The 72089-nt window shown below is 41.1% G+C and overlaps 2 protein-coding genes across 3 annotated transcripts; both read right to left on the reverse strand.

Moving 5' to 3' along the window:
* Positions 1-8435: 8435 nt before the first annotated feature.
* On the reverse strand, positions 8436-35897 carry RAD21L1 (RAD21 cohesin complex component like 1). Of its 2 annotated transcripts, none has more exons than XM_047745890.1 (14): positions 35812-35897; positions 33697-33872; positions 32439-32568; positions 30910-31003; positions 28626-28732; positions 24348-24518; positions 22649-22744; positions 22114-22221; positions 20302-20528; positions 19966-20065; positions 18757-18881; positions 16505-16597; positions 13930-14007; positions 8436-9253 (listed from the first exon to the last, which is right to left on the reverse strand). In XM_047745890.1, the coding sequence occupies exons 2-14, from the start codon at positions 33838-33840 to the stop codon at positions 9065-9067; spliced, it is 1662 nt and encodes a 553-aa protein (XP_047601846.1). In that variant the 5' UTR covers positions 33841-33872; positions 35812-35897; the 3' UTR covers positions 8436-9064. The 2 variants fall into 2 exon arrangements, with proteins under 2 accessions (XP_047601846.1, XP_047601845.1); XM_047745889.1 differs by having other exon boundaries at positions 16505-16600.
* Positions 35898-49161: 13264 nt separating this feature from the next.
* On the reverse strand, positions 49162-59930 carry C9H20orf202 (chromosome 9 C20orf202 homolog). Its single transcript, XM_047743642.1, has 2 exons — positions 59772-59930; positions 49162-49835 (listed from the first exon to the last, which is right to left on the reverse strand). The coding sequence occupies exons 1-2, from the start codon at positions 59832-59834 to the stop codon at positions 49602-49604; spliced, it is 297 nt and encodes a 98-aa protein (XP_047599598.1). The 5' UTR covers positions 59835-59930; the 3' UTR covers positions 49162-49601.
* Between the last annotated feature and the right edge of the window lie 12159 nt (positions 59931-72089).

Below are 72089 nucleotides of genomic sequence, written 5' to 3' on the forward strand. Positions count from 1 at the left end.
CTTGCCGCAAAACCATCCCTTGCTTTTCCAGATCTCGGCTCAAATGTCACGTCTCAGGGAGGCCTTCCCTGACCACCCTACATAACATAGTAATTTCCTCCTCCCCTACTCCTTTTACCCTAGTTTTTTTGTATTTCCAGCTGACATGTTGTATACATACTATTTGTCTGTCATTGTCACCCTTACTAGAATGTACGCTCTATGAGGGAAGGAACTTTGTACTTTCCCTTGCTATCCTCGCAGTGCCTAGAGTAGTACTTGACACTTACCAGGCGCTCAGTAAATACTGACTAAGTGAATGAGAGAGCAAGCACACCTTGTGCCAGGCCCAGTCTTCCATACAAACTAGGCCAGATGCCATCCTTGTCTCCTAAGACTCTTAGGTCAAGTCTGTCTACTCTTGGCAGGGACGAACTTGGTACCCTCTGCCCTCCACCTTAGCTGAGGGAGAATTTGTAAAGTGATTTTGCCCACTTTGTATCATGATTCTGCAGTACTGGCCTGGTGAGAACAGTATTTATAAAGTACAGGGGAAAAATTTTTACTTTAAATTTACTGTTATTTTTCAAAGTTAAATCTTTTTCTGTGGCTGGAATTTGTGATAATCCACCACTCTGTAACAATGCCTATAATTCTGAAACTTATGTCTATAAATTTTTTTGGTGTTGATTATATTCTTCCTTCTATTCTATTAAGTTGAATTTTCCTTTCAGATGGCCATCATTACATTATGCCTTGTGGAATAACATGGCAGGGCAATTGTAGCAGGAATAGGAAATTGTAGCTGAAAAAGCCATGTGAAATAAGGTTTGCTGTCAAAAAACAAAAACAAAAACAACCTAATGCTATATTAGCAAGTTAATCAATAATATGTTCTATCTGCCATAAGGCCCACTTAAATTGTGTGACTTCTTTGTACTTAAAGCAAAACCAAAGGAAACCATACAATTTGTTTTCTTATCAGGAGATAATTTCTAAGATCCTCACTAAAATAAATTTTGTCTGTCCCCATGAGTTTTTGGGTTTGGTTTAATTAATTAATTTATTTATTTATTTGGCTTGGTATTTAAAAGACTACATTTCCCAGAAATCTCCACAAGCAACTTCCCCCAATCAAGAGAGCACCTGCACCCATATTACTTCCATCTGGGATGGTGTTAGCTAGTAAAGAATTCTCTCCTCAGCATTATAAGGCATGTGATGAAGAGAACCAGTATTTAGTTAAAATGTAAATTACAACAAATGTGGTTTTTAAGCATAAATCAAATTATTCTAAAGAAGTTAGTAATTTGGGGGTACCTGGGTGGCTCAGTTGGTTAAGTGGCTGCCTTTGGCTCAGTTCATTATCTCAGGCTTCTGGGATCGGTCGCCCTCTCCCCTGCAGATAGTCTGCTTCTCCCTCTGTCCCTCCCTGCCACTCACGAGTGCACGCTCAAGCTCTCTCTCTGAAATAAATAAATAAAATCTTAAAAAAAAATTAGTAGTTTTGTTTTATACTAATTATGAGATACTCAAATTTGCTTTATTTCAAAAGCGATTTTGGTTCCTCTTCTGGATAAACAGAATAAACTGAATGCAGCAATAAAACCTGAACATGAGAAGTCTGAAGAGAAAATACTAGCAGGCAAATTGGGGAAGAAGGCCAGAATTTTCTGGCTTAGTGACTAGCAAACTTACCATTTTTGTTTTCTCTGGAATCTCCTGGCCTAGTCTCAAGGCAGCCCAAACCTGGACTTGGAGAATCAACACAGAGAAAGCTCCCAAAGCAGCTCTCTAGTTCTGACATGAGGTTCAGGAAAAGGAGACCCCCTTCTGTTCAGTGTGAATGGGGGAAAATAATTTTCCTTCTTTAATCTTTTCTCCATTGTCTCATGACCCAGCCCCCAGGTGACCCTGCAGTGGTGGCTAGGACAACAGGGACCCACATGTCTCAAACTCTGAGAGAAGGAGAGACTTCTCCAATCAGAGTAACTGTGGTCCTGAGAGAGGGTGAGCCTCTGATTTTTTGTCTCCTTATGTCTTCCCATCATTTGGCTCCAGATGCAGGTGCAAGTGTGGGAAGAAGCCAACAAAAGAGAAGAGTAAAAAAATATCCACACCCCAGCTTTCTGATGAACCCCAAAGAAAGAAACCAAATAATAATAATTTAAAAATGATAATAATTTTCAGTTACTAGTGAAAATTTAAGGAAAAAAATCTTGAAAGCAATCAGAGAAAAATTATGTATTAATTAAACAGGAAGAGTGATTTGAATAACTGTGGATTTCTCAACCAAAACCATAGATGACAAGAAAAAATGGAACACAATTTTTAAATCACCGAAAGAAAAGATCAGACAACCAGGATTCCATATGCAGCAAAATTATCCTTCAGGAATAAAGGTATATAAAGACATTCTCAGATAAAGAAAAACTAAAAGAATTCATTGTCAGCAGACCTGTTCTGAAGGAACTGCTGAAGAAAATTCTTCAGACAGAAGGGAGATGATATAAGGAAACATGAAATAAAAGGAAGGAAAGGACAATAAAAATGGTAAATATCTGGGTAAATTTAAGAAACTATTTTTCTCTTCTTGAATTCTTTGAAGTAAGTTTGCCAGTTGAAAGCAGAAATTGTAATACAGTCTGATGGGGTTTCAATATATATAGATAAGACAATTATAATATAAAGGAGGAAGTGTAAAGGAAACTTCTATGACGTAAGGTTTCTACACTACACTTAAAGTGGTAAAATACTGATTCTAAGTAGGGTGTGAAAAGTTAAGTGTATATATTGTAATTCTTAGGGATCCTTAAAAATATCTATAACAAAAGATATAGTTAAAAAAACCCAGGTAAATTAAGTGGAATTCTAAAAATATGTTCAAATATTCTAAAATAAGGCAATAAAGGGGGAACAGAGAAACAAAAATTGGGGGGAACAAATAGTAAACACATTAACTGGCAGATCAATGTCCAAACATACCAATATTTATATTAAAAATAAATGGTTTATTTTTTTAAAAAGATTTTATTTATTTGACAGAGAGAGACACAGCAAGAGAGGGAACACAAGCAGGAGGAGTGGGAGAGGGAGAAGCAAGCTTTCTGCTGAGCAGGGAGCCCAATGCGGGGCTGGATCCCAGGACCCTGCGATCATGACCTGAGCCAAAGGCAAATACTTAATGACTGAGCCACCCAGGCGCCCCCAAACTAAATGGTTTAGATACATCAATTAAAAAGAGATAATCAGGGGCGCCTGGGTGGCTCAGTGGGTTAAGCCGCTGCCTTCGGCTCAGGTCATGATCTCAGGGTCCTGGGATCGAGGCCCGCATCGGGCTCTCTGCTCAGCGGGGAGCCTGCTTCCCTCTCTCTCTCTCTCTCTGCCTGCCTCTCTCTCTACTTGTGATCTCTCTCTGTCAAATAAATAAATAAAATCTTTAAAAAAAAAGAGATAATCAGAATGGATAAAAAATGACTTAAATAGATGCTGTCTATGAAAACTCACTTTAAATATAATGATATAGGTAGTTTAAAAGTAAGACATAGAAAAACACATACCATGCAATCATGAAATCTGGAGTGGTTAAGATGAGAAAAAGTAGACTTCAGAGCAAAGAAAATTACCATGGTTAAAGAGAATCATTATACAAAAATAAAAGGGTCACTTACCAGGAAGACATAATTGTAAATGTGTATGCACCTAATAAAAGAGCTTCAAAATACATGAGGCAAAAGCCATCAGAACTAAAAGGAGAAATATACAGATTCACAATTACAGCTTTAGAGATGAATTCTCTTTTCTCAGTAATCAGTAGAATGAGTAGACAGAAAACAAGCAAGGATAAGGAGAAATGAAGAGCACTGTCAATCAACTAGGTCCAATCGACACTGACAGAACTCTTCACCTAACAACTGCAGAATATATGCTTTTCAAGTGCCATGGAACATCTGCCAATACTGGGTCATAAAACAAACCTTAACAAATTTAAAAGAATCAAACTCGGGGCGCCTGGGTGGTTCAGTGGGTTGAGCTGCTGCCTTTGGCTGGGGTCATGATCTCAGGGTCCTGGGATCGAGTCCCGCGTTGGGCTCTCTGCTCAGCTGGAAGCCTGCTTCCCTTCCTCTCTCTCTGCCTGCCTCTCTGCCTACTTGTGATCTCTCTCTGTCAAATAAATAAATAAAATCTTTAAAAAAAAAAAAAGAATCAAACTCATTTAAAGTACGTTCTTTGACCATGATTTAAACTAGAAATGAATTACAGAAAGATAACAGGAAAATCTCCCTTGAAAATTAAATAATATCCTTCTAAATAATCTACAGGTCAAAAAGGAAGTCTCAAAAGAAATCAGAAGATAGGCATGCGTGAGTAGCTCAGTTGGTTAAGTACCTGCCTTTGGCTCAGGTTGTGATTCTGGGTGTCCTGGCATCAAACCCTGCATCAGGCTCCCTCCTCAGTGGGGAGTCTGCTTCTCCCTCTCTCGGCCTCTCCCCCCAGTCATGTTCTTTTCGTCATTCTCTAATAAATAAGTAAAATCTTTTTTTTAATAAATAAGTAAAATCTTTAAAAAAAAGAAATTAGAAAATATTTGAACTGAACAAAAATGAAAATACAACATATCAACATATGGGCAATGCAGCTGAAGTAGTACTTGAAGGGAAATACATAACATTAAGAGTTTGAATTAGAAAAGAAGAAAGGTCTCAAATCAAGTAAGCTTCCATTTTAGCAAAATAAACTCAAAACAGGCCAAAGGAAAGAAATATTGAATATCAGAGCAAAAATTAATGAAACTGAAAAAGAAAAACAAGTGAGAAAATCAATGAAACCAAAAGCTGGTTCTTTGAAAAGACCAACAAATTTAATAAGTCTCTAGTATGACTGAAAAGAAAAAGAAGACACAGATTAACAGTATCTGGAATGAAAGAGGGGTTATTACCATTGACCTTGCAGACATTAAAAGGATAATAAGGGAATACTCCAAACAACTCTACACACATAATCACCAATTTAGATGAAATGGAACAATTCCTTGAAAACGATCAAAAGTCACTCAAATTGAAAAAGATAACTGAATAGGCCTACAACTATTTTAAAAAATGGAATTCATAGTTTAAGACCTTCCCAAATATAAATCCTCAGATCCAGATTGTTTCATGTGTGAATTCTACCAAACATTTAAGTAAGAAATAACACAAATTCTCCGTAGTCTCTTCCAGAAAAATAAGAGGAGGAAACCCTTCCCAAGTTATTTTATGAAGCCAGTATTATCCTGACACCAAAACCAGAAGAAAATAAATAAAAAAAAACAAATACCCTTACGAACTAATATCCCTCACGAATACATAGGCAAAAATCCTAAACAAAAGCAAAACACCAAATCCATATGAAAATATGTTCAACATCTTTAGTTATTGGGAAAATGAAAAATCAAAACTATGATATATTTCACGTTCACTAAGATAGCTATAATTTTTAAAAGGAACAATAATAAGCACTGACAAATTGGAACTCTGATACATTGCTGACAGAAAGGTAAAATGGCTTTCTACTTTGAAAGACAGCTTGACAGTTCCTCAAAAAGTTAAACATGGAGTTATCATATGACCCTGCAATTCCACTCCTAGGTATAAATCCAAGCAAGATGAAAACATGAATATACAAAAACTTAAATACTCATGTTCACAGCCACATTGTTCATAATAGTCAAAAACTGGGAACAACCACGTGCCTATCAACTGGTGAATGGATAAACAAAATGTATATCCATATAATGGAGTATTAATTTAGCCACTAAACAATGAAGTACAGATACATTCTACAACGTGGATAAACCTTGAAAATATTATGCTAAGCGGAAAAAAGTCAGACACAAGACATACTGTGTGAGAGTTAAAAGGTGCATTAGCGGTTGCCTGGAGCTGTGGGGAAAGAGGGAGTGAGGAGTGATTGTACTAAGTATGGGGTTTCTTTTTGAGCGATGAAAACAGTCTAAAATTAGATAATGGGAATAGTTGCATAACAATGTGAATATACTAAAAACATGAAGTGATCACTTTAAAAGGGGTGAATTTTAAGGTATGTAAATTATGTCTCAATAAAGCTGTTAAAATAAATTAGCAAACTGAATCTGGAGATCAAGTAGATTTTATCCTGGAAATGCATCATAGCCAAGTAGAGTTTATCCTGGATATGCTAAACTGATTAAAAAATTCAAAAATCAATTGGTGAAATCCACCATATTCAGTGTAAAGAAAAAACTCATGAAACAATCAATTCAGAAAGTGTTTGGCAAAATTAACATCCATTCACACACACACACACAACTCTCAACAAACTAAGAATAAAAGGAATATCCTCAACCTGACAAAAATTATCCCTCCCTCCAAACCATTATAGCTAATATCATACAGAATGGTGAAGGTGAACGCTTTCCTTCTCACACTGGGAACAGACTGACAAGGAAGAAATAAAACTGTCCTTCTTTGTAGACAACATGATTGCCTATGTAGAAAATCCCAAGGAATCTACCAAACAAAAACAAAAACAAAAACAAAAAAACACAGAAACCAAAAAACCCTCCTGGAACTAATTTTTAAGTTTAGCTAGGTCACAGAATACAAATTAATCTGCAAAAGTCAATTGCATGAATGACAAAATTGTAGAGATGGAAAACAGATTAGTGGTTGTCAGGAACTAGGGAGAAGGGTACAGAGGGAAGCAGTTCTGCCTTCAAAAGGTATGACAAAGGATCCTCATGATGGAGCTCTTCTGTTTTTTGACTGTGGTGGTGGTCACATGAAGTTACATATGTAGTAAAATTTCATAGAACTAAACACATACAAATGAGTGCATATAAAACTGGTGAAATATGAATAAGGTGAATAGACCGTATCAATGTCAATTTCCCATGATATTGTACTATAATTATGAAAAATGTCACCATTGGGGGAACCGGGTGAAGGGTATACAGAATCTTTGTGTTATTTTTTACAATGCCATGGAATCCTATAATTATCTCAAAGTAAAAAGTAACAAAAGGTCAATTGTAACTCTCATACTGCTAATGTGAGTGCAAAAAGGTACATCTACTCTGGAAAATGATCTGATAATTTCTTATAGAGTTAAACATGCACTTAGCATTTGAGCCAGTAATCCCACTCCTAGATATTTGGCCTAGAGAAACTGTACACGAGTGTATTTAGCAGGTCCATTTATAATTGTATAAAACTGGGTACAACTTCAGTGTCCAGAGGGTAAATGAATAAATAAACTGTGGTATATCCAGACAACAGAATACTATTCAGCAATTAATAGTATCAAACCACTGGTAAGTGCAGCTACGTGGACAAATCTCAAAGGCATACTGAGTGAAAGCCAGTCTCGAAAAGGTTACATATTATTTGATTTCATATATGTCATATATATGACATTCTTTTTTTTTAAGATTTTATTTATTTATTTGTCAGAGAGAGAGAGAGAGAGAGTGAGAGCGAGCGAGCACTGGCAGACAGAGGCAGAGGGAGAAGCAGGCTCCCTGCCAAGCAAGGAGCCCAATGTGGGAATTGATCCCAGGATGCTGGGATCATGACCTGAGCTGAAGGCAGCTGCTTAACCAACTTAGCCACCCAGGCGTCCCTACATATGACATTCTTAAAAACACAAAATTATAGTCATGTAGAAGAGTAGTTGCCAGGACTTAGGATGGGGAAGGGAATGATTACAAAGTGATAACACAAGGGAGTTTTTGGGGTGATATTACTATTGGTATCCCAAATGTAGTGGTGGTCACAGGAATCTAGACATGTGTTAAAATTCACAGAACTGGGGGCGCCTGGGTGGCTCAATGGGTTAAGCCTCTGCCTTCGGCTCAGGTCATGATCTCAGGGTCCTGGGATCGAGTCCCGCATCGGGCTCTCTGCTCAGCCGGGAGCCTGCTTCCCCCCGCCGCCCCCCCCACCGCCGCCTGCCTCTCTGCCTACTTGTGATCTCTTCCCCTCTGTCAAAAAAAAAAAAAAATTCACAGAATTGTGTGCCAAAATGAAAAAGTCAGTTTTCCTGTATGTTAATTTTAAAACATAAAAGACTTTTTTGGGGTGACTGTAAATCGAGTATCTTTCAAAAAATAAGACATTTTTAAAAAAACAATTTTGACATTTCAATCTTATATAATTAATATGTTCAAAGAGGCTATTTAGAATTCCATTTGCAGCATAATTCCAGATTTACAAGGGGATTGAAGAGAGTACTATAGGTTTCACTTTGTAGTATACTATGGGGTTCACAGAGCATTATATGAAAATTTCCTAACTAAAACTTCAACTAAGAAAAAAGAAAAACGATGGTTTTAAAGTAAAAAATGCTCAGTAAACACCAAGTAAAAGAACATTTATTTTAATGACCTTTACTTGAATTGTAGTTTTAGACAACATGCTGAATAAGTGTCCGCTAATTTTTTAACATAAGAAGACTTAGTTTTGTTGATACATGAATGGTAGTTATAATAATCATTAAATAATAAATAAAAATGTTAAATGACCTATAAATAGACTAAAATCCACTCAGATAATTTAAAACAAAGATGAATTTTAGAACCTTTAAATTAAGACATTAGATTAAAAACCACAGTGTTAGGTCAAATCAAGGATGGTCTGCATTAGAATCAAATAAATTATTGTCTGCAGGGAAGTAAGGGAGTATTAATTATTAATTACTCCTATACAATTTATGTAAATGATCCAATGTAAAATGGCTTTTAGAAAATATCCTTAAATGTTTCTTGAAGGCACATAGTATTTTAAAAATGTATTCTAAATGCAACATTCAAGTCAGGGAAATGGTAAATACTATACATTCAAGTTAGCTAAGTTAAAAATATTACTCAGCTACAATTAAGTATTTCTGTCAGCACAGAGGTTTCCAATTCTGGCTATGATCATTCTGAATTTACAAAGGGGAAATAGGAGTCAGCCTGTATATGAAATGGATCAGACTTTAAGCTACTTCCAGACAGCTTCTGCATTAAACTGAATGGTCTACACAGAAATTCCAATGATTACATAAATCTGCCTGTTCTGGATTTCCTTCACATTTTATGGAACATTGGTCCCACTGTAGCTATAATATCTGCATAGGGAGTACTCTGGCTCAGCTCAATCGCCTGCTGTTTTTTTAGGACAAGAAAGCTATAAAATTTGGCAGCAGCCTGTTTTCGGTCACTATTTCTGCAGAGTTTCATCAGACTAAAATACTGCATTCCCATCTTGTTGGATTCCTGGGAAAATAATTAGAAAAGAAGAAAGGAAAGAGAAGCAACATTATTAAAAGTACAGCAGGCTGTGGATGCATAATGAATAAAATATTAATATTTTTGATAAGTAAGTGTGAAGTCCTAAAATGGAGAAATGCAAAAGACTCATTAGTAAACTTAAAAAAACATTATTGGTCATTGAGTATAAGCTTGGTTCATTGAGAAAATGCATGCAAAAGAACTCTTAAAGTGTTATACAAATTTCTGATGTGTTATACAAATGTTAGGTCTTTTAAAATTTTGATGTTAACATAAGTGGCTTTGTGGAAAGTGAAGTTAGTTTAGACTCGCAGGCAGAAAACAAGCCACAGGACTTTGGGAAGCTTCAAATACAATGAAAATTATCAGCCCTATCAGGCTTCTTCTCTTTAAAGGTACTGGGAGGTGGGGGTGACTATAAACAACTATGGTGATAAATGTAAAATTATATTTATATCTTAGTGGCAGAGGAATATGACTATATAAATATCTCCCAGTTTCCTGGCACAGATTAAAAAGATGTTGGATTCACCACAGGGCACCTATGAACCTACTAGAAAAAACTGAGATACAGTAAAGTAATTATGGATAAAGACAACTCCTTTTATGAAGACTAGAATCAGAGTTCTAGAATGGAACAGTATAGTACAGTATAGTACAGGACTGTCTATAGTACAGTATAGTTTTTTTGTTTAGAAATACTGTGATGAATACTAGCCAGTATGGCTTGAGCTTCGTATTCCTTTGATAGCTGTGAAGTATTTTTAGAAACACAATATACAGGGTTTTTTTGCTAGTCCACAACATTTAGCAAACTAATAAATTAAATACTTTATCTAAACAAAAGGACAAGAAAAGGACAGTATCAGCAGCCTTTCAGAGGTGGCATATGCCAAACCTTCACTTATTCCCTCTTGAGGAGACAAGATGTGGATTGACTGGCTTTTTCCCCTGAAAGAGAAGAGGGACACCCTTTTCAATTTCAAGAATCTTTTTGAAAAACACCCCAATATGCAAGACTGAACACTCATGCTTATTTTTCTGTTCCCTCCAGAAAGCCCTCTAAAATGAAGGTTAAAGAATACAAGGTGACAAAGGAAGGGGATAAAGACAAAGTGAAAGACTGACTGACTTAGCAGAATAGAGAAAGTTAAAATCTAAGTACCAGCAGGAAGGAAAACCAGCAGAAAACTAGTTAGTGTGAGCTATAGAACCTTGGAAAAGCTCAGGAATTGCAGGCAATAGTATGTTGGAAGATAGAGATAAGAATTCCTCAGAAGTCTACTTGGGAGCAGTTAGACCCTCAGGTGCACTCTACCAGTTCACTGAACCAGGAGATCACAACTCCAATACCCTGCCAGGAGGCAGGAAGTTGCCTTTCCAGAGATTTTAACCACTGAGGCTCCAGAGTTGGGACACCAAGCACTGTGGATGGCGGAGAAGAGTCATACCACAAGCTGGGAGTTAAGTGAAATTCTACAAGCTAAACAATGAGACAGTCAAGGTTTCCCCTTCCTCTTCTTGGGTCCTGAATCACTGGCATCATGCTTTTCATCTCCTAGGCAGTTGATTTGAAGATTTAGCTGGGAAAACTGACCATGGGTGCCAGGGGATTAGGGGAACGACAGATAATGGCACCTGTGTGTATGCAAGTGTGTGTGTCTGGGGGGGAGGCACAGCCCAATTATCTCACTGTTAAGACCACAAGTCTACAAGTGTCACCCTTGCTTATATAACTTCCAATCTGATTTTTGCTGTCCGCTCTTTTTAAAAAAAGATTTATTTATTTATTTTAGAGAGAGAGCACAAGCAGGGAAGGCAGAGAGAGAGGGAGAGAGAATCTCAAGCAAACTTCTCACTGAGCACAAAGCAGAGGTAGGGATTGATCTCACAACACTGAGGTCATGACCTGAGCCCAAACTGAAAGTTGGGTGCTTAACCAACTTTGCCACCTAGACACCCCTTTGCTGTCTCACTTTCAAATAAGAACAGATAACCAAAGGTCTACCAGACATTTGAGTTTAATTTCTAACATTCAAGAGCATTACTAACATTTAAGAGAATCACAAAGCAAACAGAGGCAATGTAGGGACCAGAAGAAAACTATAACCTATGAAAAAGAAGACTCTGTATCCATAAAACATGATGATGAGGAGGAAGGGGGACCAATGGGAGAGATGGGACAAAGGATTATCAAGAGGCACAAGGAAATTTTGGGGGGTTGTAGATACATATGTTTGCTCTTTTGATTGTGGTGATGGTTTCACAGGTATATACATGATGTTGAAACTTATCTACTGTATAATTTAAATAGGTGTGGTTTATTGAATGTTAAGAATACTTCAATAAAGCTATTAATAAATAAATAAATGAGAAGATTAGGATGCTAAAAACTAAAAGAATAATTAATAACTAAAAAAATTTGGAAAACAAAAGAGGTGAAAGTAGAAATACAATTCAATAAAAGCTGGAAGATAAAGTTGAAGACATTTTCTAGAGAGTAGAAAAAAAAAGACAAAGGGAATTAATATAAGAAATAAAAGATTTTTTAAAAAAATTAAAGGGGATTTCAGGGGATCCAACATCTGACCTGTAGGCAATCCAGAAAGATAGAATAGATGAACAGCAAGGAGGAAATCTAAGAAATACTACAAAATTTCCTAAAATTCAAGGACATGAGCTTCCAGAATAAAGAACCCATTATCTGCTCAGCACAGTAAATGAAAAAAGACCCATATCAAAACACATCATCACGAAATTTCAGACCAGTAGGAGCAAAGAAAAGACCTAGAAGTTTCCAGACAGAAAATAAAGGTCACCTACAAAGGATTGCCAACCAAGCAGCATCTAACTTTTCAGGAACAACACAAGAAACCTAGATATGTCACAAAGCCTTCAACATCTGAAAACTATTATTTTCAAACTATGTTCAGAGACACCTAATCAAGTTAAAGGTAAAATAAATAAATTTTCAGACTTGTATATAAGGTGTCTTATCTCCTAAGCACTCTTTATCTCAGAAAATTATGAAAGGATGTTAACCATCAAAAAATTCAGTAAAGGAAGATCAAAGCATTGAGAAATAGAGAAACTAATATGGGAAAAAGACAAAGGAATTCCCATGTCATGATAAAGGAATGTCGCAAGACAAAAACAATGGAAAATACCTAGAGAGCAGCTAGTCCAATGAAAATAAGAAGATGATGAGTTCTGGAAGGAATATCTTCAAGAAAATATACTGGAACTGGTCAATCAATTGACATATTTGAGCATACTAAAAGAGGTTTCATTATATTGTCAGAGAGTTTGAGAAAAGAATTAAGGATGCATTTCCCAAGCAAATGGGGAAAATGAGGCAATGATTAACTCCAAAAAAACCCACTATGAAGTTCACAAGAAAAGAAATGTAATTACACTAATTTTTACACAGTCTTTGTAGCAGTGACTACTGATTGTCCCTTAATATTCATTCTTGTCTTCTTTCATAGCAATAGAATAATTAGCTGGGCCCAAGATTGCCAGATAAGGACTACATTTCCCAGCTAGATGTGGCAAGGTGACTAAGTTCTGGGCAATGAAATGTGAAAAGTGATACACACAATTTCTGGTTGTACTCTTAAAGGAAATTTTGCTGCTGACAGAATGAAGATGTGGTGGGTACTCAGCCATTTTTTTATTCTGAGAATAAAGAAAATGAGATAAAGGTAACCTGGGTCTCTGACAACTTTTTGAGGGTAGGGACTATACCAGATTATACTTTACCTTTTGAAACCATTGATACTTTGGCTCTTTGTCAAAGTCAAACCTACATCATAACTATTACAATTGTAACACTGTAAACACTAATACTGTGCTAAAAACAGACTGTGGTGAGAAAGCTATAACTAAACTAAATTTTCATTCTACATTGAAAGAAGTCAACAGATAAAATAGTAAGAATATGAAATTAGAAGTATAGATATAAATACTAAAAGAAACAGCTTAATATAGTTGCCTTTGGTGAGCAGGACTTAGGAATAAGGAAGATAAGACAAAAAATTCCTGTGTTTCCTTCTTAGCCTTATAGCATAGAACTACTGAACTTCAAAAATTATATACATGTATTATATTGATAAAAATATGTAAATTTTTTTTGAGAGAGAGAGTGAGAGCAGGGAAGGAGGTGGGAGGGGCAGATGGAGAGAGAGAATTTCAAGCAGGCTCCATGCCCAGCACAGAACCTGACTCAGGGCTCCATCTCATGACCCTAAGATCATGACCTGAGCCAAAATCAAGTCAGATACTTAACTGACTGAGCCACCCAGGTGCCCCAAAATAGAAGTTAAATTTCAAAATAATCTGTTTTACTCTTAAACTGTTATAAACTTAGTTCCATATAGAGAATTAGTTGATATGCTGCTAAACACAAGAATGGGACGGACATACACTGGATTTCTAGGAGCATGAGTATAGGTAAGAAGTTGATTAGAACACACAGGCACCAAAAGCAAACTCCCACAGTGAGCCCTGGGTATACTGCTCAAATTAATTTCATTCTAGTGGAATTTGATCTCAACAAAAAAATAATGAAGACTATTTCATTTTTATTAACACCTAGAAGATTGATGTCAGCATTTTATTTTTAAAAACAAAAGTAGGATTGACAAACCCTACCATCTTACCCTCAAACTATGTAAGATCTGAAGAATTCTTCGATTCCATCTCTCTGTCTCAGTATTATGTTCATTCTCCGATGACTCCTGTTTGAAAGATTGATAAAATATTTCATTTAAACAAATCTTACCAAATGCTTACTATTTGCCAAGCATAGTGTTAGCTGCTACAAGAAACCCAACTATAACACTGCGTCCTGCTAAAAAAAGAACTTATAGTCTGATAATAGAGAGACTAGGAAACATAAAAATATATATTGATCCTTTGCAGGATTATATCAATGTTACCTAGGCAATGAGGGTCTCCAGAAGAGGAGATTCTGCAGTCTTTATAAGTAATGCATCCAAAAGCATTATGTCTTTACTCTCAAAAGTAAAATAAGCAGTGAGTTTTGGTTAGGACTATCCCAGCTCTAGTCAATTTGAATTGAGTTGACAGGAATAAACATAAATCTATAGAAAAACTGACTTGTACAGGCCTTTATCTGAACTTAGCTGCTGATACAGAAGCTCTAACTAATACGTGATGTTTAGCCATCTGTGTACAATTGGATTAGAACCTTTTTGATTTAAAGGGTAACTTGTCCAAAAAAGATCAACACACTTCCCGTCATATTCTCTGAATAGATTCATTCTTTTCAGGCTTTAAAATTTAGCCATCTTCAGAGACACCTCAATATTTAAAAATCATCAAGTTGAAATCCCTTCACAGGAACTCATTCTAAGTTCTTATGAACTAACACTTTATGAGCTAAGAACAGAACTGGGCATAGGAAAGGTGCTGATGAATCTGACAAAAGAGCAAGTCTACAAACTGCAGGGTGTGGGAGGTTTTGGGGGGGAGGAAGGTGGCACAGAACTGACCTACTTTAATAATTTTCCCTAGGCTAGCTCTGACCATGCCAACATCCTTACCACAGGTACACTGTCAAGTGTCACTTCACGTGTACCTTTGGAGCCCAGACACTTCCTGTCTGTTTTAAATTTTACAGACTCCAAAATGATTTCAGAAAGTTCCAGCATATTCTTGAAGCTAAGGAGACTGACTGCGGAGTCCTCATTCCTACCAGTTATACTGGCTTCCTGGTCCTGCCTGTATAGCATTCTTTCTAACATTCCAAAGGGAATGACCCGAAAATATGGTCACTTTATTCTGAAGAGTTTTCCAAATCCCCTCAGCTACAATTTACTCTTATTTCTTTCTGGTCTGCCCTAGGATAAATGAGTTCACCCAATTACTGGTACTTATTATATTGTTAAGTACACAAATGCTGTTTTTCAAATATAAAAAAGCAATGGCCCAAGTCTTTGTTAAAGATCCATGAGACCACAGCTTCACCTATAACTGCACAACTAAACTAACCAGGAAAATGCTCAGAAAAAATAGTCTATGCGCTTTGTTGAAGCCTGTCTACTTGATCTATCCAGACACCCTACTGCTGAATCCATTGTGTGGAAAGCCCAGTGGATTATTAAAGCAGCTGAACTTGTGCTGTGTTGTGGTTTGCTTGACTGTGTAGGAAAACAACCTGTGTCTACTGGAGCAAAGAGAAAGGCGAAAATGAATCACCCCACTTCTGGCTCTAAGGTGTTCAGGTATCTGTTCTGTCCTAGATTATCTACAGAATCCAGTCTATTTTTCACATTTGAAAAAGCAATCTAGTAGTCTTGGAACTCAGTATAAAGATTATTTATTTAAGAACAAACTATCATCTGGCATTAATAGCTATTTTGATATTATTCGATAAGAAACTTTAGCTAAAATTCATTACAATCTTAAAAATGCCTTCAGCACTATGGTACAAAGACTGGAGAAATAAGAACATGATATGTATGGATGCAGGTGAGTCAGATATTACTTCTGGCTTTGCTATTGAATTGTGGCCCTTCAGCAGGACCACTTTCTTTTTAGTGGTCTGATATAGGCCTTGAGCCACATAATGTTTTGGGGGAAAAATGCCATGCTTTGTTTTTGTTTCTTGTTTTTTTTTTCAATTTATAAATAAAGTAAAATTTCAAACACTCTAGGAGGTACCTCTATTATAGCTCTGCTTCTTTAAAGATGTTATATGTTAAAACAGTTATTCGCAATATTTTTAACCTATGACTACCTTGGATAACATAAAAATTTCGCAATTTTCTTTAAAATTATTTGAAGTTTCAAAATAAGTTAAAGAAAGAAAAAAGGTCAAAGCAATTCTGAGTATGTCTTATCAAACTACTTACATTCTTTTTTGTTGAGATCACTAATTTAATAATTCTAGAAAGTAACATGACAGCTCTAAAACCAATTTTTAGGTAAATAAGGTGGTAACTATTTAGGAAAAAAGTTTTTTGTTTTTGTTTTTAAAGATTTTATTTATTCATTAGACAGAGAGAGAGCGTGTGCACAAGCAAGGGGAGCAGCAGGCAGAAGGAGAGGGAGAAGCAGGTTTCCTGCTAAGCAGGGAGCCCGCTGCACAGCTCCATCCAGGACCCTGGGATCATGACCTTAGCCAAAAGCAGACACTTAACTGTCTGAGCCACCCAAGCACCCCAGGAACAAAGTTTGTAAGAACATTCTCAAGACTGTGCATATATTTACCAACTCCACTGTACAAGTCTCATTTTCTTGTGCTAAGATGGCATTCATTAAAGAGGATTCCTCAGCAGCTAAAGATACCATTTCAACAATATCCTGCTAAAGCAAATTAGGGAAAAATAGGTAAGTCGTCACAGTAGTAGTAATCGCAGGAACAATTTTATTTTGTTAAATGCTTTAATCACATGAAGGCTCATTTCTAAAACTGATTTAAAATACTACCTGCACTCACAAAATATTATTTCTGAAATATCCCAGATAGACTGCCCTGTTTTCTGTATGCCTCCACAAATGAAGAACTGGCACATCCCTGCCCTCTTTGCTGCCCATCCTTTCCAGTCCTACTTCCCTCACCACTGCTGACCTCATATCAAACTTCATAGCTGTGTGGCTGAGACCACTTTCTTTTGAAGCATTTTGTCTAGCCCCCACCCCCTACTGCTATCCTCATGCCAGTACCAGGTGGTGGAGGAAGAACTATAAAAAGAGGGCTGAAAATGGAGGAAGGGATATTAATATCCCTACCTAGGGCCATGGCAAGATTCTTGCCACCATGGCTGGAGCTGTCACTAGCAAAAGGGAAGAAAAACTGTGTCTTCTGGAAGGGGAGCAAAGGCATAAAGGAAGAAGGAAAAGAAGAAAGCCGGAAATTCTCCATTCCTTATCATCCCCTTTTTTCATTGTTATAGAAGTCATGGGCCCCTTTTTCATCTTTAACAGTCTTCAAGTTAGGAGCCTACTACAACAAAGGGTATTTGATTTTTCACTTTATCTTTTAAAATTTTTTAGTGAATGTAAGGAGTTGAATTTTATTCTTTAATCTACATGTTTGTGGAGACTTATTTTTTTCTCTTTTAATTTCTATGAATATTCTATATTTTAGGTACTCTCCATTTTGTAGTTACTTTACATAAAAAATGGTTTAGGAAAAATTGAAAGCGATGAATCAGAATCAATATTTTTCTGTCTTGGCAATATTTCCCATTCCTGATTATGTTTCACACCTGTTCACCATTTTTGGAAGCACCATAAGAATGGAATTGAAAATTAAAGCATAAGTATAGAGTAAAGGAGTTAAGAGGGTCAAGAGAACTCATATATCAATCTCTTCACTTCAAGCACTTGGGAAAATCTATTTTGTTAACGTATTAAAAAATTGTGAACTAAACAAGCTTACCTGATCATAAGTTTCAGTAGATGCACTCTAAGAAATGCTTGAACCCAAAATAAGGAAGACAGTAGTGCTGGCAACCCAATATCTCATTATCTAGTATACTATCAAATATTCAGTAAAATACATTGTTTTAATGCATTATGAAATTGTTTTTCCTTCCAAGGGCATTCAGTTCCAGTGTGGATTGACTTTGAATTTCCTGAGTGGCTATTAAAATACAGTGATGAAGGAACAAACCAGAAGAGCACTAGTTTATTTTTATCTGGTTTAATTATAATATTTACATTTGTACAACCACTAAAGTGACAATGGGGAATATATTTTAAAGCACACTGTTTCCAATGATGCCTTTTTTTTAAATTATTTATTTATTTATTTATTTGACAGACTGAGATCACAAGTAGGCAGAGAGACAGGCAGAGAGAGAGGGGGAAGCAGATTCCCTCCTGAGCAGAGAGCCCAATGCAGGGCTGGATCCCAGGACCCCAGGATCATGACCTGAGCCAAAGGCAGAGGCTTTAACCCACTGAGCCACCCAGGTGCCCCATCCAATGATGCTTTTAAAAGACTATGCTTTTTGAATAAAAATTACTTCTTCAAATAAAATTTTTAAAAAATTTTGTTTGGTCATGGATTTTTAGATAGTCTTTCAGATTCAAGACTAAGATAATTATAGGTCTAAGACATAATCTTAGACATGAGAAGAGTGAATTTATGATCAGGAAGAAAACACAGGTGTACTTTCCAGAGTCCTAAAAAATTCCATGATATATTGAATGCGGGGCCCAGGAGGATTCTTGGGATATAACTGGATTCAAGTATACTCATTTATTTGATGTATCATGCAAAATGTTTCAGTATGAAACTACTTATCTTGTGATTTACTATCCAAAACTTCTAGAAAATACTGTTCTGTAGATGAAAATCATGCTTTACATAGTATGGCCACTTACTAAACAAATTGCAGAATAAGATAAGACGGAATATAAACTATAATGTAAGAAGACATATCAGAGTTTCAAGGTTCCTTCACTCTGTGTCAGAAAAATAATGTTTTTATGATTTTCTTTGATTAACTTACCTCGGAACTAGTATTTTTATTGATATCCTCACGAGAGCTACAGTTAGATCCATCAATCACATCCTTCCACATTTTGGATTGATTTAAGTCTCGCTGAGAATTTAGTTCTTCCATCACAGAGGTCTCTGAATTATTAAGGAAGTAAAGAAGATTTCACCAGAATATCTTTCAAACTTAAATTGGGATATGGTTGTTACAAAAGAAATCTTCTGAGAGAAAACTTGGAATCTGAGGATTTAAGCAAAGGATGTACAAACGTTCTTATAGTTTCCCAAGTCTCACGTATTTATCTTCTCTTCCCCCTATTCTGGTTCTCATCACCTCCACTTCCCATCCTCCACCAACTGTCTCCTCCACACTCACTCCAACACATGCATTCACAAGACAACATGGAGAGTTCAAGTGCATCTTGGTGTATGGTTCAGTAGATTTTTTTAAAAAAGATTTTATGTATTTATTTGACAGAGATCACAAGTAGGCAGAGAGGCAGGCAGAGAGAGAGTGGGAAGCAGGCTCCCTGCTGAGCAGAGAGCCTGATGCAGGGCTCGATCCCTGGACCCTGAGATCATGACCTGAGCTGAAGGCAGAGGCTTAACCCCCTGAGCCACCCAGGTGCCCAGTTCAGTAGATTTTAATGTCTTCAGGACAAGTGATCAGGAAGCAGAGATTTGCTCACTACCAAAGCTGGTTTTATTATTCCTTTACAACTGTCACAATCAGTAATTTTTAATACTCCATGTATCCTCTAAGTGGACGGAAATGTCTATGTCTCAGGTTAATTGTATTCTTTAAATGCTATTCTTATCACTAGGTGACTTATCATGTTCCTTGTCTTAAAGTGAAACATTATCCTCCTAGATAAAATAGTTTTATCTGTTGAAGGTTTAGGAGTAGGGATGGGGGAGATAGGGAGGAGTGAGATTAGGGATAGGGAAATAGGGAGGAGTGAGATTAAGGAGGTAGGGAGGAGGAGAGAGATTATGAAGAATCTGCATAATATATATACCTCCTGTTTTTAATGTAGTTTGTTGGATGAAAATTAACCTGTAGGCAAGGCTGATGTAACAATTTCTTTAAGGTGAAATATTCTTCTAGAGACAGCATTTATACTTGGAAATATGGAACTGGACCCCATTTTCACTTGAAATGTAAAATGACATTTTTGTTTCTACAACATTCCCCTCAACACCAACAGTTAGGATGTCTCACCTATTATGTTTTTGCTTTCCACTTCTTCCCTTACTGATTCCTTCTGTATCAATTTTCTTCCAAGTTTAAAGCCAGAGGACAGAAAGCATTTTGTAAACAACTGTAAAAATATACATTTTTATTTCTTGTTTTTCAACAAGTAAAACGATTCAATAAAATACAAGCACATGTGCCAAAAAGTGAAAACTATAATTCATGTACACACACATCAAGCAAATTAACTCAAAAGGAGGTATTTTTTGTAAGTTTATATTCTGTTGTATACATGAATGTAAATACGGATTTACTTATTTATAACCGAACACTGTACCTACATAAAAAGATGCAAACTGTTACCATTTTCAGTTCAGCATGAGTCAAATCCTGGGCAGCAGTTGACAGAAGTGTGTCCACTCCTCCCTTCTTCTTCCACATCATCAGTCTTTGGGTAGGAGGTGCAAGTTCCAAAACCATGAGTGTGTCCGTAAAGGAAGTAAGCTGTTTATGCATAATTTTGCTACTGATCTCCTTGATTGGATCTATGAGCAATTTCCTCTTTTTGCCTTTTCTCTTCTCAGCAAAGTCTAAATATAAGAAAAAGGCACAAATGTGATTGGTTGTACAGCTTTGTAAAGTGATATTCTAGGCGCTGCCTATCTAAGAAATGTCTACCACAATGGAACCTACAGAGTTGCCATGGGAAGAAAATCCCTTTCTCTCTTCTAATAAGTTATGCTTCACCAGGTTTTTGCATAGCTAGAGTATCTGAGCAGCCAACAGCGGATGCATTTTGTAAAGTGTTCGTTCAAAGTGCTTAACTCTGTTGACCTAGCAGGCAGACAACTGAGGAAATGCGGAGCAGAGGATATATTCAGGGAGGTAGCTCAATCTTGAAGTTCCCTAAAATATCTATATAAGAGGACATTTTGAAACATTAATTTGTATCTGTCCAGTATATTTTTCCTTCCTCCATTGAAATTCATACATAAATTCCAAGTCAGTAGCTAGGTCCATGGGATTTCACTCCTTTTAGATAATTTTACCAGGTAGAAAGCAGAAGTCAAGCTTTTCCTTAGTAAAGATGCAAAAAGGGAAGATGAGATTTCCCAGAATGGGAGAAGATCTGAGATCAGATGGAGCCAAATGGAACAGTAACCTGCCTGCTAATGTGCCTTAGTAAAATCCTAGGAATGTGGTGAGATCCCAGAAGGGCTGCTGTGTGATGACCCCAGAGGCAACACAGGCTGGGACAGTGGGTACCACAAACTGTTTTGACTGATGACCAAAGTTTCCTTTCTACCTGTCACACCTCTCCCCCAAATTTTGATACTACATAGCTTAGGCCACATAGGGGGAATGTACAGGTTGAAATTTTTGCCAACCCAGTGAGATTAAAACTCAGAGTTGCGTAAAGTAGAGAAAAAAGCTTGAATGCTTTATCCCTTGAATGCCTGAATTTATAACTGAAATTCATATTAATTATACTACTTAAAACTATGATGTCCTTATAAGGTCAAGTTATATTCGATTCATATTTATCTTTTATTCCTAAAAATATGCATGAGGTTAAATTTTAGAGGTCATAGGCTTCTCTTTTGATCCTTTTATTTTGTCTTATTTTACATTCATTTGCATGTTTATCTATCTTCCCAATCAGATTGTAAGCCTCTTAAAAGCGGTACTATGTCTTCTTCATTTCTGTGCCCAACAGAGAGTAATGGTACAGTAACTACTGGCATTGAACTCAGTTTTAGATTTTCCTGTTTCCCACACTGGTTATATGGCTTGACCACAGTTGACTATAATGAAAGGATCACCTCAAATTTCCTCCACACCCTTTCCCTATCATATTGCAAATGTTATTACTGGGTTCACTCCCTCCAATAATATTTCACAGATTATCTCACAGTAAATAAAATAATGGTGTATCAAAAATAAAAACTAAGCCTGGGTGGTTTAGTTGGTTAAACAGTCAACTCTCTTGATTTTTGCTCAGGTCATGATCTCAGGGTCATGAAATCGAGCCCTGTGTTGGGCTCCACACTCAGTGGGGAGTCTACTTATGGATTCTCTCTCTCCCTCTCCCTTTGCCCCTCCCCCTCAAATAAATAAATCTTTTTAAAAATTTAAAAACAAAAAATAAAAAACAAAAACACAATTGGGTCTGACCTGAAGCATCAATTGGGTCAAGGGTAAATCCTTGTTCTTCATTTGATAATATGTCATCCATTTTTCCATTTTCAGGTAGACATATATACTCTGGATTATCTGGTTCCACTAATAATACCACCATAAAAGGAATTATTAAAAAATAATGGTTATGTTATAACTTAGATGCTTATATGAGAATAAAAGCAAAAGATAATGATAATTGAATATTGTTAACTGGAACCAAATCTGATTTTTAGAATCATGTACTTAATGGAGTTGAAGAGACACAGAGATTACGTGGTCTGAGACAGAGTGTTTAAATGTGCTCTCATACCAAATAAACCCAATTCTGGCTAAATACTTTCATTGTAACTTTCTCAGAACCTAGTTTCCTATTTCATATTGTCCAGGGTCAGACTCAGGAGAGTTTGAGGGACAACATTCTTTACTATGTTTCAGTATACTATATTGCTACTTAAACTGTGCAGTTATAAGGCTTAATCTGAATATTAGTATCTGTTCACTTTCAACAGAAAGGATAATTTCATCATACCCACTATAGTATCAGGAGGCTCAGGAGGCAGAGAAATTTCTCTGCTCAAATGCATGTCTTCTAACAGGATATTCTGATCATCTTGCAGTAGATTGTCTTGAAAAACAATAAATACTTTAGTCATACAGAGTTGAATCTGTCATTTGTTCACTAAACATTTATTGACACTATTGTATACAAGAATGATAAGGTACAACCCTACTTAAGTAGATTTGATTGGTTACACAGACTCTTGTATTTCAAACAGGATAATGTAAAATTATATATTTATCATTTCCTTTCCTTTATTAAATAGATGTTTAATTTCAGGAGATATTTACTAAACTAATACCAAAATAGCAACCTTGTTACATAACCATGTTTAGGTTTCAAATCAAGAAGTAAAAGCTTTCAAAATTCTTTAGTAGAGATTTAAGGTAGAACCATGTTTTTTCATAATTTTGGAATTTCAGAAAGTTTGCTATAACCAGCCTTTTAAAGCAAACTAGAGAATTTAAAAAAGATTTGTTACTTAACCATCAATATCTTTAGAACGTGTGTATTTAGATTTCCCAGTTTTTGTCTACCCTATTTCTATGATTATTTTAAAAACATCATGATACACTGTTGGTGGGAATGCAAGCTGGTGCAACCACTCTGGAAAACAGCATGGAGGTTCCTCAAAATGTTGAAAATAGAACAATTGAAAATAGCAATTGCACTGCTGGGTATTTACCCTAAAGATACAAACGTAGTGATCCGAAGGGGCATGTGCACCCAAATGTTTATAGCAGCAATGTCTACAATAGCCAAACTATGGAAAGAACCTAGATGTCCATCAACAGACGAATGGATAAAGAAGATGTGGTATATATACACAATGGAATACTATGCAGCCATCAAAAGAAATGAAATCTTGCCATTTGCGACGACGTGGATGGAACTAGAGGGTATCATGCTTAGCGAAATAAGTCAATCAGAGAAAGACAACTATCATATGATCTCCCTGATATGAGGGAGAGGAGATGCAACATGGGGGGTTAAGGGGGTAGGAGAAGAATAAATGTAACAAGATGGGATTGGGAGGGAGACAAACCATAAGTGACTCTTAATCTCACAAAACAAACTGAGGGTTGATGGGGGGAGGGGGGTTGGGAGAGGGGGGGTGGGGTTATGGATATTGGGGAGGGTATGTGCTATGGTGAGTGCTGTGAAGTGTGTAAACCTGGCGATTTGCAGACCTGTACCCCTGGGGATAAAAATATATGTTTATAAAAAATAAAATTTAAAAATAAATAAATAAATAAAAACATCATGATATAAATATAAAATTATAATATAAAATGTCGAACAGATCCTTTAGCGGTTTCACAATTTCTGTTAAGGAAAACAATGTTTTCTAATATATGATCTAATATATTTTGTGAGGACTATATTAACTCCACTCCTTCCCCTTTAAAAATTAGGAATTTATAAAAATAAAAACAAGTAGTATTTTATAACCTAAATGAAAAATGTGTTTAAATAGATGGCTATTCACTTAGACCTAGCCTAAATGTTTAAATACACCATAGATTTTGAAAAACTTGTCTAAAAAAAATATATTGATTTATATGACACAGGGGCATACCTGAAATTTTAGTTTGATCTAATAAACCTATTAATACATTCTAGTTTGATTGAAATAAATATCTGATTTCTATATAACCAAACAGCATACCAATCATCTCTCCTGCAGCCCCTTCATCTCCAAATCCATCTCCACTGTCATAGAACAGAGACTTTTCTCCAGCAAGGCTTCCAGAACTATGTTCAACTAGAGGACCACTGGAATTCAGCAATATGTTGTCATCAAAGAAGCTATGTCTTCTGAGAATTTCAGGTTCTTCCCCTAAGTGAATATATATCATTAATACTGAGTTAGCCATAGAAACATAAAGTTTTAGGGTTAGATGGAAATTCAGATATCTTCGTGGATAGCCCCTCCCATTTTACAGATAAGAACAATAAGAGCTTAAAAACTTATTTGAATTGTTCAACTAATGTCACTCAGTTAATCTGTGGAGACTGGATTTTTAGTTTAGCACTTTTCCCAAAGCAATAGGAAAAAACATTAGGATAGGGTTTTTAGTTGTAGTTCAATTTAATAATTTCCCAGAGGGTTATTATTAGCAGTGGAATGATTTCTTCTGCATTAGAAAGGTCATGTCTGCTTGATCAAGCATTATATCATATTATTTCAGTTTCTTGTGTTGTTTATCCATAATGGAAGTTTGGAAAATAAGAGGCATGTCTGTCTTCTCAGGAATGGAAAAGTAAGTAAAATATTAAAGAATGAGCTTATAGCATTTATTCAATAAATACCTATTGAATGGGTATTAAACAATCTGCTAGGTGTTGGACATACAGCACTTAAAAAGAAAAAACACGGTCAGCTAACATTAACTGAGTGCTTATTATGTGCATTATATTATGTAACAGAAAATACTATTATAATCCTTATTGTACAGACAAGGAAACACGTCCACAGAAAGGTTTTATAATTTGCACACAGTCATACCCTAATAAATGATAAAGCCAGGATCTGAACCTAGCAGAGACAGTGACAGTAACAGTGTTAGAATTTCACTGGTAAAATATATTGCAAAATGGCAACTTATGAGAGCAACTCCTAAGACACTGACAGCAGCAGATAAAGTGAACTCCCTGCTTCAAACTGACTTGCTTCCAGATTGGCTGTCAGCACATGTATATTCTTTCCTTTCTTGGGTTTGAATCTCTAGGTCCAGGAGTCTGACACCAGTGGTCAGACAGAGTTGGTCTTCTCTTCCCTCTCTCTAACAACTATGTTAGTTAGTATTAGTAAAGAAAATAATGAAGAATCATTTATATTAAGATTTCTCTATAGGCCCACATATCCTGGAAAGGAAAACTTGAAAAAGGGAGCCCTTCATTGCACTAGATTAAAGATTTGTTCAATAGAAGACTAACTTAAAAAAACAAACAACCCTCCCCCACCCAAAAAACCTAAAAATATGTTCACATCTTCCAGAAGCAGCTTGAAAGTTCCCAAAAGAGGGGCGCCTGGGTGGCTCAGTGGGTTAAAGCCTCTGCCTTCGGCCCAGGTCATGATCCCAGGGTCCTGGGATCGAGCCCCACGTCGGGCTCTCTGCTCAGCAGGGAGCCTGTTTCCTCCTCTCTCTCTCTCTGCCTGCCTCTCTGCCTGCTTGTGATCTCTATCTATCAAATAAATAAATAAAATCTTTAAAAAAAAAAAAAAGAAAGTCCCCAAAAGAAAAGCCAGCTTTGATCAATAAGATAATGAAATTTATCAACAGACATATTCTGAGCATTCAGCATCACGATACTAAGATTACTCAAAAAATTTTTTAAATAATCATTGCTTTCAATCTTATATTGTAGTTCAGAATAGTATGGATTAATATTAAGCATTTCTCAGAAAACATTAGGTTTGAGCTAGTTTTTGGAAGAGAGAAAAATCATTTATTGGTGAAAAGAACTGAAGGAGAGAATAAGAGAAGTAACTCTGATGTTGCTAGTAGTATCTCAGTTTACAAAAAGGGTAGTCAGGCTCAAAGAAGCTAGATGATTTGCTTAATATCACACAGCAGGGCAAGAGAGAAAGCTGATTCAAACTTAGATCTATTGGTATACTAAGAACATGTTCTTCCCCTTTTTTGAATTGTGGGAGACACAGACTGAGAACAGTTAAATTGTATTTGTTGGCTGGTAAGACATTTAGGGCAAAAACTCTGTAGTGAGAGTAAAACAAAGTTGATAAAACAAAGAAGGTGATATACTTGTGGAGGGCCTTGAGGATAGGCAGGGGTGTCTAAAGTAAGCCATAGGAATCCAATATAGTTAAGTAGAGGAATGTGATATTAAAAAAAATAAATTTAAGGACAATTGTTCTTGCAGAGATATATAAAATGTGGGAAGAGACTGGGAGATATGTAGGAGGGTATTATAGTACTCCAGGCCTTTAGTACTTTACTTATATGAAATACACACACACACACACACACACACACACACACACACACACACACTTTTTTTTAAAGTAGACTCCACACCTAGCATGGAACCCAATGTGGGACTTGAACTCACAACCTGAGATCAATCTGAGCTGAGATCAAGAGTCGGATACTTCATCAACTGAGCCATGCAGGTACCCCACTACTGGTAAACTAGGGTGACTAGGGAAATAGAAAGAAGACCTAAGAGGCATTTCCAATTTTTTATTGTTGTAAATCAACACTGGTATGAAGCTTACAGAAAGTGTAGTTAAAAGTGATCCTAGAGGGGCATCTGGGTGGCTCCTTCAGTTAAACATCTGACTCTTGGTTTTGGTCATGATCTCAGGGTTGTGGGATCAAACCCTACATGTCTGTCTGACATTCTTCTCAGACATGTCTGTCTGAGATTCTTTCCTCCTCCCTATCCCTCCCACTCTGCTCCTCGCCCCACCCCCCAGCTCTCTATCTCTCTCTCAAATAAATAAAATCTTTTTTTTAAGATTTTATTTCTTTATTTGACAGAGAGCTATCACAAGCAGGCAGAAAGGCAGGCAGAGAGAGAGAGAGGAGGAAGCAGGCTCCCCACTGAGCAGAGAGCCTGACGTGGGGCTCGATCCCAGGACCCCAGGATCATGACCTGAGCTGAAGGCAGAGGCTTTAACCCACTGAGCCACCCAGGCGCCCCTCAAATAAATAAAATCTTAAAGAAAAAAGGTGATCCTAAAGTTTCAGTCCTAAAGAAGAGTAGTAGCATTTACAGGGAAATGTGTAAAGAGTGTCTTGGGCAGTAGGAAATATGATTAACTTTTCGCCAATGTATTACATTCTAAGTCTTGGGGTTACAGACAGTAAAAGATCCATGCACCTCAAAGTATGGTCTGTGGATTGGTCCTCGTCCATGACAGAGTAAATACACAAATTAGAGGTAAAGTTTAGAACGTCTTAGAGAAATTTTACAGAGTAGTTTTATATATGTTGAATTTAATAACAAAAATTGAAGCATATATTTTTATTTTTAAACTTTTAAATTTTTCTAGTAATCAATTTTTTAATATTTTATAAAAATATAATTCCATGACAGACCAAAAATTAACAAAAATTATAAAACTTGTCCTGCACCAAATCATTTAAGAACACAGCTATGGATTGCAAGAGTTATGGAGGGAGAGTTAGGATAAGAAGTGGAGGTTAGAGATGTAGCTCAAGCATTACTGCCTTGACCACTCATCCCCACCAAACACAGATTTAGGCTATCTATCTATGCTCACAGCTTAAGGTACTATAAGTAAGTCAAAGATGAATATGACACAGATCTTATCATCTTGGGGTTTTCAGATTAACACAGGATATACATAATATCATGGTATAAGACAGAGGTAAATGCCATAAAAAGAACAAATAGTATATGGCCTCAATTCTAGAATACGTTCAACATCTTCTGTTTCACAATCATGAGTATGTATTTGGCATCTGGTATTTCCTCCTTAGTCCCAAGCCATGTTAAAATCTGTTTTTTTTTAACAATTGATATCATCATATACTAGAGGAATTATATTTTGAAGTCATGCTATATGCAGCACACATGTAAAACCTTATATATATGTTACCACAGCAAATGTTTATTTGCATGTCTCTCTCCCACCTGGGAGCTCCTTCAGGAAATGCCTCTGCAAACTTGGCAGTGCCTGTGCCTATGATAGCACCTACATATATTAAGTATTCAAAAATGATTGTACAGTCAGAAGGGAAGTTTACAGCCTAAGACTGAGTCTTGGCATTGACACCTCTTTAGAAAAAGGTAAAGGCAAACTTACTGAGAGTTGCATTTACGCAACAAGAGATTCATTCTAAAGATATTTCTAATGGTGTAAGGATAGCTATTTCTATTGACATTGTTTCAGTACAAAAATGCAAGTACAATTGATTAAAGCTTATAATTTTAATTTCTCAAATAGTCTCACCAAAGCTTCCAGCTTGGAAAAGTAGGTCATTACCATAATCTTCTCTAAGTGTGATTTCCTCTGGTCTGCTTTGGTTCTGAGCAAAGTGTTCTGAAACATCAATAGCACTATGGAGAAACAGAAGATTGACAAAAACATGGGAATAGAACCCAAGGATTTTGCAGTATCCTGAAAAAACCCCAAACCCCTAAAACAAAAAACAGGTTTTATCATAAAATCACTTTTATTTTCTCAATAGTATTATTTACAAACACTAGTTTATTATACATGCATATATACAAATGATATCCAGGTTGCCAAATCCAGGGGTCGATTCTCAGTCCTTATCTTACCCTAACCAACCGCATTTGAAACAGATGTTCACTCCCTCATGGAACCGTCTTCTCTCGACCTACTTACTTCTGTTTTTTTCTCTACCTCACTGACTGCTCTTTTTCCATCTCCTTTAATAGTTCTTCCTCATCAGACTATTAGCTACTAGGACTGACCCAACGCTCTGTTCTCAGATCTCTCTCTTTTTAAAACATTACACACATCGCCTGTGGGTCTCTTATGACTCATGGGTGAAGTTCCAACAATATGTTCACAATTTTCAAATTTATATATCCCAATCCAGACCTCTTTCCTGAATTTCAGACCCAGATATTCAACTACCTGCCTACTGCCCTTGGATGTGCAACAATCTTCTCAAAATTTATGTCTAAAGCCTAATTTAGCCTTTACCTTGCCCCTCTTAAACCTGCCAGTCCCTAGTTATCCTCATTTCATTAGGTGGTTAACTCCATTCTCATGCCCAAATCATATGATCTCTCTTTCCCTAAAAGCCATATCCAATTTTTCAGGAAATCCTGTTGGCTCTGTCTTTAAAATATATTCATAATTTGACTGTCACTACCTTGATAACATGAAGACTGAGAGTGAAGTGATCACAGACACTGTCATTTCTCCCTTGGACTTTTTTTTTTTTTTTTTTTTTTTTTTGGCTGGGGTAGTACCATTTATTAAGGAAGAACAAGACAAAGGCCACAGGAAGTTTTCTTCAAGGACACAGAGGCCAGGCATCCTGATCCCACATCTGTGGGCTGCTGGTGGGGAGGACACATGCTCCCAATTAGGCCCTCAGCTCCCACAAACAGGGCAGGGCTGTCATGTCCCCTTCCTGTCCATCCCAGTCATAAGTCCTGGGATCCTCCACCCAAGGCACTAACTCTTTTCAACCACCAATGCCCTCCTTCCCCCATGTCCCCTGGGTCTTCACTTTCAGATCAGTGGAGGGTGGGGATATGGTCTGGTGTGGTTGGGGAGACCCTCTCAGCTCTGGGCTTTCCCCCAGCAGTTCCTGGTAAGAGCTGGGGTGGAGTTCCCCTTGCAGCCCCTGAGGGGAGGGGACCCAGGCTAGGTGTTGGGTTGGAGGGGTCATCTGGACTTCTTACTGAAATAATCTTCTCATAGGCTCTCTGCTTCCTCCCTTTCCCCCTTACAGTAAGTAGCCTGAGGAAGCATGTTGAAATCAAGTCAGATCCAGTCACTCTCCTATTCAAAACTCTCCTATGCTTCCTATCAGAGTAAAATAAAAGTCCTTAATGCGACTTACAACACCCTACATCATTTGCACCCTCTGCTACCTCTCTGACCTCATCTCCTACCACTCAGATGCTCATTTATAGCACTCCGATCTCACTTGTTTCCCTGCTGTTCCCTGAAAATGTCCAATGTGTTCTGCCTTAGGGCCTTCCCACTTGCTCTACCTGGAGCCTTCTTCCCCAAGTTACTGAATGATTTGTTCTTACACCTCCATCAGGTTTCAGTTCTAACCCTTAAAAAAAAAAAAGAAAGAAAGAAAGAAAGAAAAGACAAGCCTTTCCTGACCATCCTCATTTATTTACTTTATTTTCTATTTCTTCTCATATTGCTGATCATTTCCTGGCATATTGTGTACTTATTTGTTTATTGTTTGTCTAAAATGTAAGATTTTGCAGACAGGAACTATTGTTTACTGCTATCTTCTTTGTGCTTAGATCAGTGCCTGGCATATGGAAGGCTTACTGATAAATGCTTACTGAATGAGTGGATGAACATACTGTCAATAGTGCAAACTACATTCAGCAAATATAATGATATATTGGGGCATTATATTTCAAAATTTCACACTGAATTTAAGTTTTGTCAACTGCATGTGTTTCAGTTGTTACCTAGATTTCACTTGTGTTCATGAAATATGAAGGTGAAAACAACAAAATATCAAGAAAATCAACTCGAAGGAAAATAAATTTAAAAAATTTACTTCACATTCTGGGTGTCAAAATCATGAAATTCTTCTGGCAGTGTAATAGCATTGTAAGCAGCTTCAAAATTCTCTTTTGGAAGATCAACCAGTCCTGAAAAGAATTAAAAAAACCACATTCAATGAGCAATAATGTTATATAAGTAGAAAATCCCAACTCCTGACCTTCTTTAGTCCGTTCTCTACAAACAGCCAGAGTGATATTAAAAATATTTAAAAAGCAATCAGATCAGCTCACTCTTGTGCTTAAAATGATTTAGTGACTTCCCCGGTGCATTTAAATAAAATCCAAATTTCTAATCAGGGCCTCTGGAACCCTACAAATCTATCAGCATCATCTTTTCCTCATTCACTAGACTCCAACCATACTGGCCTTTTTGTTCCTCCAGACCTTTGCTCTCACAGTTCCCTCTGCCCAGAATGCTATTTCCTCAGGGACTTTTTACATGGCTGGGTACTTCTCATTCTTGAAGTTTGACCTTAAATTCAATCTTCTCTGAAAGGCTTTCCCCAATCAGCCTAACTCAAGTAAAGTTTTCTGTTATTTTTTGTTGTAATACTCTGCTTACATTCCTACATAGCACAATTGCAATCTATAATTATTGTAATAATTTTAAAAAAACTTTTTCATTATTTGATTTCCTCACCAAACTGAAAGGGACCTTGTTTGCCTTGTTTGCCCTTGCATCCCAGAGCCTAAAATAGTGTTTGGCACAAAATATGGGATCAATAAATACCTGTGGATTATATAAATGAAATAATAAACAAATGAACCATATTTGATTGAGTATAAACTTACGTAGAGATTCTACAAATATTTTAAATAAAGAAAAAAAAACCCTGTCAGCCCCAATTCAACAAATATTAATTGAGGGAATAGTATGTTCAAGGCACTGAAACAAGTACTATAAGAGATTCAGAAAATAAACATGACAGAGATGTTGCCTTCAAGAAGCTTGCAAACTAGTGTAAGAGGCAAGGCCTGTACCTAAATAACCATAATACGAGATAGAAATGATGAATGTCTTTAAGTTTAAAGGCATTATATTTATGATGCATGTAAACATCTAGCACTTTTGAATGTCTAGAGATTTTCTATAATATTTCATAATAGCATGCTGCTTAGAGTCCTAAGAATTCTGAAAATAATGACAATTATAATATTTGGTTTTTGTCAATTACACTTCATCTCACAGAGGCAGAAACAGATACAGCAAACTAAGCAACCCGTTAAAACAGATCTCAGAATTTCTTACATAATTGTGGTAGCTTTACATATATTTTTTATGTAAATATGCAGGGAAATTACAAGTTTTTGAAAGTATAAGCTTTACCTGAAAATACGGGAAAAGAACAAGGGAAAGAATATAATTTGTCCTTAACCATGGAAACTTAGAATCAGTGAAAAGAAAGTTTATATTCATTATACACCCTGGAATTACAGAGCACCACCAATTAAAATAGCCCATCCCAAATAAAAATGCCAAAGGGAACCAAGAAAGTGAGACAAATCAACATTGCAAGTATACCTGGGCGAAATGTCATCTTCATTTTAAGCAATGCTTCACTGCAATCTGCCAAAAGATATTTTGCCTTCCTATTATAGATTCGCACAACTCCCAAAAGAAGGTGTCCTGAAGTTCGAAGTGCAATTTTCACCTTTCAATAATTTTTAAAGTATTAGAATGTTAAGAACTAGACCCATAAACCCTATTTGAAAATTACAAAATCATAGAATTTCTTCTCTTTAAAAAGCAGACATTTTGCTTATTCTTATTTAAAGTGAATTACTTTTACTTCATCTTGTAAAATGATGAACTTTTGTTCTTACTCAATGAAGATAATCTCATGTACCATTTAAGTGAAATGCGTTATTATTGGTTTCATGGGAATAATATAAACTCTGCAGTCAGACTCGGATTCAAGTCTTAGCTCAGTGACTGAGGTTGTCATTCAACCTTCTTAAACTTCAGTTTATTAATAATGGCTACAACTTATTATACATTTATTTTGTGCCAGGTATTTTCTTAAGAGCTCTTCATATATTATTTAATTTTAACAACACCCTCTTTTTACCAAAGAAAAAAAACCGACTCAAATGTTAAGTAGCATGCCCAAAGTAACACAACTACTAATGGAGTAGGAATTAAACTTAAATTTGACTAACTCAAAAGCTCATCCCCTTAACTACCGCACTTCACTGAGGCTAAACGAAGCCCGTTTCATAGAGTTATTGTGAAGATTAAATAATCTAATGAACATAAAGCCTAGCCCAGTGCCTGATACATGGAAGGTTTTCAATTATCATTCATCCATCTTTGAAGCAGAAAAACTTAACCTAAAAACATACAAAAACAATACTTTAATGCAAATTGTAATATCTTATTATAGTGTCTTAATAATGAAGTATTTTCATATATATTTTGAGTTATACTCAATTTTTTTTTCTGTTCTGCATAGTCATCTGTTCACTATTTTTCTAAGTAGTAATTATTTGGTTCCTATGACTTACATGGTATTTTGTTACGGGAATAAGAAAGGATTACAAAACATGTATAAAACATGACCTCTCTCCTTCAGGGTCCAATCTGTTCATGATAAACATATGAAATAGTATTTACCAACAGAAACTGACATATGTTTAAGCTCAGGTAATAAATGTTATAGGAATTAAAAGAAAGAAGACCATTTCAGAAGTAAAGTTCCTTGGAAGTTTTATAATTTTAATTTTATTAATAAATAAATTTTGTTTATAATTTTAACCTATAATTTTAACCAATAACATACCTTAGGTGAAAGAATTTTTTCAATGGTTATCTCTAGATTACATTCAAATACATGAGCCTTTGTGAGTTTCTTCTCCCAGTGAGCAGCAAGCCAGATTTTGGCCAATGGCCCTCGCTTACTCATAAGCACATGTGTGTAGAACATGTTGCCTCTATTCCTTAGCTGTATTTAACAAACTAGAAGGAACATTAAAAGATATTTAAATGTTGATTACAAAAACATTTCGTGCTATTTTATAGCAAAAACACTTATTAATTCTATAAAATAACAGATTATCTTGCAATTCAAGGCATAATTCAAATTCATATTTTTTTAAAGAAGAAACTGTTATTTAAGATGTGAAATTAGAAACTAACAAGAGCTCTGTTGGATTGTGAACCACACCCGGTTTAAATGTATTCTGATCTTTTATGGCTTCTTACATCCTACTTTGTTTTTTACATCCTACTGTGATTTATCCTGCAAAGGATTTGAGTTTTCTTTTTAATATAGTCAAATAAAAAGAGGAGAAAGCTTGGGAAAAAAATCGATGGAAATAGGGAAAAAAGCAACAGGAAAAGGTGGACAAAACTAAGAGAAGTGAACCCATATCACCTCTTTTCTAAACTTGGGAATTTGAGAAATGTTGGATCCTTGACTTATAACCAGGTTTGAATTTCTTTGTTTTCTGCAAGATGCTCTGGTTTATTCAACAATGTATTAACCTTTGAAGTTAAAATAATAAAACTCTAGAGGATTATAAACTGGAAAAATGAAGAAAACAAGAAACTACAGGAAGAGAATCACAAAGCAAGAAAGGAAACAAGAATCAAATTTAAATGTTTCCAAACAAGAATGGTGAAAAAAAAAAAAAACACCTTAAGTCAGAACAAAAACAATTTATGTGCATTTCTACCCATTGTACTATCCTCAAGTATATCATAAGGCTCCACTTGAAGCAAAGGGATATTATAATACTTTGACTTCTAGAGAAGAATCAGGTTATTGCTCACAGATAAGTAATTTTAAGCTGCCACCATAAAAGCTTTTTTGCTTCTTTTCTACTTAAAGTTCTGCTCAAAAGAGAAAAGCCAAATGAACACAAAAACAAAATCAGTCAGAGAATTCAAAATTTAGGTGAACTTAGATCAATACCCATTTCCACCTCAAAAATCAAATCACTGTGCCTGAAATTAAAACTTGGGCAATCTACCAAACCACATTCCCCACTGAGAGAGCAGGCGATTTTAATGATTATGGCCTGCGCCTGCCCTGGTTCCACTTTCTTCTTTTCCGTTCTGTGTTTGGTATCTTAGAATAAATTCCAATTTATCTCACAAAATTACTCCCAGGTATACGGTTATTGATGTATTTTAAGGAAAAACAACCCTGCGATTGAATTTTCCGGAGACACAGTATGTCCCGAGCACATATTCCACCCTCCCCGCCCCCCCAACACCCGTCACCCCGCACAGCCCTCGGGGTGTTTCTAGATTGGACTGGCTTCGAGCAAAGCGGAGCTGACGAGAATCGGGAACCGGGAGCCAAGGAGGGGCCGCTGCTGGGAGAGGGTCCCGGGCAAGGAGGGGGTTTGGGGGAGGGAGGAGGAGGAGGAGAGAGGCCGCCGGCAAGGGGGAGAGAGGGGCGCACAGCCGAGCGGGCGGGCCGCTCTGGGGCAGGGGCGTGGGGAGAGCCGAAGGGTTCCTTCAATGGGGCAAAACCGGGTGAGGGGCGACGAAGAGGCAGGCGCAGGAGACGGGGTGGGGGGTCCGCGGCTATGAGGGAAAGACGGCGAGCGCCAAGGGCAAGGACGCCAGGGGCTTCCTCCACAAACGACTCCTCAGACTTCAAGGCCGCCTGTTCAGAGAGGGAAACTGAGGCCAGAGAGGTGCCCACAGGCGCCCGTTCCTCCCTGCAAGGGCAAGGAGCGGCGGCGGGTCGCGCCTCCAGCCTGAGAGGCTGAGCTCTGAGCCTCCAGCTGAGGGCGGCTGCGATCCTCCCTCAGGCGCGGTCCGCCGGTCTCGCGCCTCTGAGGAGCTGGCGGGGCGCGTGTGGGGATGTGGGTGGCCGCCGCCCCCATCACTTAGCTCGCCTTCAGTCCCCGGCTCCCGCCCAGTCCCTCAGGCTGCGCCCTACTTTCGGCGCCGGGTGTGAGGAGAGGCGTGCTCGAGCAGGGGCTGGAGGACCAGTCGCCAGGGTCCGGGCGTGGAGTCAGAAGCGCCTCGCTCCCAGTGCTGCCAGGCGTCAGGGCTGCGCGGCAGAGCGATGGGCGGGGCTGCAAGGGACGGGGCGGGGCAGTTGACCAGGGATGGGGGGGCGAGGGGCGGGGCGGCAGATATGGGGCGGAGAGGGGGGCGGGGCAGTAGGGCGGGGGCGGGGCTGGGAGCCTCCTTCGTGGTGTTTGAACTGTCAGAGCTCTAACCTGGGATCCCCTTAAGCAGGGCGGCGGGGGCGGGGCGGGGCGCTAAAGAAGGGATGACGCGAGCTCGAGGGGGCGGGCCCTACAGAACAATTGTGAAAGGTGGTGTGACCACGCCTGGGCTCTGGATCCCTAGGATGGACTCTCCTCTCTTCCACTAACTACCTGAGAGGTCCCTGGAGAAATTATTTAATCACTTAAACCTCAGGTTTTCTCATCTGTGAAGTGGAAATGATGCTAATAAAAGTACCTGTGCCGTAGGTATTGTCAGAGATAAATGAGACGAAGCATGTAAAGAACCTGGCAATAATAAATGCTCAAGAAACATCAGCTATTATTACTGTCATTATTAAAAAGATCAACCACATTGACCCACCCTTTAGGGACAGCAGTTATTTTCCTGCCTGGGAATATCACAGCTTTCAATAGCCAAAGACAATTGCTAGAACGTAATAAAAATCATTCCACAGAATAAGGATCCAAGGCTGGTTTCCTCCCTTGAGGTTCATAGTAAATACTAATAAACCCTGGAAGAACAAGGGCATCCAATATATAGGTTATTGATAACGTCCCAGGCTCCTCCTCATAGATTGTCTCATTTACTCATGTTAAATAACACCTATGCAACCAGGTACATTAAAAAAAATCTAATTGGCTTTATTAAACGATTCATGAATCAGGCAGCACCCCATCTAGGAAGTAGGAAAAGTACAAAGTAGGTTTTTATGGAAAAGCAGTGTGGCATGAGAGTCAGTAAAAGACAAGGTTTGTTTCAGGCAAGATTGCTTTCACTTAGGGGCAAGGGCAAGGGATCTTACTGTGCAGATTAACTCATCTTTTGCTGGGGGGGATGGAGAGGGTTCCTGTGGCAGCCTCAAGTGTACCCATCAGAAAATTCCTGACTGACCAGTTAAAACTACATTTCTGGGAGAGGTTGAAACTGCACTTAGCTCATTAAGTCCCAATTTAGGCACTCAGCCTAAGTGGTATAATTTTGGGCCTGGGTTTTCCTTTTTCTTTTATTTTAAAAAAGATTTTATTTATTTATTTGAGAGAGAGACAGAGAGTACAAGGAGAAAGAAAGGCAGAGGGAGACAAGGAAGCAGGCTCCCTACTGAGCAGGGAGCCCAATGCAAGGATTGATCCCAGGACCTGAAGATCATAACCTGAGCCACCAAGGTGCCCCTATTTTTTTTTTAAATTTGATTTATTTATTTGACAGAGAGAAAGAGAGAGCAGAAACAGGGGGAGTGTCAGAAGGAGAAGCAGACTCCCCATTAGGAGCAGGGAGCCTGTTGCAGGGCTCGATCCCAGTGTCCTGGGATCATGACCTGAGCCGAAGGCAGACCCCCACCCAACTGAGCCACCCAGGTGCCCCTGTGGTTTTTAGTACTCTTCAACCTCACAAGGTAGCTGTTAGTTTTCCCCATTTTGCAATAAGGAGATGACCCAAAAAGAAAACGTGACCTGTCCTGGATCACGGATCTGGGAATGGTAGAGACAGGATTCAAAGTCTAGCTCCCATTTTCCTACCTCGGGATGGTGTCACAGCAACCATTCAAGAGAATATCTGGAAGACAACCTTGATGCCCACCTCACCTCTACTTAATGTCAGTCCATCAGCAAGCCCACCCCTCACCTTCACACTACCACTTCTCACCACCTCTACCCAGCCCACCCTCATCTAAGCCACCTCCCTCCTGGAAAAGGTCCCCCAGCCTCCTCAGCAGTGTCCCTCATGTTACTTGCCTCCCTTAAGCCCACTGTCCGCACTGAAGCCAGAGCAGGCTTTGAACAATATAAATCAAATCACATTACAACCTGTATTCCTCCCTTAAAGCCCTCTATGTTTTCCTGTTGCTCTTAGAATAAAATCCAAACTCCTTCCTAAAAACTGCAGGGTCCTGCATAGTCTCCCCCTTATTATTCTCTCTCCATTTCATGCAGGTGGTTTTATCTTGACAATAGTCAATTTTCAGGTTCAGGGCCCTTGTGCTTGCGTGGGTCCCTCCAGGGCCCTGGATAAAACATAGCAATGTGTTCATCTGGGTGTATGTTTTTGTAAACATTGCAGAAGTAAGATATTTAACTGCAATCCTTTGAAGGTTGATGTCTCCTTCCACCCCCAGCTCTCCACCCATCCCAGAACCTTGGTGGCAGTGGGGTACCTGACGGATGTAGCTGTTAACCTTAAAAATATAAACTGCCAGTTATTATACCCGCCAAAGAATGAATACGCAGCAGAAGAACTGTAGGCATGTCCTGGGAACAGGTGAGGGGCATGCTTTTTTAAGGAGAAAGGGGGTAACTTGGAAAGGCTGTCATGACCTAAACTGGGAGTTTGAAATATGGTGGCTTTTTATTGGCTGAGCTGTTGCTGGAGGGATAAGGAAAATGTCTCTTCCTCCACCTGAAGAGTAGAGTAGTATCCATGTCCAAGGTCAAGTCTGGCTCTTCCTGCTGGGACTGTAACTGACTTGAGTAGTAGGGTGTGAAGCTCCCCCTGCCAAAACCTCCCCACTCCATTTTAGTGAGGTTCCCTGTTACTAATTTTCACACAGTTAAGGCAGAGTTGAGTCAGGCGTACAATTAATTTTGGCTCAGAGATGTTTTGGACTGAATGGTTGCATCCCCCCAAAGTTCATATGTTGAATTCCTAACCCCCGATGTGATGGTATTAGGTGGTGGGGCTTTGGGAGGTGATGAAGCCATGAGGGCGGAGTCCTCATGAATGAGATTAGTGTCCTTATAAAAGAGACCCTGCCAAGCCCTCTCACCCCTTCCACTAAGTGGGGACACAACGAGAAGAGGTGTCTGTGAAGTGGGAAGCAGGGTCTCACCAGACGTGGAATGTGTTAGCACCTGAATCTTGGACTTCCCAGCCTCTAGAAGTGTCAGTGGTAGTCTTATAGCAGCAGCCCAAAAAGACTAAGACAAGAGGGATCCATTTATATGGTTCACAGTTGTTTTTCTCTATAGTCAGGTCACTGCCATCCTTCTCAGTGTGGGAATTCTTCCAGGAGTACTCCTACTAGCCACTGCTGACTCATCCCGTACTGTGACACGAAGGTGCAAGCCATACATCATATTTGGGACCCAGCATCAAGAGTAAGTACATCGTGGGTGGAAAATAAGATTTGAAACATACAGAGCCAGAAGCTAGTCTATGAATAACGCTCACAGTCATCAGACATATTAAACTATAAGCAGAGGATTTGGTTCTCAGCAAAGCCTAGTTAAAGCAGACGTCCTTGCCCGTCAGAAATATAGTGGCAGGCAGTATAGGCAATTAAAAATGCACTATATGTTTTTTCTTCCTTTCTAGTAGGAATTGCACAAACTAGAAATATCGGGCTCCTGGGTTTATAGGCCATGTAGCAAACTCATGGCAGGATTACAAACAGCTAGTACATCCGTGCGTGAAGTTGGGTGTTTTGTGACCTCATCGCACTGTGTCATGTCTTTCTTAGCGCTTCTGCCCTAGCAATGTCTGGTGCTTACTGATAAAATGGCCTGCAGATCATAACAAAAGTAGTGATTCATTAAGAGGAATGGGTACATTTCAAATCAAAGTAAAACATAGACCTGGATTATTTAATAGTCTAGCTAATTTAAAGGAGTGAATTAGAAAATTCATTGGGAAAAGATTAAAATTTCTCCCTCGTGGGACACCTGGGTGACTCAGTGTGTTAAGCCTCTGCCTTTGGCTCAGGTCATGATCTCAGGGTCCTGGGATCGAGTCCCGCATCGGGCTCTTTGCTCTGTGGCGAGACTGTTTCCCCCCTTTCTTTCTGCCTGCTGCTCTGCCTACTTGTGATTTCTCTCTCTGTGAAATAAATAAATAAAATCTTAAAAAAAAATTTCTCCCTTATTTAACATGAAATACTGACAGGATAAAAAGTTCATCTTTTGGGGGTTGATTCTGACCAACTGGTCAAGGTGGGGTCAACTCAAGAGTACTTGCCATTGGTCCCTACTGTGCATAAGACTCACAGCTCGGACATAAAAGAAATTTAGAAGTTTTCCCAAATCTGACAATATTCTGAAAATTTTACATGGCATTAAGCTTTACAACTTAAAGAAAATTGTTTAAACTAGCCACAAAAAAAGTTAATCTTGTAAAGGCTGAATTATCTTCCTTTTCTACAAAGACAATAAAATCATTGTTTTATGACTGGATGATCAAAGAATACACAGCAAAAATGCAGAGAAAAATTATTATAGAACTATATGATGGAACTGATTATTAAAAATAATATTCAATGTCTCTAGAATGTATGGTGTTTGTGATAGTGGTCAGTTTTATAAGCTGTAATTTGTTATTTCTTCTTTTAAATATTCCCTTTCTAGCCTAGTTCTGTATTTAGGACTTGTATTCTGTTTCTTTAAGAAAAGAGTACCCTAGATTTTAAAAGCTTCAGGCCTCCACAAAACCTGGTCCTGTCCCTGTTCAACCTGCTTCCCCTTGCTTCCTGTCCTTAGCCATATTGGATTCCCTCTACACCCACCGCTTAGAAAAGTACCTGACACATAGTAATATCAGAAAAAATATCTGTAGATGAATGAATGACTCAGAAACTGGAATGCTAGAATGTTAAGTACGTGAAAACGTACATTTTGTCTGTTTGATTCATTACTACATTCCCACATCCAGAATATCGCCTGGCTTACAGCAAGTGCACAATTCAAATTTTTAAAAGTGAATCCAGTCCTATTCAACTGCAGATAATGCTTATTTCCATTGCCTCCAATTATTCCCAGTTTACAAAGCACTTTTTCAAAATCCTTTCCGCAGCTTGGAGAGGTGTCATTTTCATTTTAGAGTTAAGGTTAAATGGGGGATCAGAGGAGAAATGACTTGCCCTAGGTCACTCAGTCAGTGGCAGAGCTGAAATTCAAACCCAGAGCTCGAGGACCAGAAAACCTCATCTTCCGTGGTGCTCCCAGTAAGATGTCCCACACCAGGAAAGCAGGTAGTGAAGGAACCAGTCCTTACACCCCAGAACAGGCAGGTTCTGGAGGAATTACTCTGTGTGGACACCAGGTGGCGCCCATGCACAGAGTAGTTACCCCAGTCTGCCAGCCTGGGAAGGAATGCAAAAAACTGTCAAATATCAAACTTTGAACCGCTGGTTTAATTTGCTCTCGACTGTCCTGCATTTGCTTCCTTGGCTATTGCTCTTTGGTTCTTGATAGAAAAACGTGATCTTTTCCTTCTGAGTGGGGAGAACCCCAGTTCTCCACACCTCCTATGTGTTTCTCCTTTATTTATACATAGAACACTTTTGGCACTTGTGGTCATGAAAGGTGTGGTTCTCCGCCCACCCCTCTCCCCACCACTCCCAGCAATTCTCTATGATACCAGTTGGATGCCCTCGAATTTAACTCAGTTTTGACACTATCTACCTGGAGATCCCACAGGTGAAGGGCTTAGACCCACAGACTATTCTTCCCCATTTCAGATGTCCTTAGAACTTCTGTCTGGTTTGGCTACAGATTGGAGAATCTCATGACCCCTTCCCTGGTTCAGTTAATTTCATAGAATGGCTCACAGAGGTCAGGAAATGCTTACTTACCTTTACCAGCTAATTAAAGGATGCAGATGACGAGCCAGAGGAAGAGAGACACATAGGATGAGGTCTGGGAGGGTCCCCAGCACAGAAGCTTCTATTCCTGTGGCACTGGAGTATGTCACCCTCTGGTGCATGGCTGTGTTCACCAATCTCGAAGTTCCCCCAACCCCCTAGCATTGGGATTTCATGGAGGCTTCCTCACATAGGCACTATCAATTATGAGCTCCATTTCCAGCTCCCTGTCCTCTCTGGAGGATGGGAGTGGGGCACTGAAAATTCCAAATTTTGTATTCATGGCTTTGTCTTTTTGGTGACCAGCCCCCATCCAGGAGCCAGCCACCCAGGAGCCGACCAGAATCGCCTCATTAGAGCAAAAGATGCCTCTAGTGCTCTTATCACATTGGAATTTACAAGGGATTTTAGATGCTCTGCGTCAGGGATGGGGTCAAAGACAAATATTGGAACAAGAGATGATCCTAGAGCTCTTATCCCTTAAGAGATTACAAGGGACTGAGAAGCTCTCTACCAGGAACCAGGGGCACAGATCAATAAATATTTTCCATTATCTCACAGAGCCTCCGTTTTCTCCTCTGTCAAATGGGAATATTAATATGCGGTCCCTAGCCAGATGATATGTTTTGGTGTCTGTGCATAGATAGTCAGTAAGTATGTGTCCTCCTTCTGACAGGGCCCAAAGCACTCCCCAGCCATACAGAGTTTTTCTTTGCCCTAAATATTGGCCAGAACATGATTTCCAGAAGGGATGGGAGGGAAATTCCCTTTCGTTGATCACCTACAGCGGTAGCTGAAAAGTGACCCTCACACCTTCATCCCTGGCATTTGTGAATGTTACTTTACATGGATAAAAGAAGGGGGGGGATGTCTTCAGAGATGTGATAGAGTTAAGGATCTTGAGATAAGATTATCCTGGATTATTCTGGTGGGCTCTAGAGGTACTCATATATCCTCTTGTCAGAGGAAGGCAGAGGGAGAGTTCTCACACAGAGGAGAGGACCAGGGGAAGACAGAGCAGAGATGGGAGTGATGTGGCCTCAAGCAGGTCACCAGGAGGGCTGTGGCCACCAGAAGCTAGGAGAGGCCAGGAACACACTCTCTTCTAGGGTGTCTGGAGGGAATAGAGGTCTGGTTGACACCTTGATTCTGGTCCACTGACACTGATGGGTTCAGTGACACAGGAGCAGCACTGGGGCCTGCGGGTCTGAGGCAGGACAGGCAGGGGAAAGGCAGGACTCCACTTAAGAGCTGGGGCTCAAGAGGCGCTGGGGACACAAAACAGGTACCTGACTGAGGACACCAGATTCTGGGTCAGCTTCCTAAACATGGTGATTCCACAGGGGTTGTCTTAGGATGTGTCTGACTTCCCCTCCCACTCACAGTCCCTCTTGTCCAAGGGCAGGAAGATGGAGTACCTGAGCCCGACGTTTCTGCCTCCTCTCTCCTAGGGCAGCCCTCCTGCAACTGTTGATCAGAAGAGCCTGTCACCCCATGCATAAAAGCTCTGCTCGGGCAAGAGATACATCCGCCTAGACATTGAATGCCACTGCTGACCTTGACTCATTGTGTTGTTCTGGTCAACTTAGCTCCACTAAACCTCAGTTCCTTCATCCATAAAATGGAGATGTAATATCACTCTTGCAGAGCCATCGAGTGGATTGAGTGCAATAAGATCTTTACAGTATTTCATATGGTGCTGGTAGTTAGGGGGAGTGATTACCAATGAAAATGAATAGCTTACGTGGCATGTACACAGCCCTTATTAGATGGCAGGCACTATGGTAAAAGTTTGACTTTATCAACTCATTTGTTCCTCACCACAACCTCAGGAAGTAGGAAATACTATTATTCCCATTCTACAGATGGTGAAACTGAGGTACAGAGAGTCTAACAACTTGCCCAAGGACACATAATTAGTGACTAGGATTTGAACAGAAGCAGTGAGGCTCCAGGCTCCAGACTGATTTAAAAATGGTAGCTGTTATTTTTTTTTAAGGTTTATTTAATTATGAAAGAGAGAGTGTGTGTACATGGGGCAGGGAGAGGGGCCTAGGGAGAGAGAGAAATCTCAAGCACGCTTCATGCCCAGCACAGAGCTCGAGGTGGGGCTTAATCTCACGACCCAGAGATCATGACCTGAGCTGAAATGAAGAGTTGGACGCTTAACTGATGGAGCCACCCGGCTGCTCCAAATGGTAGCTGTTATTAATTATAATAGCTGAAATTTATGTGCCAAGGTCATGTTAGCACATTTCATTTGCTCAGTAGCCCATCAGGTAACTGTTATTATCCCCACTTGATCGAGGAGTAAACTGAGGCAAGAAAAGTGATTTGCCTAAAGTCACAGACCTAGTAAGTAGCAGACCTGGGATTCAAAGCCAGGCAGCCTGGTGTCAAAGCCCTCCCTCTTAATCCCTACATCATATCACTGTGTACAGATGACGAATGAGAAAGGTGGGGAGGAAGAGTCGGAGGGGTAGGGAAGAATAACCTACACTACCCTACACTACACTAACAACTTACAATGTGTCCAGGTGTCAAAATTTGAGCAGATCCATCAGATTCCCTCTGTAAGGACTTTGACGCAGAGATGTAGCAGGAGGGCAAATCTTTCGCGGTCACAGTGGAGACTGAAAAGATGCAGAGGGAAGACCAGAAAGTAAAACCCAGGAGGCATAGTTACGGGAAGCGGAAGGCACAGGGTAGAACCAGGATATAGCCCTGGTTCTCAGACTTGCGCTGGATGGTGGAGCAGCAGGTAGGGGCATGCAGACTCCGTCCCCAGGCCCCCATCCAGCAGCTCAGACTCAGCAGGCCAGGATGGCACCCAGGTGTCAGCATTTCAAACCCGTGCCCAAGGAGCTTCTGATGAGAGACCAATGAGGACTGGCTCTGACAGGGTGGACAGCTAATCTGTGGAGAGAGAATGGACGTGCATCTGGGGTGGAGGGGCGAGGGGGCGATCCCCATCGACTCCCTACCAGTCCCAGCCTTTTGCTGGGACAGACCACATGACCAAGTCTAGCCAATGGGCTGTGGGCAGAAGGGACACCTATGCCTTCTTGGCTGATGCGTCAAATAGCCAGTGACTGACTCTCCAGGTGTATCTCACCTGCTGTGACATCCCGTGACATCCTGGATGGTGGCTGGGTCCCTGAGCCGGAGCACATTCCCCAACCCACCTGCACACGTGGTGTGAGCAAGAAGTGGACACTGAGATGCCAGGGTCTGTCATAGTAGCAGAGCTGAGCCCACCTGTCAGTACCACGTTGTGGCACTGGAAAGCTGGGGACAACAGAGTGAACTTTTGTAGACCCAGGCATATCCTCCACTGCCAAGAGTTTCTGCTCCTGGATGGTGAGGACATTCTCCCTCTCCTATTATGCTGCCTGTCTCTACCGCAAGCCCCGCCTGAGTTAGTGCCTGGTCCTTGCAGTCCATGCCCCCCTTGAAAGATCTCTGGCCCTTCTGGTGTGCTGGTTTTAAATCATGCCTGCCAACTCTTTATGCCCTCCTCTCAAGAGGCGGAGTTGAATTCTCTTCCTCTTGAATATGAGCTGGTCTTAGTGTCTGACTTCTGCAAGGAATGCAGAGCGGTGACATGGTGTGACTTCTGAAGCTATGTCATAAAGGCCATAGAGCTACCCTCTGACTGCTTGGATGCTTGTTCCTGGCACCAGCCACCACTCTGTGAGGCCACATGGAGGCAGCCCGTGTAGATGTTCCAGCTGACAGCCGCACGTGAGATCCCCGGCAATAGCCAGTAGCCGCTGCCAGGCACACGAATAAGGGACAGCCACCATCTGACTGTACCCACCTGGGGGACCTGCGGCAAGGGCCACCAGCTGAGCCCCGCCAATCCCCAGAAATGTGGGCAATATGATCTACTATAATAAGGACGGGTTGTTGCAATAGTAAAATGATTGTCATTGTTTTAAGCTTGGGGACAGCCTGTGGCCCACGAGAACACAGGGCCCTGCACGGTGTCACACCAAGCCCAGGACTGGAAGCTGGCACCACACAAAAGTGAGCCTCTGATCATTTCTCATCAGTAACAGTGTAAGTCCTGAGCTGCCTGTCCTAACCTGCCCTGGCTATCGCATCCTGAATGGTTCTTCTTCTTGCTCCTCATTTTTTAGCTTCCAACCTCGTCTTTTTTTTCCACACCTCTGTCCCATCCTCTCCTCACTCTTGGATGCGAGGCTTGGGTGTATAGTCTTGTTCTGCTGCTTTAGCAGAGAAAACACTGGATTTCCCTTTCTGAAACCATGGCCCCACGCTCCCTCTGGTGCTTACTGTCTGTTCTGAACATATGTGATTTCCAGCCCAGCCCTCTAGGAGCCCATGCTGAAGGTGCCACTTCCACTCCAAGCCTCCATGCCCCACTAAGCTTGGGCTGAGTTTGCTCTGACCGGGCATCAGGAGCTGAACCTTGGTTCCAGATGTGGGTTCTTGGAAAACAACATATACCCTAGCAGAGGAGACAGGCTCAGGGGTACCAGGTCTATCTTCCTAGATTGGTAGAGGGACACTTGGCAGGGGTTTTTGGTCTGGGGGGCCCAGCTGTGGGAAGCTGGGAGGGGTGGTGGGTGCTGGTAGTTGACACTGGGCTTGGGCATGGCAGACCAGTGTCCTTCGCTTTACACGGATGGGCAGATATCTCGCTCCACGATGGTTGCCAACAAGCTTGTCTATCTGTAATAGTCACAGTTTCACAAGTCAGTACATAATCACACGACAGTAACGACAAGTTGCCATTTATTAGCCTTTCCAATGCCAAGTGCTGGGTCAAGTGATTTCTATGCATTTTTTCATTTAATCTGTACAATCATCTCAGGAGGCAGATATTAACTTTTTTTTTTTTTTTCCAAATGAGATAACTGAGGCTCAGAGAGGTTGAGGGACTAATTGAAAAAAATGAGTCGGGATGCCTTGGTGGCTCAATCAGTGAAGCATCTGCCTTTTGCTCAGGTCATGATCTTGGGGTTCTGGGATCAAGTCCTTAATGGGACTCCTTGCTCAATGGGGAGCCTCTTCCTCTACCTGCCACTCTCCCTGCTTGTGCTCACTCTCTGTTGCTCCCTCTCAAAAATAAATCAATAAAATCTTTTAAAAAATAAGGTAAATAAATGGTGGAGCTGGAATGAGAATTCAGGTTAACAACCAGGTTTATAATCAGAAGCATGCACGTTAAGATCACACTGTGATACCATTTTACACCCACTCTCTTGGCAACAATGAAGACTGATAACATCAAGTGTTGGTGAGAATGTGGAGCAACAGGGACTCTGAGACACTGCTTTTGAGAGTGGGAGTGTCCCACTCTGGACAATAGGTTTCTTGTAAACTTGAGCGTTCACCTACCTCCAGTTCAACCCTCCGTTACACGCCCTAGAGAAACTCATGTTCCTGTGCACCAAGGGACATAGACATCAGTGATCCCAGCAACACTGGTAGGACTAGCCAGAGCTGTGTCAGTCAGAAACAGGCAGGGACAGAAGTCACCTCAGTTATTTAAGGGAGAAAATTTAACGTAAAGAATTGTTGGGGCGCCTGGGTGGCTCAGTCAGTTAAGCGTCCTACTCTTGGTTTTGGCTCAGGTCACGATCTCAGGGTGATGAGACTGAGCCCTGTGTCGGGCTCCACACTCAGAGGGGTCTGCTTGAGATTGTCTGCATTCCCCCCCCCACCACACACAGCTCTGCTCTTGCTCATATGTGCGCTCACTCACTATAAATTAAATTACATTAAAATTTAAAAAAATTGCTAACTAGGTATAAAGTTGTTAACTAGGTGACTGAAGGGTTATAAAAAGAACTCAAAGATAGAATGAAGGTAGCGCCAGGGCTGAGGATAAAAAGAAAAGCGACTGAAATTATTAACATTTAGAAACAGTGGAGGAGCCCTGGGGAGTAAACTTCAGATATTCGAGAAGGGCACTCTGCTCAGCTGGGGCTCGTGTCTCACCCACCCAAGAAGGTCCAGATGTGGCAGGAACCAGGCTTTAAGGATGGAGGTTCAGGCCATCTGGAGCTGGTGTCTCTGGCTTTGGGAGAAGGGCCCTTCAGGGCTGGGACCTAGAACCTTGAGAAGGGAAGAGCTGCTGTGAGAAGAAGCCCTCCTGGCTGGTGCTCCCAGGACCTGGGGCCCACGGCAGTTGCCAAGAACTGAGATGAAGGAGCAAGTTCTTTCTCTCTGCTCTAGCGGTGTCCCTACAGCCTCACCTTGCTTGTTGGCAAAGACTCACAAAGTCTACCCCAGAGCAGCTGGTTAACACAGAAAGGTGGTTTTTGGGGTCCCAGTCCCAGCATCACAGAACAGGTATTTTTTTTAAGTATTTATTTTTAGCTGTGATAAAACATAGCATAAGGTCAATGTTACCTTTAGACACTAACTCCCCATTGTCCCCTCCCTGAGCTCCTGGCCACCACCCTTCTACTCTCTGTTTCTATGGATTTGACTACTCCAGTTGCCTCATATAAATGGAATCGTACAATGTCCTTCTGTGACTGGCTCCTGGCACTTAGCATCATGTCTTCAAGGGTCACCCATGTTGTAGCACATGCCAGAATTTCCTTCCTTTTCAAGGACCGACATTCCATTTCATGTATATACCCCATTCTGTCTACCCACTCAGCTATTTATGGACAAATACTTTTTTACATTATCAAATATTGTATTAAAATCCCAGGTTAATCTGACTATAAACATTGTACATAAAACACTCCTCCCCCCTTTGCCTCTGTATACAATGGGTTTACTTTTTCAAAGCCATAAAAATGATATTCTAACAACATGCAAGTGGATTTTCCAAAAACAAAAGTCCTACCAGTAACTGGACCATCTTAACATGAGGCTTTTTAAATTTTCGGCTGTCTTACTTAAAGTCTTTCTTAGGCAGATAGAGTCTATCAAAGTGATGAGGCCAGCAACCCACACAACTGAGAAAAGACTGGGTCTGTGGTCACAGAGCTATTGCTGTCAACCCTGAGTGAGCAAAATGCCCTTTTCTTCAGCATTTCTCTTTGCATCTTTGAACATCCGGACTGTGTTCCTCCCGATCCTTTCTGTTACACAGGAGGGCAACCCTCCTCAAATCGGCTTAAGCAAAACCTAAAGTGTGTGTGGTGGAGGACGGCAGTCATGGGACTTACAGGTTTCTGTCACTGGAAAGAATGCAGAAGTAACAGAACTAGGGCCTGAAACCAGCACCTTCCTCTCTGCCAGCTCTCCATGGCCCTCCCTCCACCTCTCTTTCCTTGCTACTGAGCTCAGGTCTTCTTCACCCGGCAGGTGCATGTGGCCCTTGCAACTCCAGTGGCAAGAACGTCCAGAGAGGGATCACAGAGAAGGATCCCAGAGAAGGGCTGTGATTGGCTCTGTTGAGTCACATGGTCCCCGGTTGGGCCAATCAAGTTGTTAGGATGATCGCGAGATATTATTGGCCAGGCCTGGTCACATGCCCATTGGTAGGGCCAGATTGGTAATGGGGTCTGTGGCTTTCAGACAGAGGAAAGGGGAGGCCTCCTGGGAAGACAGAAAACAATTGCGGAGTCACTATGATGGGGCGGGGTCTGTTTTTCACCATAGTAACAGGAGACATCCTGGGCACACACTGAGTTCTTTCTCTGTTCTAATGATCACCTTGAGGAGATCGCTGTCCTGGTGCTGGCCAGAGGCCAGTGTTTGAGAAGCAAGTCAACATCTGATACCTTATTTGTGACTCACCAAAAACCTGGAGGAGCAACAGAAGAGTTGAGTGACAGGTTTAGGGATACACCGTGGATGACGGCAGAGAAGAACCCAGAGCCCTGGCTCCCTGACTCCCACTGCAGTGCTCTCCCCCCAGCAACATCACAAAGTTTGGACAAGTGGTGGGAAGGTTCAAGCGGGGGGGGGGGGGGGGTCAGCCCAGCCAGTTAAGGGAGGGAGCTTCGTCTGCTGTCCGCCCCTTGGAGGAGCTGGGCGAGCCTCTTGGTAGAGATGGGAGGACGGCCCCTGGTTTCAGAGCCTGCTCGAGCTCTGACGGGGGACGTCCCTCCACTGGACCTGGAGTCCTCCCAGTGGACACTCTCAGTGCGCAGCTCCTCCAGGACACTGTGAAGATGCCTCAGTGTGAGCAGGAGTCTCTGGTCTTGAACTTGCATCTCTGCCTAGGAGAGAGAATCAGTGTGAGGGGGCTGGGCGTTTCCCAGAAAACTTATTCCCATCACAGTCTCATTGGAGACAGACCCACAGCCTCACAGAAGTCATGTCCACCCAAGCCTCAGTTTCTTTATCTGCAAAGTGGAAAGCAAACTTCTTACCTTTCAAGGCTCTTAGGAGGACTAAATGAGCCAGTCTATGTTTTAAAATATGAGATGCTCCAGGCGCCTGGGTGGCTCAGTAGGTTCGGCCTCGGACTCTTGATTTGGGCTCAGGTCATGATCTCAGGGTCATGGGATTGAGCCCTGTATCCTGCTCTGTGCTCAGCATGCAGTCTGCTTGAGATTCACTCACTCTCTCCCTCTCCCTCTGCCCCCATACTCACACACTCTCTCTCAAATAAATAAATCTCTAAAATATGAGATGCTCAACTACCAAGCCCTGTGATCATTTTCATCATCATCATCAAATGTTATTCTTTTTTTTTAATTTATTTTTTTTATATTTTATTTTTTATAAACAGATATTTTTATCCCCAGGGGTACAGGTCTGCAAATCGCCAGGTTTACACACAGCACTCACCATAGCACATACCCTCCCCAATATCCACAACCCCACCACCCCTCTCCCAACCCCCCTCCCCCCATCAACCCTCAGTTTGTTTTGTGAGATTAAGAGTCACTTATGGTTTGTCTCCCTCCCAATCCCATCTTGTTTCATTTACTCTTCTCCTACCCCCTCAACCCCGCATGTTGCATCTCCTCTCCCTCATATCAGGGAGATCATATGATAGTTGTCTTTCTCCGATTGACTTATTTCGCTAAGCATGATACCCTCTAGTTCCATCCACGTCGTCGCAAATGGCAAGATTTCATTTCTTTTGATGGCTGCATAGTATTCCATTGTGTATATATACCACATCTTCTTTATCCATTCGTCTGTTGATGGACATCTAGGTTCTTTCCATAGTTTGGCTATTGTAGACATTGCTGCTATAAACATTCGGGTGCACGTGCCCCTTCGGATCACTAAGTTTGTATCTTTAGGGTAAATACCCAGCAGTGCAATGGCTGGGTCACAGGGTAGTTCTATTTTCAACATTTTGAGGAACCTCCATGCTGTTTTCCACAGTGGTTGCACCAGCTTGCATTCCCACCAACAGTGTAGGAGGGTTCCCCTTTCTCCGCATCCTCGCCAGCATCTGTCATTTCCTGACTTGTTAATTTTAGCCATTCTGACTGGTGTGAGGTGATATCTCATGGTGGTTTTGATTTGTATTTCCCTGATGCCAAGTGATGTGGAGCACTTTTTCATGTGTCTGTTGGCCATCTGGATGTCTTCTTTGCAGAAATGTCTGTTCATGTCCTCTGCCCATTTCTTGATTGGATTATTTGTTCTTTGGGTGTTGAGTTTGCTAAGTTCTTTATAGATTTTGGACACTAGCCCTTTATCTGATATGTCATTTGCAAATATCGTCTCCCATTCTGTCAGTTGTCTTTTGGTTTTGTTCACTGTTTCCTTTGCTGTGCAAAAGCTTTTGATCTTGATAAAATCCCAATAGTTCGTTTTTGCCCTTGCTTCCCTTGCCTTTGGTGATGTTCCTAGGAAGATGTTGCTGCGGCTGAGGTCGAAGAGGTTGCTGCCTGTGTTCTCTTCGAGGATTTTGATGGATTCCTTTCTCACATTGAGATCCTTCATCCATTTTGAGTCTATTTTCGCGTGTGGTGTAAGGAAATGATCCAATTTCATTTTTCTGCATGTGGCTGTCCAATTTTCCCAACACCATTTGTTGAAGAGGCTGTCTTTTTTCCATTGGGCATTCTTTCCTGCTTTGTCGAAGATGAGTTGACCATAGAGTTGAGGGTCCATTTCTGGGCTCTCTATTCTGCTCCATTGATCTATGTGTCTGTTTTTGTGCCAGTACCATGCTGTCTTGATGATGACAGCTTTGTAATAGAGCTTGAAGTCCGGAATTGTGATGCCACCAACTTTGGCTTTCTTTTTCAATATTCCTTTGGCTATTCGAGGTCTTCTCTGGTTCCATATGAATTTTAGGATTATTTGTTCCATTTCTTTGAAAAAAATGGATGGTACTTTGATAGGAATTGCATTAAATGTGTAGATTGCTTTAGGTAGCATAGACATTTTCACAATATTTATTCTTCCAATCCAGGAGCATGGAACATTTTTCCATTTCTTTGTGTCTTCCTCAATTTCTTTCATGAGTACTTTATAGTTTTCTGTGTATAGATTCTTAGTCTCTTTGGTTAGGTTTATTCCTAGGTATCTTATAGTTTTGGGTGCAATTGTAAATGGGATGGCCTCCTTAATTTCTCTTTCTTCTGTCTTGTTGTTGGTGTAGAGAAATGCAGCTGATTTCTGTGCATTGATTTTATATCCTGACACTTTACTGAATTCCTGTACAAGTTCTAGCAGTTTTGGAGTGGAGTCTTTTGGGTTTTCCACATATAGTATCATATCATCTGCAAAGAGTGATAGTTTGACTTCTTCTTTGCCGATTTGGATGCCTTTAATTTCCTTTTGTTGTCTGATTGCTGAGGCTAGGACTTCTAGTACTATGTTGAATAGCAGTGGTGATAACGGACATCCCTGCCGTGTTCCTGACCTTAGCGGAAAAGCTTTCAGTTTTCTCCATTGAGAATGATATTTGCGGTGGGTTTTTCATAGATGGCTTTGATAATATTGAGGTATGTGCCATCTATCCCTACACTGTGAAGAGTTTTGATCAGGAAGGGATGCTGTACTTTGTCAAATGCTTTTTCAGCATCTATGGAGAGTATCATATGGTTCTTGTTCTTTCTTTTATTAATGTGTTGTATCACATTGATTGATTTGCGGATGTTGAACCAACCTTGCAGCCCTGGAATAAATCCCACTTGGTCGTGGTGAATAATCCTTCTAATGTACTGTTGAATCCTATTGGCTAGTATTTTGGCGAGAATTTTTGCATCTGTGTTCATCAAGGATATTGGTCTGTAGTTCTCTTTTTTGATGGGATCCTTGTCTGGTTTTGGGATCAAGGTGATGCTGGCCTCATAAAATGAGTTTGGAAGTTTTCCTTCTATTTCTATTTTTTGGAACAGTTTCAGGAGAATAGGAATTAGTTCTTCTTTAAATGTTTGGTAGAATTCCCCCGGGAAGCCATCTGGCCCTGGGCTTTTGTTTGTTTGGAGATTTTTGATGACTGTTTCAATCTCCTTACTGGTTATGGGTCTGTTCAGGCTTTCTATTTCTTCCTGGTTCAGTTGTGGTAGTTTATATGTCTCTAGGAATGCATCCATTTCTTCCAGATTGTCAAATTTGTTGGCGTAGAGTTGCTCATAGTATGTTCTTATAATTGTCTGTATTTCTTTGGTGTTCGTTGTGATCTCTCCTCTTTCATTCATGATTTTATTTATTTGGGTCCTTTCTCTTTTCTTTTTGATAAGTCTGCCCAGGGGGTTATCAATCTTTTTAATTCTTTCAAAGAACCAGCTCCTAGTTTCGTTGATTTGTTCTATTGGTTTTTTGGTTTCTATTTCATTGATTTCTGCTCTGATCTTTATGATTTCTCTTCTCCTGCTGGGTTTAGGGTTTCTTTCTTGTTCTTTCTCCAGCTCCTTTAGGTGTAGGCTTAGGTTGTGTACCTGAGACCTTTCTTGTTTCTTGAGAAAGGCTTGTACCGCTATATATCTTCCTCTCAGGACTGCCTTTGTTGTGTCCCACAGATTCTGAACCGTTGTGTTTTCATTATCATTTGTTTCCATAAATTTTTTCAATTCTTCTTTAATTTCCTGATTGACCCATTCATTCTTTAGAAGGATGCTGTTTAGTCTCCATGTATTTGGGTTCTTTCCAAATTTCCTCTCGTTATTGAGTTCTAGCTTTAGAGCATTGTGGTCTGAAAATATGCAGGGAATGATCCCAATCTTTTGATACCGGTTGAGACTTGATTTAGGACCAAGAATGTGATCTATTCTGGAGAATGTTCCATGTGCACTAGAGAAGAATGTGTATTCTGTTGCTTTGGGATGAAATGTTCTGAATATATCTGTGATGTCCATCTGGTCCAGTGTGTCATTTAAGGCCTTGATTTCCTCGTTGATCTTTTGCTTGGATGATCTGTCCATTTCAGTGAGGGGAGTGTTAAAATCCCCTACTATTATTGTATTCTTGTCGATGTGTTTCTTTGATTTTGTTATTAATTGGTTTATATAGTTGGCTGCTCCCACATTAGGGGCATAGATATTTAAAATTGTTAGATCTTCTTGTTGGACAGTTCCTTTGAGTATGATATAGTGTCCTTCCTCATCGCTTATTATAGTCTTTGGCTTAAAATCTAATTGATCTGATATAAAGATTGCCACTCCTGCTTTCTTCTGATGTCCATTAGCATGGTAAATTCTTTTCCACCCCCTCACTTTAAACCTGGAGGTGTCTTCGGGTTTAAGATGAGTTTCTTGTAGGCATCATATAGATGGGTTTTGTTTTTTAAAGATTTTATTTATTTATTTGACAGACAGAGATTACAAGCAGGCAGAGAGACAGTCAGAGAGAGGAGGAAGCAGGCTCCCTGCTGAGCAGAGAGCCCGATGTGGGGCTCGATCCCAGGACCCTGGGATCACGACTTGAGCTGAAGGCAGAGGCTTTAACCCACTGAGCCACCCAGGCGCCCCGGGTTTTGTTTTTTGATCCATTCTGATACCCTGTGTCTTTTGATTGGGGCATTTAGCCCATTAACATTCAGGGTGAGTATTGAGAGATATGAATTTAGTGCCATTGTATTGCCTGTAAGGTGACTGTTATGGTATATTGTCTCTGTTTCTTTCTGATCTACTACTTTTAGGGTCTCTCTTTGCTTAGAGGACCCCTTTCAATATTTCCTGTAGAGCTGGTTTGGTATTTGCAAATTCTTTCAGTTTTTGTTTGTCCTGGAAGCTTTTAATCTCTCCTTCTATTTTCAATGATAGCCTAGCTGGATATAGTATTCTTGGCTGCATGTTTTTCTCGTTTAGTACTCTGAATATATCATGCCAGCTCTTTCTGGCCTGCCAGGTCTCTGTGGATAAGTCTGCTGCCAATCGAATATTTTTACCATTGTACGTTACAGACTTCTTTTCCCGGGCTGCTTTCAGGATCCTTTCTTTGTCACTAAGACTTGTAAATTTTACTATTAGGTGACGGGGTGTGGACCTATTCTTATTGATTTTGAGGGGGGTTCTCTGAACCTCCTGGATTTTGATGCTTGTTCCCTTTGCCATATTGGGGAAATTCTCTCCAATAATTCTCTCCAACATACCTTCTGCTCCCCTCTCTGTTTCCTCTTCTTCTGGAATCCCAATTATTCTAATGTTGTTTCGTCTTATGGTGTCACTTATCTCTTGAATTCTCCCCTCGTGGTCCAGTAGCTGTTTGTCCCTCTTTTGCTCAGCTTCTTTATTCTCTGTCATTTGGTCTTCTATATCGCTAATTCTTTCTTCTGCCTCATTTATCCTAGCAGTGAGAGCCTCAACTTTTGGTTGCACCTCATTAATAGCTTTTTTGATTTCAACTTGGTTAGATTTTAGTTCTTTTATTTCTCCAGAAAGGGCTTTTATATCTCCCGAGAGGGTTGTTTTAATATCTTCCATGCCTTTTTCAAGCCCGGCTAGAACCTTGAGAATCGTCATTCTGAACTCTAGATCTGACATATTACCAATGTCTGGATTGATTAGGTCCCTAGCCTTTGGTACTGCTTCTTGTTCTTTTTTTTGTTGTGAATTTTTCTGCCTTGTCATTTTGTCCAGATAAGAGTATATGAAGGAGCAAGTAAAATACTAAAAGAGTGGCAACAACCCCAGGAAAATATGCTTTAGCCAAATCAGAAGAGATCCCAAATCGTGAGGGGGGAGAAAGGGGATAAAAAGCGGTTCAGAAAGAAAAAAAAAAAAAAACTATTAAAAAAAGAAAGCTGATAAAGAAAATATATAAAAAGGTAAAAAAAAATATATATATATATATATATTAGATAAACCATTTAAAAAAGTTAAGAAAATGGTAAAGGTTAAAAAAAATTAGCAGAAGAAGAGAAAAAAAATTGAAAAAGAAAAAAAAATTAAATTAACTGCAAGGCTAAAGAATCATGGGGAGAAAGCCATGAGTTCCGTGCTTTGCCTTCTTCTCCTCTGGAATTCCGCCGCTCTCCTTGGTATTGAAACTGCACTCCTGGGTAGGTGAACTTGTTCCTGGCTGGGTTTCCCATTGATCTTCTGGGGGAGGGGCCTGTTGTAGTGATTCTCAAGCGTCTTTGCCCCAGGCGGAGTTGCACCGCCCTTACCCCGGGCCGGGCTGAGTAATCTGCTCGGGTTTGCTGGGTTTGCTTTCGGGAGCTTTTGTTCCCTGAGCGCTTTCCGTAGAGTTTCGGAAGACGGGAATGAAGATGGTGGCCTCCCGGTCTCCGGCCCGGAGGAGCCGAGAGCCCGGGGCCCCACTCCTCAGTGCGCCCTCAGAGAACAGCGCCCAATGACTCCTGTCACCCTGGCCTCCGGCCGCGCTCTGAGCTGACCGAGCCTGCGACCGGTTCAAGGTAACCCTGAGCTTAGAGCTCACTCCTCGGCTCTCTCTGTAGCCGGCTTCCCCGTTCTAATACCGGTAAGCTCTGCGACACTCAGACACCCCCGATCCTTCTGTGACCCTGCAGGACCTGAGGCCGCGCTGACCCCTCCTGGGCTTCACCCCGGTTAAGCCTCTGGAGCGATGTCCCTCAGCGGAACAGACTTAAAAGTCCCAATTTTGTGCTCCGTTGCTCCGCCACTCCCCGGGAGCCGGCCCCTCCCCCCGCGGTCTATCTTCCAGTCACTTTGGATTCACTTCTCCGCCAGTCCTACCTTTCAGAGAGTGGTTGATTTTCTGTTTCTAGAATTGCTGTTCTTCTTCTCTTCGATCTCCCGTTGGATTTGTAGGTGTTTGCAATCTTTAGATAAGCTATCTAGCTGATCTCCCGCTACCTGAAATAGTCTCAGCCTGCTACTTCTCCGCCATCTTGACTCCTCCCCCTCAAATGTTATTCTTATTTACACCCTCACTGTATGCTTTAATTCTCACTGCAACAAACAAATCGCTTTATTGGAATAAGGTGAAAGTGACTTCATATTAAAATAAAGTGTAGTGCAATCTACCGGCAGGCAGGAACCCTTTGCAAATTATTAACATATATTAATATGTTATGTGATCCTCAACATAAGGCCCAGGGAACCCTTGGATCCCAGAAACATTCAGGGGTTCAAGGAGGTAAAAAAGACTTTCATTACAATACTAAGATATTATCTGCCCTTTTATCCTTTTACGAGACTACAGTGGAATTTTCCAGAAGGCACATGATGTGTAATGTGGTATCTGATGGCAGGCAGAAGCAGATAGGAGAATCCAGCAGTTTTCTATCATAAAGAGTTTACCATTGTTCTTTTTAAGTGCATTAAGTAAACACTAAAAATGTGTCCTTCATTCCACACTGGTCACATAATATGACGTTAAAACTTTCCGTTTCCAACTAAGTAATTCTCACACATGATCCAAAATTGAGAAGCTACAAAAGAGCCTGTGGGGAAGTTTCCCCCACTTCATTCCACCCCCTCCAGCAACTCAGTCTGCTTCCCAGGGGCGCCTCTGGGAACAGCGTCCCTTCTGTCTGTCTTTCCAGAGGTAGTTATCAACATTATTTTCCCACTAGAATAGCGTTTTTTTTCATGACAAACTAATTACTTCACAGGTGTGAAGATAAAGGCCATTTCCTACATGCCAGCAGAAGTCGGCCGTCCAACAGAGTAGATGGAAGGAGGGAGAACCACCTCCCGAGAATGCCGGGGGCTCCCCAGGCTGCAATGAGTGTGGTAGCAGGGCCACCCCTTCCCAAATTCTTGGGAAAACATTAAGTCTGTGTTTTCTCAATTTTAGGGTTTTCCTCCCACATATTTTTATCTTTCAACCTTTAGTGCCAGCTCTGGGCCCAGGCTCGCAAGAATGCACCCAGCGGGGAAGCAGTGGTAAGGGAGGTGGGAGACTCCATGCCCTTGGAATTGAGGGCCGTGAACCCTGAGCAAACTGGCTTCCCCAGGAGGGCGATATCCCATCTCATGGGGTGAGAGAGCTCTGGGCTCAGTTTGCTCAAGTTCTGTATGGAAAGTTCTTTCCTGCCTCTGAATGAGTGCCACTGAGTGCATCAGACTGGTTTGTCTTGTCACAAGATGGTGCCAGTTCTCTCCCCTCTTTTAGATCCCACCAGGTCTTTGGGGCTTCCATGATCCCCATCTTATAAGGGAGGGGAGAGCATCGGACTTTGGTCCATGGTAGTTCAGTGTTACCGATTTGTCCCTTCTCCTGCATGAAGTCACTGCCCAATATTGATCCTTCCCTGTCAGTCAAATGGAGCCTCTTGGCTGGGCTTAGGTGCCCTTAAGGAGTCAGGTAAATCCCATGTGATCGAGGACAAAACGGGCTCGCCTGGGCAGTGTACAAGCTGGCATCCGTAAGTGGAAACTCAAGACTCCCATCTCTTGGCATCATGCGGAGGGAGGTGCTTGACCCTGGGAGTCTATGCCCTATGTGGGCTTCCCCCAGCCCTGCCTTGTTTTCCCTCTTCACATGGTGAGAGAGAGGGAGACCTTATCAGGTGGATATTGGCCCTTTGGGTTCAGGCACCAAGCAGACTCAGCGTGGGAGCCCATTGTTTAGGGGAGCATGAGAGAGACCCCTGTCCAGCCTCTGGATCCCTGTGGATTGTGAGAAGCTGTCCCTCCTGCTGCAGGAGTCCCCTGGTCCCCTGAGAAGTCCTACTGGGTCAGCCCTACCCACTAGGGTGAGGATAGGACTGGGTCCCAGCTGGGTCACCTGGCAACCGAGAAAGGTTGTCTTTGGATAATTCCATGGGTCTCTCCCCTGAGAAGCTGGACTATTGGGATCCAAACCCTGGGTGTTTTTTGAGGTTCCCTGAACCACTTCTCTCTTTTGACTGCTATCCCCATGCACTTTGGGGGGCATTCCTCTATTTTTGGACTTGGAGAAAATGGCACAAAGAGGGGCATAAAGCTGGGCTTCTTCAGCAGTCCCCAAGGGACCAAGTAACATAACCCAGAAATTCAGGAAAGTTGAGGCCTATGGGGTGGGTCTCTACCACAAGGAACAGGAGACAGGAGTGATCTGGGCAGGCAGAGTTCCTCTTCTTCCCTCTCCCCAGGTGCAGCTCCCCTTCCATCCCTGCAGAGAAGCCTCTGGCCAGGAAAACCAGCTGCTGAAAGAGCGCCGGGCCTCTTGAGGCCCCTTGCAAAGTGGTGGCCTGCTTAGTCGCATGGTACGTGGCCTCACATGGCACTACCCTTTGCTGCCACTCCCTGTTTCCTCCCCTCTCACTGTCTGGGCTGTCTCTCCAAATAAATCATTAGTACCCCAATCCTTGTGTGGGCTTCTGCTTTCTAGAGGGTCTGGGTTAGGACAGTGGGTGTGCTCCATGTCGTCCTGGGCAATGGTGGTAATAGCCAAGCTGACACGAAGTGCATTACACCTGCCTCCTTCCCATACTAGTAAAATAATGCCGGCAGTGTTGGTCCTGTTGTCATCCCCATTGTATAGTAAGGAAACTGAGGCTCACAGAGGTAAGGCCACTGGCAGAGGCCACACAGTAGCAGAGCTGGGTGCACTCCCAGGACGTGGTGTGATTCCAAGGCCAGTCTGGCCGCCACTGCACCCAGAGCCGCCTCCTATATAGGCCATGACCTACTTATCCCAGCCCCGGAGACAGCCATTGTGTGCCTTATGGTTGGTATCCCCGGGGTGGCAGGGTGGGGGCCGCAGGACCTACACCCTTGCTGCAGCCTCTGCCCCAGCTGGGGGGGTCCGAAAAGGGAGGGTCCCAAGGAACCTGGGAAGATATGGAGTGGAGTGATCAGGTAAAAAGAAATGCAAAGCCTTACCAGCTCCTTTCTCAGCCACTCCAAGGTCTGCCCAAGACTTGCGGTTGGCTCTTGTGTTTTCATCTCAGTGTCCTTGGAGGAACTGTTGACGTTGACCTGCTGATGGGCCCGAGGGACCTTTGATTTATACGGTCTCCTACCTGCTTCCGGGAGGGAGCAGGGTCTGGCTAAGTCACTGAGGATGGATTTAATGAGAGCAGGATGTGGCTTACGGTGGAAAAATGTGGGTTTTTTTTTTTTTTAAAGGGCTTCAGTGCTTTGAACAGAATAAGGAGGGAGGGAGGGAGACCATTGGGATATGGGCACCTCAGTGCCCAGTGGTTCCAAAGTCCAAAGTCTGGTGCCAACAGGATCATAGTGATTGTAAAGCTTTCAGTGATAATATTAATATAAAATTAGTATGTTAATAATAAAATTAATAGTAATAATATAAATATTAATTGTGAATTAACAATTATAAGAATAGGTGTCCCTTTCTGAAGGCTTAGTTTTCTCCCAGTGCTTTACATATACAAGACCCCATTTGGGGCAGATACTGCATCTCTGTCCCTAATCCCCTCATTCCTTCCTCACCTCGCCATAGAGTCACTTTCCAGGTCCCCTAGTTTCTGGGGTGTCCTTGCGACCCATTTCTACACAAGGAGATCAGAGCAGAAATTTGCTGTTAGACTTCTAGGGAAACCCACCTTCCTGAGAAAAGGAAAAATGTGATTGAAGGTCTTCCTAAACTCTAACTTCCTTCTCCTTCCCTTAGCCTGGAATGTGGACTTGATGCCTGGAGCTACAGTAATCATCTTGCAACCCTAAGACAAAGGCCAAAAAAACCTGCAGAGACATTAGAACAACTGAGTCACAGAATCAAGAGCATCTGCCTGTTTCATGAGACCATAAAACCTCATTTTTAATTGGGCAAACACAGGCTGATGGACACACCATTTATTCTTCACAACATACTATGAAGTGGGTATTTTTTTAGTTGTCTCCTTCAATAAACCCTTATAGAGTATTTTTTTTAAGATTTTATTTATTTATTTGACAGACAGAGATCACAAGTAGGCAGAGAGGCAGGCAGAGAGAGAGAGAGGAGGAAGCAGGCTCCCTGCTGAGCAGAGAGCCCGATGTGGGGCTCAATCCCAGGACCCTGGGATCATGACCTGAACTGAAGGCAGAGGCTTTAACCCACTGAGCCATCTAGGCGCCCCACCCTTATAGAGTATTATGTGCCAAGTTCTGCTCCAGGCACGGATATGGCCCCAAATCGGACAGACACAGGTCCCGCTTTCCTGGAGGACATTGGAGTGGATGGAAACAAACAATAATCAAATTAATATTATGATGGAAATAGGTAGGTAGAGGTCAAGATGGCGGAGAAGTAGCAGGCTGAGACTACGTTGGGTAGCAGGAGATCAGCTAAATAGCTTATCTAAAGATTGCAAACACCTACAAATCCAACAGGAGATCGAAGAGAAGAAGAACAGCAATTCTAGAAACAGAAAATCAACCACTCTCTGAAAGGTAGGACTGGCGGAGAAGTGAATCCAAAGCGACTGGAAGATAGACCGCGGGGGGAGGGGCCGGCTCCCGGCGAGCGGCGGAGCAACGGAGCAAAATCAGGACTTTTAAAAGTCTGTTCCGCTGAGGGACATCGCTCCAGAGGTGAAGCCCAGGCGGGGTCAGCGCAGCCTCAGGTCCGGCAGTGTCGCAGAAGGATTGGGGGTATCTGAGTGTCCCAGAGCTTACCGGTATTAGAACGGGGAAGCTGGCTACAGAGACAGAGCCGAGGAGTGACTCTCAGCTTGGGGTTGCCTTGAACCGGTCACAGGCTTGGTCAGCTCGGAGCACGGCCGGAGGCCAGGGTGACGGGAGTCATTGGGCGCTGTTCTCTGAGGGTGCACTGAGGAGTGGGGCCCCGGGCTCTCGGCTCCTCCTGGCCGGAGACCGTGAGGCCGCCATCTTCATTCCTGTCCTCCGGAACTCTATGGAAAGCGCTCAGGGAAGAAAAGCTCCCGAAAGCAAACCCAGCAAACCCGAGCAGATTACTCAGCCCGGCCCAGGGTAAGGGCGGTGCAACTCCGCCTGGGGAAAAGACGTTTGAGAATCACTACAACAGGCCCCTCCCCCAGAAGATCAATGGGAAACCCAGCCAGGAACAAGTTCACCTACCCAGGAGTGCAGTTTCAATACCAAGGAGAGCGGCGGAATTCCAGAGGAGAAGAAAGCAAAGCACGGAACTCATGGCTTTCTCCCCATGATTCTTTAGCCTTGCAGTTAATTTAATTTTTTTTTCTTTTTCAATTTTTTTTTCTTTTTCTCTTCTTCTGCTAAATTTTTTTAACTTTTACCATTTTCTTAACTTTTTTAAATAGTTTATCTAATATATATATATATATTTTTCCTTTTTATATATTTTCTTTATCGGCTTTCTTTTTTTAATAGTTTTTTTTTTTTTTTCTTTCTGAACCGCTTTTTATCCCCTTTCTCCCCCCTCACGATTTGGGATCTCTTCTGATTTGGCTAAAGCATATTTTCCTGGGGTTGTTGCCACTCTTTTAGTATTTTACTTGCTCCTTCATATACTCTTATCTGGACAAAATGACAAGGCAGAAAAATTCACAACAAAAAAAAGAACAAGAAGCAGTACCAAAGGCTAGGGACCTAATCAATCCAGACATTGGTAATATGTCAGATCTAGAGTTCAGAATGACGATTCTCAAGGTTCTAGCCGGGCTTGAAAAAGGCATGGAAGATATTAAAACAACCCTCTCGGGAGATATAAAAGCCCTTTCTGGAGAAATAAAAGAACTAAAATCTAACCAAGTTGAAATCAAAAAAGCTATTAATGAGGTGCAACCAAAAGTCGAGGCTCTCACTGCTAGGATAAATGAGGCAGAAGAAAGAATTAGCGATATAGAAGACCAAATGACAGAGAATAAAGAAGCTGAGCAAAAGAGGGACAAACAGCTACTGGACCACGAGGGGAGAATTCAAGAGATAAGTGACACCATAAGACGAAACAACATTAGAATAATTGGGATTCCAGAAGAAGAGGAAACAGAGAGGGGAGCAGAAGGTATGTTGGAGAGAATTATTGGAGAGAATTTCCCCAATATGGCAAAGGGAACAAGCATCAAAATCCAGGAGGTTCAGAGAACCCCCCTCAAAATCAATAAGAATAGGTCCACACCCCGTCACCTAATAGTAAAATTTACAAGTCTTAGTGACAAAGAAAGGATCCTGAAAGCAGCCCGGGAAAAGAAGTCTGTAACGTACAATGGTAAAAATATTCGATTGGCAGCAGACTTATCCACAGAGACCTGGCAGGCCAGAAAGAGCTGGCATGATATATTCAGAGTACTAAACGAGAAAAACATGCAGCCAAGAATACTATATCCAGCTAGGCTATCACTGAAAATAGAAGGAGAGATTAAAAGCTTCCAGGACAAACAAAAACTGAAAGAATTTGCAAATACCAAACCAGCTCTACAGGAAATATTGAAAGGGGTCCTCTAAGCAAAGAGAGACCCTAAAAGTAGTAGATCAGAAAGAAACAGAGACAATATACCATAACAGTCACCTTACAGGCAATACAATGGCACTAAATTCATATCTCTCAATACTCACCCTGAATGTTAATGGGCTAAATGCCCCAATCAAAAGACACAGGGTATCAGAATGGATCAAAAAACAAAACCCGGGGCGCCTGGGTGGCTCAGTGGGTTAAAGCCTCTGCCTTCAGCTCAAGTCGTGATCCCAGGGTCCTGGGATCGAGCCCCACATCGGGCTCTCTGCTCAGCAGGGAGCCTGCTTCCTCCTCTCTCTGACTGTCTCTCTGCCTGCTTGTAATCTCTGTCTGTCAAATAAATAAATAAAATCTTTAAAAAACAAAACCCATCTATATGATGCCTACAAGAAACTCATCTTAAACCCGAAGACACCTCCAGGTTTAAAGTGAGGGGGTGGAAAAGAATTTACCATGCTAATGGACATCAGAAGAAAGCAGGAGTGGCAATCTTTATATCAGATCAATTAGATTTTAAGCCAAAGACTATAATAAGCGATGAGGAAGGACACTATATCATACTCAAAGGAACTGTCCAACAAGAAGATCTAACAATTTTAAATATCTATGCCCCTAATGTGGGAGCAGCCAACTATATAAACCAATTAATAACAAAATCAAAGAAACACATCGACAAGAATACAATAATAGTAGGGGATTTTAACACTCCCCTCACTGAAATGGACAGATCATCCAAGCAAAAGATCAACGAGGAAATCAAGGCCTTAAATGACACACTGGACCAGATGGACATCACAGATATATTCAGAACATTTCATCCCAAAGCAACAGAATACACATTCTTCTCTAGTGCACATGGAACATTCTCCAGAATAGATCACATTCTTGGTCCTAAATCAAGTCTCAACCGGTATCAAAAGATTGGGATCATTCCCTGCATATTTTCAGACCACAATGCTCTAAAGCTAGAACTCAATAACGAGAGGAAATTTGGAAAGAACCCAAATACATGGAGACTAAACAGCATCCTTCTAAAGAATGAATGGGTCAATCAGGAAATTAAAGAAGAATTGAAAAAATTTATGGAAACAAATGATAATGAAAACACAACGGTTCAGAATCTGTGGGACACAACAAAGGCAGTCCTGAGAGGAAGATATATAGCGGTACAAGCCTTTCTCAAGAAACAAGAAAGGTCTCAGGTACACAACCTAAGCCTACACCTAAAGGAGCTGGAGAAAGAACAAGAAAGAAACCCTAAACCCAGCAGGAGAAGAGAAATCATAAAGATCAGAGCAGAAATCAATGAAATAGAAACCAAAAAACCAATAGAACAAATCAACGAAACTAGGAGCTGGTTCTTTGAAAGAATTAAAAAGATTGATAACCCCCTGGGCAGACTTATCAAAAAGAAAAGAGAAAGGACCCAAATAAATAAAATCATGAATGAAAGAGGAGAGATCACAACGAACACCAAAGAAATACAGACAATTATAAGAACATACTATGAGCAACTCTACGCCAACAAATTTGACAATCTGGAAGAAATGGATGCATTCCTAGAGACATATAAACTACCACAACTGAACCAGGAAGAAATAGAAAGCCTGAACAGACCCATAACCAGTAAGGAGATTGAAACAGTCATCAAAAATCTCCAAACAAACAAAAGCCCAGGGCCAGATGGCTTCCCGGGGGAATTCTACCAAACATTTAAAGAAGAACTAATTCCTATTCTCCTGAAACTGTTCCAAAAAATAGAAATAGAAGGAAAACTTCCAAACTCATTTTATGAGGCCAGCATCACCTTGATCCCAAAACCAGACAAGGATCCCATCAAAAAAGAGAACTACAGACCAATATCCTTGATGAACACAGATGCAAAAATTCTCGCCAAAATACTAGCCAATAGGATTCAACAGTACATTAGAAGGATTATTCACCACGACCAAGTGGGATTTATTCCAGGGCTGCAAGGTTGGTTCAACATCCGCAAATCAATCAATGTGATACAACACATTAATAAAAGAAAGAACAAGAACCATATGATACTCTCCATAGATGCTGAAAAAGCATTTGACAAAGTACAGCATCCCTTCCTGATCAAAACTCTTCACAGTGTAGGGATAGATGGCACATACCTCAATATTATCAAAGCCATCTATGAAAAACCCACCGCAAATATCATTCTCAATGGAGAAAACTGAAAGCTTTTCCGCTAAGGTCAGGAACACGGCAGGGATGTCCGTTATCACCACTGCTATTCAACATAGTACTAGAAGTCCTAGCCTCAGCAATCAGACAACAAAAGGAAATTAAAGGCATCCAAATCGGCAAAGAAGAAGTCAAACTATCACTCTTTGCAGATGATATGATACTATATGTGGAAAACCCAAAAGACTCCACTCCAAAACTGCTAGAACTTGTACAGGAATTCAGTAAAGTGTCAGGATATAAAATCAATGCACAGAAATCAGCTGCATTTCTCTACACCAACAACAAGACAGAAGAAAGAGAAATTAAGGAGGCCATCCCATTTACAATTGCACCCAAAACTATAAGATACCTAGGAATAAACCTAACCAAAGAGACTAAGAATCTATACACAGAAAACTATAAAGTACTCATGAAAGAAATTGAGGAAGACACAAAGAAATGGAAAAATGTTCCATGCTCCTGGATTGGAAGAATAAATATTGTGAAAATGTCTATGCTACCTAAAGCAATCTACACATTTAATGCAATTCCTATCAAAGTACCATCCATTTTTTTCAAAGAAATGGAACAAATAATCCTAAAATTCATATGGAACCAGAAAAGACCTCGAATAGCCAAAGGAATATTGAAAAAGAAAGCCAAAGTTGGTGGCATCACAATTCCGGACTTCAAGCTCTATTACAAAGCTGTCATCATCAAGACAGCATGGTACTGGCACAAAAACAGACACATAGATCAATGGAGCAGAATAGAGAGCCCAGAAATGGACCCTCAACTCTATGGTCAACTCATCTTCGACAAAGCAGGAAAGAATGCCCAATGGAAAAAAGACAGCCTCTTCAACAAATGATGTTGGGAAAATTGGACAGCCACATGCAGAAAAATGAAATTGGATCATTTCCTTACACCACACACGAAAATAGACTCAAAATGGATGAAGGATCTCAATGTGAGAAAGGAATCCATCAAAATCCTTGAGGAGAACACAGGCAGCAACCTCTTCGACCTCAGCCGCAGCAACATCTTCCTAGGAACATCACCAAAGGCAAGGAAAGCAAGGGCAAAAACGAACTATTGGGATTTTATCAAGATCAAAAGCTTTTGCACAGCAAAGGAAACAGTGAACAAAACCAAAAGACAACTGACAGAATGGGAGAAGTTATTTGCAAATGACATATCAGTTAAAGGGCTAGTGTCCAAAATCTATAAAGAACTTAGCAAACTCAACACCCAAAGAACAAATCCAATCAAGAAATGGGCAGAGGACATGAACAGACATTTCTGCAAAGAAGACATCCAGATGGCCAACAGACACATGAAAAAGTGCTCCACATCACTTGGCATCAGGGAAATACAAATCAAAACCACCATGAGATATCACCTCACACCAGTCAGAATGGCTAAAATTAACAAGTCAGGAAATGACAGATGCTGGCGAGGATGCGGAGAAAGGGGAACCCTCCTACACTGTTGGTGGGAATGCAAGCTGGTGCAACCACTGTGGAAAACAGCATGGAGGTTCCTCAAAATGTTGAAAATAGAACTACCCTGTGACCCAGCCATTGCACTGCTGGGTATTTACCCTAAAGATACAAACGTAGTGATCCGAAGGGGCACGTGCACCCGAATGTTTATAGCAGCAATGTCTACAATAGCCAAACTATGGAAAGAACCTAGATGTCCATCAACAGACGAATGGATAAAGAAGATGTGGTATATATACACAATGGAATACTATGCAGCCATCAAAAGAAATGAAATCTTGCCATTTGCGACGACGTGGATGGAACTAGAGGGTATCATGCTTAGTGAAATAAGTCAATGGGAGAAAGACAACTATCATATGATCTCCCTGATATGAGGGAGAGGAGATGCAACATGGGGGGTTGAGGGCGTAGGAGAAGAGTAAATGAAACAAGATGGGATTGGGAGGGAGACAAACCATAAGTGACTCTTAATCTCACAAAACAAACTGAGGGTTGATGGGGGAGGGGGTTGGAAGAGGGGGGTGGGGTTATGGATATTGGGGAGGGTATGTGCTATGGTGAGTGCTGTGAAGTGTGTAAACCTCGTGATTCGCAGACCCGTACCTCTGGGGATAAAAATATATGTTTATAAAAAATTTAAAAAAATATAAAAAAAAAGTAAAAATAAACCAAAACAAGAAAACCTGAAAAAAAAATTAATATTATGATGGAAATAAATAGGATCTATTCCCACATAGGGTTTAAAATAATTTATTCTATCTACATGAGCTAGGAACCCCAAACTAAGAATTAACACAGTAATCCCAGACAAAGAGCTGAGGGGACCAGCAAAACCACCTCAATCCATTTTGGAGGGACCTACCCTCAACCTAGGCTGCACAAGTGGTCCAGAGACAAAGCTCATCTACAGAGGCATTCAGAATTCAGAATTACAAGGGAATCATGTACCATAAGTGAGAGTCAGCAGACACCATCAACAGCAGGGTTAGGTCCCTCTTTTCCTAACAACTTCAGATGAAGATAACAACAAAGTGTTTTGGAAAGAATTTAGTTCATAAAAGAAGGAATTAAAAAACAGAAGAGAAAAGACTACTAAAAAAGGCAGATTCAAAAAAGAACTAAACAGAATTCACAGAAGTAAAAATGAAAGCAAATGTTTATAAATTAAAGAAGAAAAGAGCGTACCTTTAGAGTAGTCCCAGAGCTAGGGCAGTGGGTACAGGACCTAGGGAGGCAGACTGGTACTCGGTGGGAGGAAAGTGCTGTACAGAATTCTCCCCAGCAAGCACTCAGTGGAGTGAGGAGGCACAGTCACCAGCTTGGAGGCAGGAGCTGGGGCTCTTGGCGAGCCTGTGATCCACCAAGCAGGAAAAGGGGTCCCTACAGGAAGCCAGGACAGCTGGGATCTAACCCCAACTCTACCAATCTTTCTATGTGAACTTGGCCCTCATCTTTTCCGTCTTAGGTAGGATGAGACTCAAAATAGTTACCAAACTGAGTTGTAAGAAATGTCACATTTCTACGGCCCCTGGGGGTTCACAGCCTGAGATGGATTCTGCCACATGCAGAGAAAATTTTGTGTACAATTTCTCCTGGTTCCAAGGTCACTCTTTAGAACCAGAGAGGGTCCGAGAAACTCTCATCTGCCACCTTCATATGCCTCCTAACCAGAGAGGCCAGAAACCATTTCTTGCAGTCAAGTCGCCAGGCTGTGTGTCACATGACCCTGTAATTATAGGACAATTGTCTGGGTCAGAGGTGGGTGTCCCAGCCTGAGGCAACCATCTGACAGGACAGTTTGTGGGTATGAAACAGTGTGAAAGAACCTGTGTCTTGGGTGGTGACCAAATGACTCAATCAGATCTCCTCTAAGAGAAGGGGAATTTGCCAACAGATGGGGAGGTCAGACTGTCACAGAACACTGTGTGACAAAGCTCTCCAAAACTCCATACATTCAAACAGCAATTACTTCTTTTCGCTCTTGACTGAGATGGTCTGCAGATCAGCAGCTCTGAGCCTGCTCCATGGGCCTCTGCTCCCCCTGGAATCACTGAGCATGCTTTTCTCTTGGCAGTGACAAAGGATAAGAGAGCAGGGGGAATCATGCAACACTTAAGGCCTAGACTCAAGATGCCACACTGTCGCTTTGGTGTGTACCACCGGACAATGAGAATCACGTGGTGCAGCCCAAAGTGAAGGGGCAGGGACCCACACTCCACCTGCAAAGAGATCCTGCCAAGCATGTGGAGTCAGGGAGGAGTGGAGAAGTGGGAGCCCCAATTCTAGACCAGGAAGGAAGGTAGGTGAGGAGGGGCCCTGGGCATGGAGGAGCCCAGGGGGAAGGTGGCAAGCAGAAACAAGGAGATGGCAGGAGCCCGAGGCAAAAAAAAAATTGCTACAGCATTGCTGGGAGACAGAGAATGAACAAGAGAGATGGTCATTTCAGAATGACAGTTGAAGGATGATTTAGGACCACCAGCATTTTTTGATCTACTCTAGACCAGGCATCAGGCTAAGCCCCTGACATGCATAACTCTGTTTCGTCCTCAAAACCGTATGGCTGCAGTTCCCAAACCATGTGCCCCAGCACCCTGAGACACTGCAGAAAACTCAGAGACACCGCAAGATATTTTACAGTTCTGAGGGAGATACAATGACATCTGCCAGTTACTGGTCGAACTACTATTAATTAAGTTGTTTGAACCTAGCTGCTTAATAAACAAGCCTCTGGTATTTCTTTGAGCTTGGCACACTGTGAAAAAATTACAGAGTTGATAAGGGTGCTGTGAGCTTCTGCACATGAGGTAGGTACCCTTGTTTTCCATGTTTGATAGTTGATAATAGGTAGATCCTACTATTAACCTCTTTAACAGAGGAGGGGACTGAGGCTCAAAAAATTGTGGATTTTCCTAGGATCCACCCAGCAGGTGAGCAGCAGGGCTGGAATTCGAACCTGTTCTCCCTGACCTGTCCCTGACTGGGACGGTCTTGCTCCATGTCTCCCAGGAGTGGAGGGTCATGGAAGGTCTCGAGCTGGGCCCAGTGGGTTCTCTGCCCAACACAGTAGTGGTGTTGATAAGACCTCTTGGCAGTTGGAGTCCGACACTCTGTCCTTGGCCTCTAGCACTGATGCCCAATTGCCCTGGAAAGCCATTTCTTGTGGTTAACTTGTTTTGATGCACTTTCATTTATTTTTAATCCCACTCTCAAGATCCTGGCTCACAGCACAGTTTACTTCACAGGCTCAGCGAGGGTTGACACACAGAGACAAAGGATGCTGGAGCCAGGAGGCCTGTAAAGGGAAAAACTTAAACCCTTGAGTGAGGAAAAATGTCCTCACCAAATGCAAAAGCCAGAATGGTCACCCATTCATCATCCATGGGCCGCTAATCATATGGCTTCCATGTCCTAGACTCTGCCCTGGATGCTGCAGGTACCTAGTGGTGAGCAAGACAGACCTCACACCAGACCTCTGGGGCCAGTGGTCCAGCTAGTGAGAGGATCCCTTAGCAATCAAGTGGTTCAAAAATCATTCTTCACACTACAAGCATGGCACATATATGCAATATAATATATAATTGATATATATTATGTAATGGATTATATATTATATAATATATAATGATATTTGATATATAATACACATTATATATAATATATAATATACATTATAGATCATATTATATAATATATATGCCAAAATATATTATATGATACATATATTATAATACACAATACAATATTATATTGTATGATATTATGAATGAATTTGCAAACAAGGAAACTATGGCTCCACTGGACATGTAAATTGCCCCCACAAGTCAGCAACTATGGTAAAAATTGCAGGTGTCCTTCAATATCCCTTCTCCCTTTCACACAAGGCAAAAGACTACATTTGCAGGCTCCCTCGCAAGTAGGTGTGGCCATGCAATTAAGTCCTGGCCAATGGGATACAAATGGAAGTGAGGTGTGCAATTTCTGGGTTGTGCCTTTAAAAGGAAGGAGGAAGGTTCCTGCCCCCTCCCCTTGTCCTCCTCCTGTTGATTGGAATGTAGACTGAAGGGCTGGAGGTGGGGCAACCATCTTGGACCATAAGTGGTAAGAAGGCAGAGCAACAAGATGGAAGGAACCTGGGTCTCCTGAGATTGGCGAAGCCACACGCCAAGTATATATTAACATGAAGGAGAAATAAGTTCTGTTTTTTTGAAAACACTATTGTTTTGGGTCTTTACTACAGGGTTCCAGCTCCTAAAAAAAAATGCAGCAGAGCCAGCAGCAGAAGCCAGGCTCCTTGATTTCCCCTGCTCAGGCCCTTTCCATAATCCACCCCCTTCCCCATATATTTTATTTTCTTTCACATGTTTTCTTGTTCATGACGTGATCTGTTCCTCACAGAAGTTCTGTAAAGTCCATAGCAGAGACAGGATGTCTGTGATGCTCACCAAAGAGGCAAGAATGGTAGGTGACCTGCCCTGAGGCACATGGATGGGGCAAGTGGGGTCAGAGATGTTATCTCATTTTGCCTCCATGTCTGACTCCTAGTCTAGGGTCCTACTCCACCTTTGGGGCTATCCCTCCTAGTACCCTGGGCACCTTTTGCCCTCACCCCCACTTCTCAAAATATGAGCAAGATGGAAGGTTAGCAGAGAGATGTGTCTGCGTTCTGAGAGCCTTGAGCCCTCCCAGTCTCCCATCCCACCATGAAAGCACATGCTAACACACCAACGTGGGTTGGGGGGTGGGGGTTGAGGATGGAGTCCAGCCAGCATGGGGGGCCCAACACCACCTCTCCTTCTGTGGCTGCTTATCTCCTTCTAGCAGCCCCCACTTCAGCCCAGACCTACAAGGCCAGTAATCCAATCATTTGTCTGCTTCCCTGCCCTGTATCTCTGTACCTGTAGGTCCTGAGCCAATGTCCCTCCCCCATCCATAGCCCCTCAACACCCACCTTCGCCATATATGTCCAGGCCTCCTCCTGCAAAGCACATCTGACTCTCTATTTAGGAAACATGCTCAACCCATGCAGAGGACAGGCTGGGGGCACAGGAGCATCCCTCACCAATGACAAACAGGGGTCAGTGGGTGAATACCTCC

This window comes from Lutra lutra, chromosome 9 (genome assembly GCF_902655055.1).
Source record: "Lutra lutra chromosome 9, mLutLut1.2, whole genome shotgun sequence".
In the NCBI taxonomy this organism is placed as follows: domain Eukaryota; kingdom Metazoa; phylum Chordata; class Mammalia; order Carnivora; family Mustelidae; genus Lutra; species Lutra lutra.

Excerpts from the sequence above, each read along its gene's own strand:
- C9H20orf202 (XM_047743642.1), bottom strand. The coding sequence starts at position 59,834 with ATGAAAACACAAGAGCCAACCGCAAGTCTTGGGCAGACCTTGGAGTGG. Across the intron at positions 49,836-59,771 it reads AGTGGCTGAGAAAGGAGCTG|GCAGAGATGCAAGTTCAAGA; the intron begins GTAAGGCTTTGC and ends TCTCTCTCCTAG.
- RAD21L1 (XM_047745889.1), bottom strand. The coding sequence starts at position 33,840 with ATGTTCTACACACATGTGCTTATGAGTAAGCGAGGGCCATTGGCCAAA. Across the intron at positions 22,745-24,347 it reads GGCTGCAGGAGAGATGATTG|ACAATCTACTGCAAGATGAT; the intron begins GTATGCTGTTTG and ends TTGTTTTTCAAG. Across the intron at positions 18,882-19,965 it reads GGAAAGCAAAAACATAATAG|AGACCTCTGTGATGGAAGAA; the intron begins GTGAGACATCCT and ends TTAATAATTCAG.